Source organism: Mesocricetus auratus, unplaced genomic scaffold (assembly GCF_017639785.1).
Source record: "Mesocricetus auratus isolate SY011 unplaced genomic scaffold, BCM_Maur_2.0 Super-Scaffold_100011, whole genome shotgun sequence".
NCBI classification, from domain to species: Eukaryota; Metazoa; Chordata; class Mammalia; order Rodentia; family Cricetidae; genus Mesocricetus; species Mesocricetus auratus.
In genome coordinates this window covers 32,712-104,800 of record NW_024429195.1, presented here as the reverse complement: position 1 = coordinate 104,800, position 72,089 = coordinate 32,712, and the positions used below count along the sequence as shown (strand labels likewise).

Genomic DNA, 72,089 nt, shown 5'->3' with positions numbered 1-72,089 from the left:
ATGGGTAGAACATCAGAAGTGAATACTTTATCCTTTTTGCTGTTACCAAGGTTTTGGGGGTCAGATCCTGGTCCCTGGCAGACCTAACAAGGTAAGCTCACTCCCCTGTCCTCTATTAAAGAGACAAGTAATGGTGAAAAGCAGGGAGATTTATTTGGTGTGGCCACATTGGGAAGAAGAACAAAGTGGTCCAGTAAAGCCCTCCTTAGTCTACCTTTAGGTATTAAACAGAAGGCTGCTGTGCAAGACTAATCAGTCTTGGTCAAGCTGTGATTCGACCCATCATGAACCAATCATTGTCTCTGTTCTCATCTCTTCTGCAAGGTTGTCTGATATATTGTCAGAACTGTGCGAAATCTTTTTCTTGGAGACAATCTCCCCCTCTGGTTCCATCACATTCCACCCCCTCTTTTCTTTTCCCAGCATGAGATTCCAGGGGAAATGCCAACTCCTCAAGGTGCAGTCTCAACAATTGTATAGCCAAAGAAATGGACACAAGTGTCTCTTTAGGATATCTTCATTCCTGTCAGGACTGTTATAGTGCCTTTCTGGCCAGATGGTAAGAGTTCATTCCTTCTGATTCAGTCAAGCAACAGCAAAGGCAGTAGCCACACAGTGTGCTGAGTGGCCTATGGTCTCACTGGTGGAGAATCCTGCCTGAAGCTCAAGTGATGGGACTTAAATCTAGAGTTAGAGTCTGACCACAGCTGCTGGTCCAGAATCTTGGCTTTATTGATATCATGCATCATTTTGTTTGAATGACAAATAGGGACTTTAGACTTTAATTGGATACCACCAGCCACATTTAAAACACACTGACCAGAAGCAGAACAACAGCTGTGCTCATGGCTGCCAGCTGTAGTGGCAATGTGAGAAATCTTGTCAAAGAAGCCAGCTCTGAGGAAAACCTCTCTAGTCACTGTCTTCTTAAATTTCTGTGCAAAAGAAGATGCACTTCTTAGGGACACTGGTCTGAGCAGCACAAATAAAAAGTGCTACTCTAGCTATACCACATGTTGTTGTAGAATATTATTTTAAAGTGTGTTACTTTTGTTTATACTTTGGAACACTTGTTTTAATGATGCAAAGATGTGTTGCTTTTGTTTATGCTGCATTTGTTTAACTCTGTGAAGCAGTGATACTTTGCCTGTCTAAAACACCTGATGGTCTAATAAAGCAGTCAGTAGTGATTTAGGGGAATGGATAGGCAGGGCTGGCAGGCACAGAGAATAAATAGGAGAACTCTGAGAGAAGGCGTGGGATAGAACAAGGAGAGGAGATGTCTGGAGCCAACCACCCAGCCACCCAGGCAACCACAGAGTAAGAGTGAAAGCAAGATTTACAGAAATAAGAAAAGAAAAAAGCCCAGAGGCAAAAGGTAGTCGGGTTAATTTAAGAAAAGCTGGCAAGAAACAAGCCAAGCTAAGGCCAGCATTTATAAGAAAGAAAAAGCCTCTCTGTGTGTGATTTATTTGGGAGCTGGGTAGCGGGCCCTTAAATGAGCCAAACAAACAAACAAACAAACAAAAACAAGAAAGGGTACAAAGAAAAACAAACAACAATGTGGCAGCAATATCTCTGTATGAAAGTCCCGAGGGCAAAAACAGAACGCAGATGTCACCTGCCACCACACTTATTCCTTATACCAGGTTTGCTAAGGTTTTTTCCATTTGGTCTGGAGCAGGGTAGCTCACAGCTGTGAGGAATGGGGCAGATCCATTGGAAATTAGTATCAATTTGTCTGTTTCCATTTGGCTTTAATTCTTAATATTAGCCGTGGACCAAACCATGCTGTGAGCAGGATCCAACATGCATATCAAGGAAGATTTTAAAATGGCTTCTACCCTCAACTTCCCTCACTCAGAGCTTCCTCCAACCCCTGCCTTAAGAGCATCAATAGTTGAATAGCAGGGATGACAGACATATGATATCATACTTGGTTTTAGGGGGTTTGAAATCTTATTTGAGAGCAAAGCCATGACATTATAAAAAAAGATTTGGTATGAAAAACTATATAGAAAAATAACCATAGTCAAAGGAAATTGCAGATCATATACGTATCGGTGACTCAATTCAAGCTACAAGTAAAAGAATAAACCCCAGGAACCCTTCTGAAAACACAAAGTAAAGAACATAAAGAGAATTTGTAGAACATTGAAATGCATCCATGTGAGGAAAATACAGTCAACCATGCTAATTAACATTATGAGTCCTTTATTTCTGATGGGTTACCAAGAATGGGTTCTTGGTGCCAAAGTTCAGGTATATAACATGGTAAAAGGCAAATGTTGGGGACTGCTAAGAACCTTGAACAAAATGGAGTCTGTCAGCCATTTCTTGGCCTTCTGCCTAGGTGACTGTGGGCACACATGCCCTTGAGACAAAGGAAAAAGCTAACCACAAAAGTTAAATTTACACAGGGCAGCCCACCCGCCTAGCCAGGGGGAAGTAACCCTTACAGAACAATTGCCTTTGTTGGCAAAGGGTTAATGTGTTCCTTTGGATGCTTTTACCATAATGATAGGCGGAAGTAACCCTTATAGAGCAATTGTCTTTGTTAACAAAAGGTTAATGTGTTCCTTTGAATACTTTTTACCCCTCCCTAATTCCTGCACCTGGCTTACGCTGACAAGCATTTGCGAAATGCAACTGGTGGAAAATTACAGCTTCGTCTTTACCTTATTTGGTGTATAGTTGAGTTGAGACTTGATTGACATGCTTGTACTGCCCCCTGAGACGCTCTTCCTATAAAAACCATTTCACCCCCAAGAATAAACGCTCTTGATCAGCAAAAGTTGTCTTAAGCCTGTTTCCCTTAACCTCTTGAAGTTTGCTTTTTAAGATCGGATCTGCTCGTGAAGACCCACCAAATTAGTATCGACCCTCATCACTTCATCCCCACGGGTCAGGTCCCCTCCGGGGGTCGCAGGCAAAACCACCAAGATCATAATTTACATCAAAGTTAAATGAGGATCAGAATTTTAGGCAGAACATAGTAGTTATCTCAGACATAACATGCCAATTATTTTTTTTCTTTTTTTTTATTTATTAATTTTTTTTATTTTCCATTTTAAATTTAGATAAGAAACAAGGTTGCTTCACAAGTCAGTACGAGGTCCCTCTCCCTTTCCCTCCCCTCCTCCCGTGCCCTCCCCCCCATCCCCCCCCCCCGTTATCCCCTCATTCCCCCAGGGAGGGTGAGGCCCTCCATGGGGGTGTCCATAGTCTGTCATTTCATATAGGGCAGGGCCTAGACCCTTCCCCAAGAGTTCAGGGTGAGAGTGCACCTCACATTGTTCTATGGGAGTCCAGAGACCGTGTGTATACTTGGGATGGGTACTGATCTGCTGTCCAAGGCTCAATAGATTACCTAGGCCTCCTCACTGACACCCGGATTCAGGGGGTCTTGATCAGTCCCATGCTGGATTCCCAGGCTGATGCCTGGGATTCAAGAGTTAACCTTTGTCTGGTCAGCTGTTTCTGGGGGTTCAACCAGCCCAGTCTTAATCCCTTTGATCATCAGTCCTCCCTCTCTGATACTGGCTTTCTTGAGTTCAGCTCAGTACTTAACCAGCCAGTAAATGAAGTTTCTGTTTCCCAGACTCTCTGGCAATAGGATTGTAGGCTGGCACTCCCCAGATCTATGTCTAAAATCCATATATGAGAGAGCACATGCCATGTTTCTCTTTTTGTGACTGGGTTACCTCACTCAGGATGGTTTCTTCTAGTGTCATCCATTTGCCTGCGAATCTCATGATTCCATTATTTTTTTCTGCTGAATAGTACTCCATTGTGTAGATGTACCACATTTTCTCTATCCATTCTTCGGGTGAGGGACATCTAGGTTGCTTCCAAGTTCTGGCTATTACAAATAAAGCTGCTATGAACATAGTGGAACAGACATCTTTGTTATATGAATGGGCATCTTTTGGATATATGCCTAAGAGTGCAGTTGCTGGGTCTTGTGGTAGGTTTATTCCCATTTTTCTGAGGAATCTCCATACTGCTTTCCAAAGTGGCTGAACCAGTTGGCACTCCCACCAGCAATGGAGGAGTGTCCCCCTTTCACCACATCCTCTCCAGCATAAATTGTCATTGGTGTTTTTGATTTTAGCCATTCTGACAGGAGTGAGATGGTATCTCAGAGTTGCTTTGATTTGCATTTCCCGGATGGCTAAAGATGTTGAGCACTTTCTCAAGTGCCTCTCAGCCATTTTAGACTCCTCTATTGAAAACTCTCTATTTAGTTCTGCAGCCCACTTCTTAATTGGGTCCTTTGCTGTTTTGGAGACTTGCTTCTTGAGTTCTTTGTAAATTTTGGAGATCAACCCTCTGTCAGATGTGGGATTAGTGAATATTTTTTCCCATTCTGTGGGCTGCCTTTTTGTCTTGCTGACTGTGTCCTTTGCCTTACAGAAGCTTCTCAGTTTCAGTAGGTCCCATTTATTAATTGTTGATCTCACTGTCTGTGCTACTGGTGTTATGTTCAGGAAGCTGTCTCCTGTACCAATTCGTTCAAGGGTACCACCCACTTTCTCTTCTAAGAGGTTCAGTGTGGCTGGATTTATGTTGAGGTCTTTGATCCATTTGGACTTAAGTTTTGTGCATGGCGATAAACATGGATCGATCCGCATTTTTCTACATGCCAGTCTCCAATTATGCCAGCACCATTTGTTGAAGATGCTTTCTTTATTCCATTGTATATTTTTAGCTTCTTTGTCAAAGATCAGATGTTCGTACGTGTGTGGGTTAATACCCGGATTTTCAATTCGATTCCATTGGTCTGCCTGTCTATTTTTGTGCCAATACCAAGCTGTTTTCAGGACTATAGCTCTATAATAGAGCTTGAGGTCAGGGATAGTGATGCCTCCGGACGTTGCCTTGTTGAACAGGGTTGTTTTGGCTATCCTGGGTTTTTTGTTTTTCCATACAAAATTGATTATTGTTCTTTCAAGGTCTGTGAAGAATTGTGCTGGGATTTTAATGGGGATAGCATTGAATCTGTAGATTGCTTTTGGCAGGATTGCCATTTTTACTACATTGATCCTACCTATCCAAGAGCATGGGAGATCTTTCCATTTTCTGAGGGCTTCTTTAATTTCTTTCTTTAAAGATTCAAAGTTCTTACGATACAGGTCTTTCACTTGTTTGGTTAGCGTTACCCCAAGGTATTTTATGTTGTTTGTGGCAATTGTAAAGGGTGATGTTTCTCTGATTTCTCTTTCAGCCCTTTTATCATCTGTATATAGTAGGGCTACTGACTTTCTTGAGTTGATCTTGTAACCTGCCACTTTGCTGAAGGTGTTAATCAGCTGTAAGAGTTCCCTGGTAGAGTTCTTTGGGTCATTGATGTAAACTATCATATCGTCTGCAAACAGTGAAAGTTTGACTTCTTTCTTCCCAATTTGTATCCCCTTGATCCCCCTTTGTTGTCGTATGGCTATAGCTAGAACTTCAAGTACCATGTTGAAAAGGTATGGAGAGAGTGGACAGCCTTGTTTTGTTCCTGATTTTAGAGGAATTGCGTTGAGTTTCTGTCCATTTAGTTTGATGTTGGCTGTTGGTTTACTGTATATGGCTTTTATTATGTTTAAGTATGTCCCTGTTATCCCAGATCTCTCCAAGACCTTTATCATGAAGGGGTGTTGGATTTTGTCAAAGGCTTTTTCAGCATCTAGTGAGATGATCATGTGATTTTTGTTTTTCAGCTTGTTTATATGGTGGATTACGTTGATGGATTTTCGTATGTTGAACCATCCCTGCATCCCTGGGATGAAACCTACTTGATCGTGGTGAATGATTGTTTTGATGTGTTCTTGGATCCGATTTGCCAGTATTTTATTGAGTATTTTTGCATCAATGTTCATGAGGGATATTGGTCTGAAGTTCTCTTTCTTGGTTGTATCTTTGTGTGGCTTGGGGATCAAGGTTATTGAAGCCTCATAGAAAGAGTTTGGCAAAGACCCTTCTGCTTCTATTGTGTGGAACACTTTGAGAAGAATTGGTATAAGCTGTTCTTTGAATTTGTGGTAGAATTCTGCACTGAGGCCATCTGGACCTGGACTTTTTTTGGTTGGGAGACTTTTGATGACAGCTTCTATTTCCATAGGGGTTATAGGTCTATTTAAATTGCTTATCTGTTCTTGATTTAGTTTTGGCAAATGATAGCTGTCCAGGAAGTCATCCATTTCCTTTAAATTTTCGAATTTTGTGGAGTACAGGTTTTCAAAGTATGACCTAATGATTCTCTGGATTTCCTCAGAGTCTGTTGTTATGTCCCCCTTTTCATTTCTGATTTTGTTAATTTGCGTGTTCACTCTCTGCTGTTTGGTAAGTTTGGACAAAGGTTTGTCTATCTTGTTGATTTTCTCAAAGAACCAACTCTTCGTTGCATTGATTCTTTGTATTGTTTTCCTGGTTTCTACTTTGTTGATTTCAGCCCTCAATTTGATTATTTCCTGGCGTCTACTCCTCCTGGGGAGTTTGCTTCTTTGTGTTCTAGAGCTTTTAGCTGTGATGTTAATTCTCTGGTATAACTGTTTTCCTGTTTCTTCATGTGAGCACTTAGTGCTATGAACTTCCCCGTAGCACTGCTTTCAAAGTGTCCCATAGGTTTGGGTATGTTGTGTCTTCATTCTCATTGAATTCGAGGAAGTCTTTAATTTCTTTTTTTATTTCCTCTTTGACCCAGGGATGGTGCAGTTGAGCATTATTCAATTTCCATGAGTTTGTAGGTTTTCTGCAATTTGTGTTGTTGTTGAATTCTAATTTTAACGCATGGTGGTCTGATAAGATGCATGGAGTTATTCCAATTTTTTTGTAGCTGCTGAGGTTTGATATGTTGCCAAGTATGTGGTCGATTTTTGAGAAGGTTCCATGTGGTGGTGAGAAGAAGGTATATTCTTTTTTATGTGGATGAAATGTTCTATAGATATCTGTTAATCCCAGTTGGGTCATTACTTCTATTAGACCCTTTGCTTCTTTGTTGAGTTTCTGTCTGGTATTCTTGTCTAGTGGTGAGAGTGGTGTGTTGAAATCTCCCACTATAACTGTGTGGGGCTTTAGATGAGATTTAAGTTCTAATAATGTTTCTTTAACGAATGTGGATGCCTTTGTATTGGGGGCATAGATGTTCAGGATAGACACTTCATCTTGGTGGGTTTCACCTGTGATGAGTATGTAATGACCTCCTTCATCTCTTTTGATTGATTTTATTTTAAAGTCTAGTTTGTTAGATATTAGGATTGCTACCCCTGCTTGTTTCTTGGGTCCATTTGATTGAAAAATTTTTTCCCAACCTTTAACTCTCAAGTAATGTCTGTCTTTGAGGGTGAGGTGTGTTTCTTGTATGCAGCAGAAGGAAGGGTTCTGTCTTCGAATCCATTCTGCTAATCTGTGTCTTTTTATGGGTGAGTTAAGGCCGTTAATATTGAGGGATATTAATGACCATTGATTGCTCATCCTTCTTCGATTTTCGATGGTTGTTGTTGGTGGAATTATGGGTGGAATTTCACCCCTTTGTTCTTTTGGCTGTTGGTAGAGAGGATTCTCTAATGCTTATGTTTTTCTGGTTGTAGTTAGCTTCCTTGGGTTGGAGTTTTCCTTCCAAAATTTTCTGTAGGGCTGGGTTAGTGGACACATATTGGTTGAATCTAGTTTTGTCATGGAATATCTTGTTTTCTCCGTCTATAGTGATTGAGAGCTTTGCCGGGTATAGTAGTCTGGGCTGGCATCCATGGTCTCTTAGTGTAGGTAGAATATCTATCCAGGACCTTCTGGCTTTCAGAGTTTCCATGGAGAAATCAGGTGTAATTCTGATAGGTCTGCCTTTATATGTTACTTGACCTTTTTCCTTAGCTGCTCTTAATATTCTTTCTTTATTCTGTATGTTTGGGGTCTTGATTATTATGTGGCGAGGGATTTTTTTTTGTGGTCCACTCTATTTGGTGTTCTGTAGGCTTCTTGTACCTTCATTGGCATGTCTTTCTTAAGGTTGGGAAAGTTTTCTTCTATGATTTTGTTGAATATGCCTTCTGCCCCTTTGAGGTGGATTTCTTCTCCTTCTTCTATACCTATTATTCTTAGGTTTGGTCTTTTCATGGTGTCCCATAATTCCTGGATGTTTTGTGTTAAGGATTTGTTGGATTTAAGGTTTTCTTTGGTTGATAAATCCATTTCTCCTAATGTATCTTCAACACTTGAGATTCTCTCTTCCATCTCTTCTATTCTGTTGGTAATGCTTGTATTGGTAGTGCCTGACTGTTTGTCCAGCTTTTCTATTTTCTGCCTTTCTTCAGATTGTGTTTTTTTTAGTGTCTCTATTTCAGTTTTCAACCCTTGCAGCGTTTGCATTGCTTCTTGCAATTTTCTGTTTATCTGTTCGTCCGTTTGTTGCCTTTTATGAATTTTTTGGTTTGTTCTTTCTTCCATTTCTTGCATTTTTTGGTTTGCTTTTTGTTCCATTTCTTGGATTTTGTGCTTTGTTTCTTCTTCCATTTCCTGCCTTTTTTGGTTTGTTTCCTCCTCCATTTTTTTCATTTTTTGCTTTGTTTTTTCTACCATTTCTTGCATTTTTTGCTTTGTTTCTTCTTCCATTTCCTGCCTTATTTGGTATGTTTCTTCTTCTAATTCTTGCATTTTTTGCTTTGCTTTTTCTTCCATTTCTTGCATTTTTTGCTTCATTTCTTCTTCCATTTCGTGCCTTTTTTGGTTTGTTTTTTCTTCCAATTCTTGCATTTTTTGGTTTGTTTTTTCTTCCATTTCTTGCATTTTTTGGTTTGTTTTTTCTTCCATTTCTTTGAGGGATTTTCCAATATCCTCTTTTAGGGCCTCTATCATTTTCATGAAAGTGCTTTTAAGGTCGTTCTCTTCTGCTTCCTTTGCGTTGGAATATTGGGGTCTTGATGGTGTGGAGTCTCTAGAATCTGGCGGTGTCATATTTGTGTTTCTGTTGCTGACTGTGTTTTTGTATTGTCTCTTTCCCATCTCTTCTTCTAGTGGGTGCAGAAAGAGCCCCTTCCTGGTCTGGGGACCAGAGTTCCCTTTGATGGGTGCTAGTAAGTCCAGTAATCTGGTGGTTCTTCTATGCCTTGTCCAAATGCTGGTCCGTGGGTAGAGAAGAAGAACAGGAATCTGGGGCGCTTAGCCTCCTACCTGGTCCCCTGGACCCTATGCTGGGTCCTGTTGTACCTGATCCGGAACCGCCAATTATTTTTGACATATATTCTTCAGTTAGTTTAAGTTTGTATAAATATTCATTATTTTCAAGAACATATCTATACCATAGTCAAGGTCATGGAAATCTCAAATATGTTGCCAGGGCAGACATGGCTATTGGGAGGACACAGGGCTGAGGAAACACAAAATATTACCTTAGCCATTTTATTAAAATACAGGTTACTATTAACTAGTTAAAAAAACAATAGACACAAAATGACTACAATAGCCATTTCTACTTAGATTTTCAAAGATTTAAAAATTTAGTAACAATCCCACATCTGACAGAGGGCTGATCTCCAAAATTTACAAAGAACTCAAGAAGCTATTCTCCAAAACACCAAAGGATCCAATTAAAAAGTGGGGGACTGAACAAAATAGAGATTTCTCAATAGAGGAGACTAAAATGGCTGAGAGACACTTGAGAAAGTGCTCAACATCCTTAGCCATTAGGGAAATATAAATCAAAACAACCCTGAGATATCATCTTACTCCTGTCAGAATGTCTAAAATAAAAAACACCAATGACAGCTTATGCTGGAGAGGATGTGGAGAAAAGGGAACAATCGTCCATTGCTGGTGGGAGTGCAAACTTGTACAGCCACTTTGGAAATCAGTATGGAGATTCCTCAGGAAAATGGGAATCAGTCTACCACACAACCCAGCAATTCCACTCTTAGACATACACCCAAAAGATGCCCATTCATACAACAAGGATGTCTGTTCCACTATAGCAGCATTATTTGTAATAGCTAGATCCTGGAAGCAACCTAGATGCCCCTCAACTGAAGAGTGGATAGAGAAAATGTGGTACATTTACACAATGGAGTGCTACTCAGCGGGAAAAAAAAAACAACGGAATCTTGAAATTTGCAGGCAAATGAATGTCACTAGAAGAAACCATCCTGAGTTAGGTAACCCAGTCACAAAAAGACAAACATGGTATATACTCACTCATATATGGATTTTAGACATGGATCAGGGGAGTGTCAGCCTACAATCCCAGGGCCAGTGAGTCTGGGAAACAGGGAGGTTCCCAAGAGATATGCATTATACCCCAGAGAAGTGGAAAGAGGCAAGATCTCCTAGGCAGATAGGGAACATAGGGGGAGAAGAGAGGGAACCAGGAAAAAGAGAGGGGGATAAGAGGAGGGTAGAAGAAGACATGGGGGAGCAGGAAGGTTGAGTTGGGGTAAGAATAGAAGAGACCAGGATGAGAGATACCATAATAGTCGGAGTCATTATAGCTTTGAGGAGAGAGCTGACACTAGGGAGATTTCCAAAGATGTACAAGGATAATACCAACTGGAAAACTAAGTAATAGCAGAGAAACTACATTAATAGCCCCTACCTGATGATAAGGTTGATAACTACCTTATGTGGCATCCTAGAACCCTCATCCAGTGACTGATGGAAGCAGAATCAGATACCCACAGTTAAACACTGAACTGACCCCCTGGAACCCAGTGACAGAGATGGAGGAGTGATGAGCAAAAGGGTCAAGACTGTGTTTGTGAAACCCACAAAGACAGCTGACCGGACAAGGGGGAGCTCTTGAACCCAGACTGATGACTAAGAGGCCAAAAGGGGACTGATCCAGACTCCATGAATGTAGTGTCAGTGAGGAGGCCTCAGCAATCTCTGGGGCCTTGGGTAGTAGATTAGTGTTTACCATGGCATACAAATGAACTTTGGGAGCCCATTCCACATGGAGGGATGCTCTCTCAGCCTGGACACATGGGGAAGGGTCTAGGTCCTGCCCTGGATGAAATGACAGACTCTGGAGATACCCCCAAGGAGGGCTTCACCCTCCCTGGGGAATGATGTGGGGTGGGGGAATGGGGGTGGGGCTGGTGGAGGGAGAAGGGAGAAGCTGGGATTGACATTTGAAGCATGCATGTCTCTAATTTAAATTTTAAAAAAATACTTAAAAAATTTAGTAACAAATCTGGATTAGAGATAGTGGAACCAGGCTCTTACCCATATTGCCAATGGACATGTAAATGGGGATAGCTTTTAATATGAATACTATTTTTTAAATGTATAACATTTTAAAATAAAACTGCTGTTTGTCATTAGATTTGCCTTAGTCAGGGGTTTCTATCGCTATGATGGAAAACCATGACAAAAGCAAGTTGGGGAAGAAAGGGTTTATTTGTCTTACACTTCCACATCATAGTCTATCACTGAAGAAGCAGGACAGGACTCAAACAGGGCGAGAGCCTGGAGGCAGGAAGCGATGCAGAGTCTGTGGAGTGCTGCTTACTGGCTTGTTCCTCATGGCTTGCTCAGCCTGCTTTCTTCATCCAGGACCATAAGCACAAGGATGGCACCACCCACAATGGACTGGGCCCCCATATCAATCACTAATTAAGCAAATGCCCTTCAGGTTTACCTACAGCTTGATCTTGTGGAGGTTTCGTTTTCTTTTCTTTATTCATTTTAAAGTATTTTTTCTTTCTTAGAAAACAATGTTTATTCTTTGTGCATTTCCCATCATGCATCCTGACCTCACTCATCTCCCTGTCCCTTTGTATCTGCCCTTTGCCTTTGCAATCTCCCCCCCCAACCCTGCAAAAAACCATCTTGTCATGAAAGCTGTAGTGTGGTTGAGGGAGCACATACATCCATACTTCCAACTGTTCGTTGCAACGAGTCATTGGTCTGGCTCGATGCCTCTGTCTTCTTGCTACACTATCAGTACTGGGCTTTCTGGGACTCCTCTTGGATATCCTGTTGTTACCCTGTGTCATGGAAATCCTGCAGCTTTGGATCTTCAGGATCTGCCCCTTCACAGATGGGGTGGATGTTGGGGTAGGCCAACTTATGGTCTTGGTTCTGGGCCTGGGTGGTGGCTGGGTTGGTCAGGCCGCCAGCTCTCCCTCACCCTCACCACCAGTGTGATTTCTCCAGCATTGCCCTGGCTAACTTACCCGATGCAGCAGGCAGCAAGGGCCAGTTCTGTTCTCATGCGGGAGTGGGGGGGTGGGGAGGGGGGGGCAGTTCACCTGCACCCATACCACCAGGGTCAGCTCTGCTGTGTTGATCAGCCAAGGTGCAAGGTCCGCTCTCCCGAGTGCTGCAGCTGGTGCAGGGCAGGCCCAGCTCTTCCACTTTGCCTTCAAGAGCTGATGCGGGGATGGAAACTTTTACTTAATTGAAGTTCCCTCCTTATGTGACTTCAGCTTGTGTCCAGTTGACATGAACTACCCTAGCACAAGACATTTAGTCATCTATCCTATAGGCAGAGTCAGCCAATGTAAAGTGATGGTGTAGGATCTTTCCTCTAGTACAGCTGATGCTTAGTGAAAGAATAAGCCCAAGCCAGTGTGTGACCACTGTGCTGGAGTTGTTAGTCAGGGGTGGGGGATGGGGAGAACCGGGTGATGGGAGGTAGAAAGAGGGTTCTATGTAAACATTCCAAACCCCATCTCTCCGCTAACACTCCCTTTCTACTTCCCCATCCTCTCTATTTGGATCTCTTTGGAGGGCCCAACCTAGAAATCTGGGAGACACTCAAAAGTCCTCCTCTTCTTTCAGATCTCTTATGCTATTTTTAGACCTATTTTACCTCGTAGGCGATCATTGAAACTCTCCTTTGTGCCATACCTGTGGACTTTTCAGGGCCAGGCTTGGAGTCTCTCACTGTCACTTCTGTTACATGCTTCATAGCTATTTATCACCGAGCATTGCCACACTCCAAATTCTACTGGCAAAGACTTGGGACACCCAGAAAAGTTGGGTAGAGGGCTGTGCTACCAAATCGAATTTCTCAAACAAAGTTAACGGTTTTGACTCTGCTGGGCATCTTTAGGAGTTGCACATTTCTACTCTCGATTTTCTTCTCTTATTCCAAAATCAATATAAACGTGTAATTATAAACATATAAAACCCAGATCAGACATTTGTGAGGAATGCCCACTCCCGCTGCCGTCACTCAGCCAGCCACCCTCCACATGATTAGTTTCTGTCCATCTCTCTAAGTAAATTCTCTCATCCGTATTCTCGAGGTGAAAGGACTTTTCCATGACATAAGTGCCAGGGACACCAGAAGGTCGGGGAGCATGAAGAGTTGGCGAAGAGAGGAAGAGGAGGGCTCAGCTGTGAGAAGGACGCTGCATTTTGGGGTCCCTAGCGGCTCAAGTCGAGCCATTCACTGGGAGTTCTGCACAGGCACATCCTCTTAGTCTCTAATCAGATGGTAACCCGGAAGGGACTAGACCCACCTCACCCCACCCACATCAGCAGGACAGCATACAAATAGCCCGCCACCACGTGAACGGTCGTTCACGTGAGCTCGGCAGTGCGTGACCCGCGGGAGTCACGTGAGCGCACGTGGTCACGTGAGCGCGGTGTCACTGCTGCCCTGCCTTTGCTTCCTGCTCCGTTCCGCGCTTCAGGCCGATGGAGGAGGAGGATGAGGAGGTGCGGGCGCTGCTTGGGGACCGCCCCGAGGGGGACAGCGCAGTCCAGGGCGCCCCGCGCGCTCTGCCCGCGCTCTGCGACCCCAGCCGCCTGGCGCACCGGCTCGTGGTGCTGTTGCTGATGTGCCTTCTTGGCTTCGGTGAGCCGGGGAGGGCTAGGGAGACTGAGGGATTCCGGAGTTCGTGTCCCCGGGTCCGATCTGTCGCCTGGTCTTGAGACCCTGTTTATCCAGTCGTCACAAGCGAGTCCTGGGGACTGAGCTGGTGACTTTTGTTCCTGCTAAGTCCCCAGAGTGCAGAAGTTCCTCCCTGGGGATGCAGATGAGAGGAATCTCAGATACTCTCCACCTCACCCCACCCCCGAGCACTGTGCTCAGGAGATTTCTGAGCGTTGACTAAGTACTTTCTCCTCTCTTCCCTAGGCGACACTCCTTCCTTTCCTCACGCGCTTTTCTTGGTGTTCCTTTAGATCTCGCACCCGCTTGAGGCATTGTACCTTGCTGGGAGCCTAACAGTAGGCGTCTTTTCTTACCCTTCCTGTGTGAAGCATTCCTGCAGGACCACGCTTGTTTGCAAGTGGTTGGTTTCACTTCAGAAATCTGATCCTCAGAAAGCAGTTTCTTGAGATTCTTTTAAAAACCTATTTTCTCCTGTGTTACAGTTTTAAATTTACGCTGCAACTGTTCCGATTAGTGAATACTGGTTAGGCTTGAAAGTGTCATTTCAGGGATCAGATTAAAAAATATATGCTCCTGGCGTGTAAAGGATACTTTGGGCTTTGGTTTCGTTGCAATTCATACACACTGTTGACTAGTTTTTGAAAAGATGGAACCCATTCATTTGCTTTAAAACGTGGTTGTGAACCGGGTGTGGTGGTGTACTTCCTTTAATTCCAGTACTGGGAGGCAGAGACAGGTGAGTCTCTTAAGAGTTAAAGAGGACAGCCGAAGCTACAGAGTGAGATCTTGTCTCAACAAACAAACAAACAAACAAACAAACCATAGTATTGAATCTCTTATTAGAAACTAAATCAGGAACCAGAAATTCTAGGTTTAGAATCAATAACCAAGAGACAAAGACAAATCACTTGAAGAAATTGTCCCAATTCATGCTGACAGCTTATTTTTGGTAGGTAGATGGCTAAACGTTTGGGTTTGAGACACCAGAGCCTGCCTCTCTAATTACCTTGCCCACCTTTGAACTGGTGGTTTTGTGTGTTTGCAGAGTCAGGGTGGAGACAAGCAGTGTTATCGTGGGGCCTCCTCAAGCCTGTCTGTTACCTTTGTGATACATCTCCGGGTCATGCATAACAGCTTTCTCCCCGCTCCTCGAGAGACATCGCTGTATTTTCATTTGATCCTTAACCTCTCAGTTGTGTTGCTCTCCTCTCTAGCTCCGCATTCACTCAGTCATTTGCTCCTGAGCATTTTGTTTGCAGGATCAGAATTTATTTCAAATACTGGTTTGGCTTAAATAGCTGAAGTTAATTCTGCTTTCAAGAAAAGTGACAACAGCTAACATGCAACTGTAGAGAATGTAGAATTTTTAGTGTTGATGGCTTTAAGTGAGGAAAATGAAGCTGTTTCATGAAGATATTAATAATGCAGTAATATGCACGGGAAGCATGAAGAAAACAAAATGATTAAAAGCAGTCAATGTTGACTTCTTAATTAAGTTTCTTCTATTTGCTGGGTATGCATATTGCTAAATAGTGGAAGTTCTTTTGGATGGTAGGTAAAGGAAGTGCTCTAAAAAAAAGTTTCCGTTGTGTCAGCAATAGTGTAAACCTTAAACACTCCAGAGTAGTTACTAATTAGGAGGAGTTGTAACTGGAAACTCTTGTGTAGACATTATCATATAATGTGTGCTCTTTCTTTCCTAGGTAGCTATTTTTGCTATGACAGTCCTGCTGCCCTTCAGACTCAGGTTAAACGGGTGAGTTGATTGTCCACATTCTTGTGCTGCTCTTTGTTTTGGAGCACTGACTTATAGATGCTGAGCTACCATGAGCTGCCCCTCTGAAATGTCCACTTTTCATTCTGGTGTTACCGGCAAATGCCTAGCTACAGACTTATTGAAATCAAGTTTGTTTCAACAAAGAACTCATGGATGACACATATATGACAGAGAGTTTCACTCTTTAGGTAGGTAATTGTGAACTCTATCCACAGTGTTGCTAAAAATGCTAGTTTTTGTTGAGATTTATACTCCCGTTTCCTACTCCTCTGAATAAGTGATTTGTGAAAAGACTTTGGCCTTCTTAGATAAACTCTGTTGTTATTTACTTTTATAAATGTGGATACTGTTTGCTGAGTATTGTCCCTATCAGCATTCTTAGTCTGGTCTTGAATTGTAAAATTATATTTAATATTTGTCATTTCTTGGGCATTTAGACCATTATTGTGTGCATTTTCTTTTTGAAGCCATTGAGCAGAAGGTGTGCATAGATTGTCCTTCTGTATTCTAGTAGGAGTTAACGAGAATAGGGTCTATAAGACTAGGCAAAGGTGATTCTTTTCTGTGTGGCACAAGTCCATAATGCAGACAGAAATAACAATGTAAGGATGTAGGATATAGAACCAGGCTGAGTTGGCCCACATACCAGTGACTGGTGCTGGAATCCTAGAGGCCCAATTACTATGCAGAATTAAGACATTCCCATGTGTGACTGTCCTTGTGAGTGCAAGGACTGTAGCTTCCATGAGAGTCTTAAGAAACTTATCCTATACAGAAATAGAGCTGTAACCACTTTTTGTTTTAATTTGTTAATTGCTAAATCCATTTGGAAAAAGTTTTCTTTTCTTCCCATATAGGACATGCAAGTGAATACTACAAAATTCATGCTGCTGTATGCCTGGTATTCTTGGCCCAATGTAGTTTTGTGTTTCTTGGGTGGCTTTTTGATAGATCGAGTATTTGGAATACGGTAAGCTTGCAGAAGAATTAATTTGTGGGCAAATTTAACTGGTGATTAAGAGAATGTAGGGATGGGGTGAAGTTTTTCTTTGCAGAACTAAACAGACTTGTGAATTGACTGATGGTGGGTGGACATGAGGATTAGTGCGCTGGTTTTAAAGATTTGTTTTCATCTCTAGATGTCATCCTTGAGGCTTGGTTGATCAGTTAAGGTCAGGCGTGGGAAATGCTGCAGATGGAGTAAGGTTTCTGGAGATTAATTATGCTTTTAATTTGAGTCAGATGAACCAGGCATGAGTCCCTTTGCTGCCACGTGGCCAAGTTCCTACTGTCCTAAGTTTGTATCATCACTGCTAAGTAGGTGATAAGTCCTACCTTACAAGCGTGCACAGGGATTAAATGGGAGTTGGAGATGTAAAGGTATCGATACATCCCTAGGCTCTGGTAAGAGTTAAGACTTCCCCCTCTATTTCCGCCTTTCTTTGGCCATTGAAGTTTTTGTGGCCATGCACATGAGATGCTGAAGAGGAATAGTCCTGTGAGCATTGCCACTCTACATCCTTCTCATTGGCTGTGTTGTGAGTGAAGACTTAACATAGTTGGGCCTTCCTTCAGAAGGCAGAAGTGATGCTGCTAATGTGGATTCAAATGTGTCTGAGGGATGGGCATTGACAGTATGCTTGTGTGCTTCAGTTTGGGGGGTTTGTTTTTAAGTATGTAGGAAGTGTTAAATATATTTTACTGGGTCTCAAGGGATAGAATTAGCTGATTTTCAGGGAAACATATTCCACTTATTTGGAAGAGGAACTTGCTTATTCATAGGGGTGATATAAATTGGGGATATTGAGTTTTCCAGTTGTAGAGAACATTTAGACGAAATCTTCTAGCCCTGCTATTTTAATTAATCTGGTGAATTATTAAATGTTACTCAGACTAAAGTTGGATGTGGAACTCCATTAACTTACCCAAGATTTGTCTTCTAAAAGTGTTTTTTTAAAGTTATCAGGAATTGTAGTCACTTAAATTATCTACTGTAGAATTTCCTAGAACCAATTCTAAACTCATAAAGATTTATTTTTATGCCACTTTCTTTTATGCCACTTGTGTCCAGTACAGAGGGTCAGATCCCCAGGAACTGGAGTTACAGTAGTTGTGAGCTGCCTGACCATGGGTCCTCTGTCAGAGCAATGAGTACTCATAACTGCTGAACCATCTCACTAGCCTCTAGTTCTAAACCCTGAATAAGTAATTTACATTTCTAAATGGTTTGACCCTGGGAACTTTTTGAATATTACTTAGGTTTTTGTTTGTTTTTTATTTTATGTACATGAGTTTTTTGTTTATTTTTGTTTTTATTTATCATGAATACATTGTTCTACCTGCATGTTTGTGTGCAGGCCAGAAGAGGGCGCCAGATCTCATTACCAGTGGTTGTGAGGCTCTCCTCCCCCCATTGCTGGTAACCTAACTCAGGCCCTCTTGAAGAGCAGCCAATTAACTGCTGAGCAATCTCTCCAGCCCTGATTGCTTAGGTTTTAAGGGGTGATAATAATGTGAATGATCCTGTGCCATTGCTGAACCTCTGGAATCCTGTCAGAAATTGGTGTTTGGTTTAGGAAAGTTGGAGCATTCATCTTTTTGGAAAGCAGAGCAGGCAAAGAAAACCCAAACAGCTGATTAGTATAGGTCTCTGTGATTACCAACAGTAATAATGAAAAGAATGACATTTTCTCTCTCACACAGATGGGGCACAGTTATTTTTAGCTGCTTTGTTTGCATTGGACAGGTAAGAAAGGCCGAAATATTTATTCATTCCTTAACAGTGACTTTGATGTCTTATTTAATTCCCCTAGCAAAAATATGTTTAATGAATGACCAACTTGATTAATCAGGCCCATGAATGGCCAGGTGGTGTCAATTATTAAGCTTTAAATCACATTGTCTTAGTTTTTCCGCTTGTTGTGATTTTCAGAAGTCACTTAGGAGGGAGAAAGCTGGCCAGCAGTTTGAGGGGAAGGCATGCTGATGGGGAAATGAAGCAGCTGGTCACACAGTGTCTGTAGTCAGGAAACAGAAAGTGAGGGAGCTTGCTGTCTCTTCTCATGCCACTCAGCTCATAGAATGGAGCCATCCATATTGGGGTGGGTATTTGTGTGTGGGTTAACCTAACCCAGGAGATCCCTCACAGGTGTGTTGGAGCCTTGCCTTCTGGTCATGATAAGTCCTGCTAAATGCATGAGTATTAATATCTTAATTTCTAGCAGGTTAGTAAAATTAGTGTGAGAATGAGGATTTGCCATGTTACTCATGCTTTTTTTTTTTTTTTTGGTTTTACGAGACAAGGTTTCTCTGTATTGTTTTGGAGGCTGTCAGTCCAGCCTGGCCTGGAACTCACAGAGATCCGCCTGCCTCTGCCTCCCGAGTGCTGGGATGTAAGGCGTGTGCCACCACCGCCCAGCTCATTCCTTTTGAATACCCTGAACTTACTTTTCTATTACAGGTTATTTTTGCTCTGGGTGGAGTATTTAAAGCTTTTTGGCTGATGGAACTCGGGAGGTTTGTGTTTGGGTAAGTTATACCATAATCTCATGTTATCTTAGCATGTTTGTTAAGGATCTTTTTGATGCTGAGGATGAAACCAGAACCTTCCATATCCCAACCTATCCACTGAGCCACACTGCTAGTCCTTCATTAAGGACTTAAAAGAAATACATCACTATCTCTTGTGAGGTGTTTACTGCTCTAGAGGTAGTGGGATTTGGCAGAATGGAGTCTGTAAATGGGCAGACTAAAGTCTCATGCAATAGTCAAATTTATTCAGAGCATCAGACAGTTATTCTCTGAGGGTTAAGAGGAGTCACACGAGTAAAGTGTACAATCACAAGGACAAGCTTCAAATGACTGACAAGCTGCATGTTGCCAGAACATGTCTTCCCATAGAGGCGTATAAGCAACCATAGCCAGTTGTAATGAAGTAAACTCACTCCTATCCGCCATACCTGAGAGGACAATGAAAGCACATTCCAAGACTAATTCTGGGTTTCTTGAAGAAACTGAGGTCACAAGACTCTTACCTTGCTTTCTTGGAGTTTCCTCACAAGCACTCAGAATTCTCCTCATACTACTTCACTCTTGGACCATGTTCCAACAGTGAGCAATTATTTCAAATCCTTGGAATGTATCCTATGTATGTAAGTGTGCTTCATAGTTAGTTACTTGTTTTAACTAAGATGTAGTGGTTTGAGTGATCATGGTTAACTGTAGAGTTGGATAAGCTTCTTCAGAAATGATTCTTTTTCTGGGCTTTGAAAACATGATGATATTGAAGACTGATTTAAATCTGATCCACAAAAGTATGGACCATCAGTTTTTAGGCTGGTTGCTCTGGGAACCTTACTCTTCCTTAGTGAGTAGAATATATAGCTTTCTGCTCACTGTTCAGTTGTCTTGAAGTAGCACAGTATCTCTAAGCTGACTGTCTTCATCCCTGTTCTGAGTCAAGCCTTAGGCTTCCTCCTTCCCAGCTTGAGAGATACAGCTGACAGAATGAAGTCTTTCTTCAGAGTCAACAAGGGTGTGTGGATAGATATGGTATATCCCTGAGGGAAGTAAAATGCATATAAGAGGATGAGAGATTCTGAAACAAAAATGTGGTTGAAAATGGCCACATGGGTGAATGGGAGAGTGCAGAAAGCAGTGTGGAAACTGATGTGTAGATAAGAAGGAAGATACCTTTGGACTGGGACAGAGCCATGGCAGGGCTTATTTTTAGGATGTGGAGGGCACAAAGCTTTGAAATGGGTCTTAAGGGGTAGTGATAAATATGTGGAATGAAGTGAAAGAACATTAGAGCCCAAGAAGTAGAAGAATGTTGACAATGCAAGAACTTTACATATTGGCCTGAAAAGTGAGATTTCATTTTTACAAAATATGAATGAAAGCCACTCTCCTGTATCAGTGTTTTGTATGGACAGATGGTGTAGAGGCTGGGTTCCTTTTGTCGCCTGTCGTGATTGCTAACTCATCTTGCCAAGTCACTCCAACACGTCACAATAGAAAATAGTAATTGTATTTTGTTTACAACTTGAGGCAAGGTAGTATATATGGGTAGGTTGACTGTGTCTTGATATCTGGGATCTCTGCTGCAGAGATTCACTAGAGGCTGGAATCATCTGGAAGCTTGTTTTGCATGTTGGATACTTGGGTTGGGTGCCTTGAAGAACATGTTTATTTTCAAGTGGTACCTCTTGTGTGGCTTGCTTTCCTGTAGCATGGGAGTGGTTCCCCTTTGTACAAAGTAACTTAGGATGGCAGCTGTGAGTGATGGGCTGAAATGGGGCTTGCCATGACGACACAGCATTCACTTCCCTATGTCTTACCGTCTGAAGCACTTGAACTTACCTCCATGTGAAAGGAGACAGGAATCCCACTTCTTTTGGGGAGGAGTGTTGAAATTGCTAACTGTGATTTTTTTCAAAGCTTTGACCTCTCTGATATTTAGGATTGGTGGAGAGTCCTTAGCAGTTGCCCAGAACACATATGCTGTGAGTTGGTTTAAAGGCAAAGAATTAAACCTGGTGTTTGGACTCCAACTCAGCATGGCCAGAATTGTAAGTATGGTGACAGACCTAGTGGGGCCCCTTAGGAAGCAAATCACTTCTTCAAAGCCTTAGAAAGAAGTAGGCTAGAGCATACTTGGATGTGAAGAAATAGGCATTCGTTTTCATATATCACTTTCAAAAGTACTTATTTGTGTGTGTGGGTCTGTGTAGGTGACTATGCGTGCAGAGGTCAGAAGAGGGCATTGGATGTCACTCTCTGTCACACTCTTTTACTCTCTACCTGTTCATTTGAGGCATTTTCTCATTCAGGGTGGAAGCCAGCAAGCTCCAGTCTTCTGTCTCCTCGGAGCTGTGTTAGTAGGCATGCAGGGGACACTAGCTTGTTGCATGGGTGCTGTGATCTGAACTCTTGTCCCTCTGGTTGCACAGCAAGCACTCTAATCATGGAGCTACTTCTTTAGCCTCTGCTTTTATGTATTTCTCTAGGACTTTAAGTGACATTTTCTTTGTGTCTTAGTTATTGCTGTGAAGAGACACCATGACTGTGGCAACTCTTCCAAAGGAAAACATTTAAGTGGGACTAGCTTACATTTTCAGAGGTTTAGTCTGTTATCATCATGGACTTGGCAGTATGCAGGCAGATATGGTTCTGGAGAAAGAGCTGAGAGTTCTATACCTTGATCTGCAGGCAGCAGAAAGAGACTGTGTTCCATACTGGGAGTAGCTTGAGCATAGAAGACCTCAAAGCCTGCCCCCACAGTGACCCACTTCTTCCAACAGGGCCTCACCTACTCTAACAAGGCCACACCTCTTAATAGTGCCACCCCTCTCTACAGGCCAAGCGCTCAGACACACGAGTCTGGGGGCCATATCTATTCAAACCACCGAACTTTGTCATCCATAAAACATTCATAAATAACATAAGACAGCAACGCGAGTCTTCATTAGTTCAAAGAGTCTGAATATAGCTTGCCTAATTTCTCACCAATTTTGGCACCCTGCCTCAAAAGTCTCTATAGCCATCCATCCAGGTTCTACTTTCAGATTTCCATCAGTGGGAAGGTCATTCTATGGGGGAGCAGCCTATTCTCCATTAACTTTTTTGTTTTGTGTTGTTTGTTTGTTTGTTTTTTAAAGACAGCCTCACTATAGAGGCATGGCTGACCTGGAACTTGCTGCATATATCTCAGTCTGGTCTTGACCTCACAGAGATCTGCTTGCCTCTGCCTTTAGAATGCTGGATTTAAAGGCTTGTGGCACCACAAACTTTTGAAGCTCAAATTAACACAGATGAAAACTTTTCCCACAAAGGACTTATACTGTCTGTCCCTAGTGTTCTGCCTTCAGTATTAATTTTTACTTTGTTTGCCATGCACTAAAACGTCATTGGTTCTTCAGTTCTTGATCAGAGACATTTATTTCCTGTGGTTATCTAAGCTGTCTGACAGGAGTTTTCAGCTCATGTTTCACTGGACTTAACTCTGTCAGCTAGTATTCCTGGTATTGAGAACTACAAGTGATCTTGGTGTTTCCTATTTTGTCTTAGGGGAGGGTACCCAGGAGACAAGCCTTAGATTTGCTGAATTCATCCTATAAGACAGTCAGGTATTCTAAGAATCCCCACCCCAGCCATAGTTCGGGTTTGAGTATTCCTTTGATTTTCCTTTGTAATTTGTTACCTTTAGTCTTCCTATTTCAATAATCACTAAACCAGGTTCCATGACAGCGGTAGCCCTGCCTTTGAGAGTGTCTGTCTGCGTCTTTTAGGAGTCTGCTTTATTTCCCAGTCGAGCAATGCTACTCCCTTTCTTGAGGTTCAGGCCCCTCTCATGCCTCCTGCCTTTATGTCAGATCCCCCTCTCCCTCTCCTCATGGCTGTAAAGGTAGGAGTGCTCTAGCCGGTGACCTTTGGTCAGCACTCATAGCCCTCAAGGTCTGATCTCATTTTGCGGTTTTGAATAGCATGGTCATGCTTCTGAGTTTATGTTTCTTGTCTAGCCTTTCCCTTGGATTCTTCACTTACACAGGCAATCCCCTATTCAGTGTTTTCCCTTGGCTGTCTCTGTCCAGGCTTTTCTTCTCAATTCCTGACTCACACGCTGAACTAAACTTACCCTCTATCTAGTTCTTCATATTCTCCCCTGATTCCTCAGACCAGCACTTATTGGGAGTTTCTCCTCCTTAGCAAGGGCAACTCTCTTCAAATTCCACCTCCTCCCATCCTCCCACATACTTTTTGTTAGCAAATCCCATTGACTATACCAAAAAAGCATGGATATTCCAAGTACATCTTACCACACTTCCAACAGCCTGACCTCAGAGTCATCTTTCTTGTTTTGGCTTATTACTAGAAGGTGACTGCTACCTTGTTTCTGCCTCTGTGGTTCAATTAAAAGAAAATAGCCAGGTCAATCAGCCAGAGTTGCTTTCTAAGACTATAGAGGGGGGCTTACCCAGGATTGCAAGTTCTCTCACCTCCAGCCACCCCACCTATCTTAATTACTTTTCTATTGCTGTAGCATCATGACCATGACAAAGGGAACTTACAAATGAAAGTGTTTATTTGGGCTTATAGTTTTAAGTGGGCTTGTGGATTTGAGCCTATAATAACAGATAAAAAGCATGTTGGAAGGTATAATGGAGAGTTCACATCTTAATCTGAAATTAGGAGGCAAAGAGCACACCAGAAATGGCACAAGTCTTTTGAAGCCTCATAGCATAGATAAAGTGTATTTGTCAGGGTTCTCTAGAGTCAGAGTGAATCTCTATCTATATTTAGAAAAAATTTATTAGAATGACTTACAGGCTGTGGTCCAGCTAATCCAACAGTGGCTGTCTATGAACAGAAAGGCCAAGAATCCAGTAGTTGTTCAGTACATGAGATTGAGTGCCTCAGCTTGTCTTTAGCATATGCTGGAATCCCAAAGTAGTCTCTTTTTTTTTTTTTTTTTTTTTTTTTTTTGGTTTTACGAGACAGGGTTTCTCTGTATTGTTTCGGAGACTGTCGGTCCAGCCCAGCCTCGAACTCACAGAGATCTGCCTGCCTCTGCTTCCCGTCGCCGCCGCCACCCAGCAAAGAAGTAGTCTCTAATGCCAGTGAAGGAATTGACTTGAAAGCAAAGAGTGAGCAAGCTGGCAAAGAGTGAAAGTATCCTTCTTCCATGTCCTTATATAGGCTTCCAGCAGAAGTTGTAGTATAGATTAGGGGTGGGTCTTCTGCCTCAAAAGATCAGGATTAAAGGTGTGTCTCCCCACCTCACTCTAGTACAGATTATCTTCCGTGTAATCTGGATTCTGGTTACACTCACTTTACTAAGATACTATAAGTGAATAAGGAAACCCTCCCCCAAGAGTGTTAATAATTGAGAAACCTGTTGTTTTTTCCTTCCTCAGGGCAGCACAGTGAATATGAACCTCATGGGATGGCTGTATACTAGGATAGAAGCTTCACTGGGTTTGCCTGGCCACATGACCCTGGGAGTGACACTCATGATTGGTGGGTGAATCCTTCTGTCCCACGTTTTGTCCTTTGAAGGCCTGTCATAGGATATACTGTGCCAAAGAAGAAAGAACTCTACACTCAATGCCAGACTGCTGTGGTTGCGGGTTATGATTTTGCCTCCGTAGTTCACAGTTCTTTTGGCTGTATAGAAATAGACAATCATACACCTTGTTTTACTTTAATTGTAGCTTCTGAAGGAGGATCTGATCTTCCCTTGTGTACCTCAGTGATTTTATTTGTATACCCTGTGTTCAAAGAGACTGTGTGTGAGAAGTGAAGTCAGCCAGGTAGTGTATCCAGGTGAACTCATATCATAGACTGCAGGAGGAAGAGTGGGCCCTTTTGCTTAGGCTCAGCCAGGACACTGGAGAGATGTGGTGGGGAGTGGTGGGAAGTCCACTAAGTCGAAATCCAGGAACCTAGGTTCATTATTTGCTGCCCATAACTGGTTCTGTCTAGGACAAGAAAATTAATCTCAATTTTCTGAAAAGTTGTGGGTCTTTGCATCCTGGGTAGGTTCCTCTTGTCCCTAAGTTCTCTGAGCCAGTCCCGTGGTGCCAGTTGCCGAGTGGTGAGTCACTGAGTGGAATGTGAAGCTCTGTGTGTTACTCCAGGCTGCTGTCAGCACTGATGCATTCTCAGACTGTGTGGCAGAGTCTCAGGTGTCACTGGCTGCTCACAGTGGCCTGTGGATCAATGGGGTGAAGGTTTGGTTGTGTGTATCTTTTATTCCTTGTAATTGCTTGATGCACATAGTCTGGTTAAAGAGGGTAGCAGAGGGTGGATGCTAATGGGTGTCCCATCTGGAGACTACCTTCTCTCAGGTCCTCCTTGTCAAATGCTTTGTCAGAGTTAAAATATTTGACTGTCAGGTGCTCTTCAGCATTCCATGGCATTTCTCTACACGCTGAACTTTAAAGAATTTCAGAGGTAGAAAAGACACTTGCCATCATATCAAAGCCTTTCATTTTATACATGAGGAATTGAGCCTTAGAGAGGCCAAGTTTGTGTCCAAAACCGTCACCTTGTCAGTGGCAGCAGGAGAACATGTCTACTGGCTCTGTTTGTATTGGAACATAAATAGTGCCCTGGTCAGATAAAAATCCCTTCCATCTCTTTCTTTCTGTGCTGTATGGATGTGTTAACATTGTTTTGTGCACATGTACATGAGGGTGAACATGTTACATGCATGTAGAGGCCAGAGGTCAATGTTAGGTGTCTTCCACAATCACTCTCCACCTTTGTTTGTTTGTTTGTTTTGGCTTGTTTTTTTTTGTTTTTCGAGACAGGGTTTCTCTTTGCTTTGGAGATTGTCCTGGAACTAGCTTTTGTAGACTAGGCCAGTCTCGAACTCACAGATCCATCTGCCTCTGCCTCCCTAGTGCTGGGATTATCCACCTTAGTTTTTGAGACAAGATCGCTCACTGAAATTCAGGCTCACTGCTTTAGTTGAGACTTGGCTGGCCAGTGAGTTCCAAAGATCTGCCTATCTTCACCTTCCCATAGCTAGTCATTTACTCTCTCCAGGCCCTACAAGACTAGACTATCTTGTTCTAGTATTTTCCTTCTAGTTTCCAACCTTCTTTTGAAAAATAATTGTGGTGAAAGCGACCTCTGCTTGCTGAGTGTCTGCCATTCTGTTCCTCTTCTGTGTACATTTGGCACTGGGAGGCTTTTCTTAGCCCTGACTCCCAATGCCTTTCCTTGGTGGCCGCACTGGTGCACTCATGTAGTGTGCTGCTTTTCCCAACCCTTGGGCTCTTCTCAAATTTCTCTCCTTTATTTAGGGAGTGTAACGTGCATTCTTTCATTAATCTGTGCCTTGGTCCTTGCTTATTTGGATCGGAGAGCAGAGAAAATCCTTCATAAAGAACAAGGAAAAACAGGTATGCCAGTGTGACACTAGAGGGTACATAGGAGACTTTAAAAGATAATTTGCAGAAGCATAAACATTGTGCAGCTCCCTGATGCTGAATGTGTACATTTCCAGATTCATTTCCGCTTATCTAAATTTTTGTGTGTATTCCTCCGTTTAAACATTTCTGATAGAATGCACATTCTTGATTTTGCTTTGTGTGTTAGTGAAATGATTTTAGTTCTCATAGATAGGAACAACTGTAACTTCTGGTTTGTTTGGTTTTTTTTTTTCTCCTATTACTTGGTAAATCATCTTAGAGATGTTATTTGTGGAAATTTCTAGAAAATAATTTTAATTATGTGAATAGAAATGATGACTATAGATGAAAGGTCCTTAGGTTTCATGAAATCATGTGTCTTCCCTTTCTCAAGGTGATGTCATTAAGTTGACTGACATAAAGGACTTCTCCTTGCCCCTGTGGCTGGTCTTCCTCATCTGTGTCTGCTACTATGTAGCAGTATTCCCTTTCATTGGGCTGGGCAAGTGAGTATTCTCGCCTTCCACCTGAAGTTATAATGAAAGCCAGTCACATCCATGAGTGGGTACTTTCTGTAGTTAATTTTGCTACTCTGGACACTGTGTTTATTTAGACTAATTATTTTATGTTCTGGTATTGACAGAGCCAGGTTTAACATTGTTTCAAACTTTTATTATTTTCTTGAAGAAATACTTCAAAATTTCCTTTCTGTTCTTGGATCAGGAGGCTGCTTACTGTGAATGGAAGTCGTGCATTGGCTCCTGTCCACTTAGGGCTAATTCTTCCAGACTTAGAGTCAGGGTTCAAGGCAGGTTCTTACTTGCTTTGTCTGCATTTTGCCTCATTCATTGGCTGCCAGAGTGTGAGAGTGCAAATGTGTTTTTACGTCTTTATGATCTTTCTGTGACAAGAACTCTGTTTATTACATAGTAAAGGAACTCTGCAGTTCTGCTTTTAATTTGGTGTTCTGAAAATGTGTGGGCCAGTCAGAGTTTAGTCAGGGAAATAGTTCCATGAATACTTGAGGTGCAGCAGATTGCTTTACGATGGGTAAGAGATGACTGTGGGAGAGTAGTACCGGGAAAGAAAAGCTTACTCAACGTTAGAGCTATTTTTAACTTGTCTTTATTTCTTGAAAACAAAGTAGTTCTTCCTAATGTACACACTTTCCTTTTTAATTTTAGAGTTTTCTTCATAAAGAAATTCGGATTTTCTCCCCAGTCAGCAAGTGCAATTAACAGGTACTTGGTGTAATTCTGTAAGCCCTTGTTACATGTGATACATGGGTATTTATAAGCAGAGCCTGTGCATGAGGGGCCACAAAAATTGTGTGACCACAGCCCCCCCACCCCCACCCGACGCTGCAGATCCCAACCCTAGGGTCTGGCTCTGAATTAAGGGGAAAAAACAAACAAACAATTCTCAGATTGATTTTTATGTTTCTATTTTCTGGTGGTCATTTTAGAAGAGTGGTAAATTAAACGAGTTAGGCTTGCTTCATCGGGTAGTTTCAGAGAAGCTGTGCTACATTCTACTAACATCTTACGCTCTCCGGGCAGTATTGTGTATGTCATATCAGCTCCCATGTCGCCAGTGTTTGGACTCATGGTGGATAAAACTGGAAAGAATGTCATCTGGGTCCTGTGTGCAGTAGCTGCCACCCTCATATCCCACATGATGCTGGCCTTCACCTTTTGGAACCCATGGATTGCTATGGTAATGTTTAGGGGGATGCTCATGACTCAGAGAGAATCTCCAGGCCACGTTTGGTGTGCCCGGCAAGCCCAGCTGGCAGTGCTGAGAGGGAAGAGACTTGATGTTAATTTTGACAAAGTAAACATTGTTTTTAAAAAGGGATTATCAATTATTAATGTATAAGGACTGTTTTTCATTTGGTTTATTTAGTAGAGAACCTTCAAAGTTAAAGTAGAATTTGAAACAAAATAATGTATTTTCCTGAACTTCATGAAAATAATTCATTTCATTAAAAGTGACGAAACTTTTAGCCCAGTAGCCATTCTTTTGTCTTGGATTCTCAGGTTTAAGAGGTGGCAGTAAGTCCATGCACTTTTTGTTGTCTTCATTGTGTCAGCTTTCAGAGTGTAGGCTCAAGTGCTGTATCTCTTACCTGTTCTACAGGAACTTCTTGAGCACATGTGTTTATGGACTTGGTGGAAAGTTCCACAGAAGTCTTTCTACAGGGACATTCAGGTCCTAGGGCTTTGCACAGAGAATATCTTCGGTTGCCATGTTCAAGGACTTCCTCCTTATTTATAACTGTACCAGCAGTGCAAAAGTGTGTCCATTTTCCTTGCTAGTGTTAGGTGTCAGCATTATTTTTATGTTTACCAGTCTGATAGGTATGTGTAATACTTAATTTAAATTCAAATCATACTTTTTCTTTCTTCCTCTTAGAAACTGAGATACACCTTTGTGGTACACAGCTAAAATTACTTCTAAATTTACTGTGTAGACTAGACTGGCCTTGCTCTCACACTTATACATCTGCAGGCATGCTGCCACCATGTCAGGCAAGCTTTTTTTTTTTTTTATTGTCACATAGAGTCTGACAAGTGGTGGTGATGGCAGGTGGTTCCCTGCTCTGCTTTTCAGTTCAGAATTGGTCCTCCAGAAGCAGCAGTAGAATAAGGTCATTCTGCTGCCTTGATTGCTTCATCTGTAATTAAGCAAAATAAGGTAAATGCCATGAGTAAAACTTGGGTAATAACTTTTTGCAAATTATCTGTGATCTTGAACAGTCAAGAGCACAGCTCAGACAGTTTATATCCCAAGTGAAAATGGTTAAAGAAGTGGAGGGTACTGAGGCCCAAGCATTTAAAATTTTAATCTAAGTACATTTACATTTTGATTTGGCTAGTATGTCACTTTCATTGATCTTTATCAAGGAACAGCACCTGTCACCTGATGTGTACTGTGTCATTCTGCCTTCCTGTCTAGTGTCTCCTGGGACTCTCCTACTCATTGCTTGCCTGTGCATTGTGGCCCATGGTGGCATTTGTAGTTCCAGAACACCAGCTGGGAACTGCATATGGATTGTAAGTATTGCGTTTGTACTGCATGCCATGCATATTGCCTTATGCTGTATCAATTACAAATGCCCCGTGTGTCCCAATTGTAGTTATGCTCAGAGTTCTGGGACAGCTGTGAACCGCAACTGTCATAATGTTTCTGGTCACTGTCCCTAATTATAATCTGAGGAAAACAACCCAAAGGAGGAGGGTTTATTTTAGAGATTTCAACCCATCATTCTCAACTCTATTGATTCTTGGCTTATGGTGAGGCAGATCTAATCATGGTAGTCAGAAGCAGGTGCACAACATGTGTGTGCATGCATGTGCGCATGCACATGCACGCACATACACACACATATACACACACACACACACACACACACACACACACACACACACACACACCTCTGTGCCTGCTCTGAGGCCTTTCTTCTTTCCCTCCTGTATTACTCAGGGTTCTCTAGAGTAACAGAATTCATAGAATGCATCTCTCTCTATATATAAAAAGGTATTTATTGAAATGATTTCCAGGCAGTAGTCCCGCTAATCCAACAATGGCTGTCTATGAATGGAAAGTCCAAGAATCCAGTAGTTGTTCAGTCCACAAGGCTGGATATTTCAGCTGGTCTTCAGTATATTCTAGAATCCTGAAGACATAGTCTCTAATGCCAGTGAAGGAATAGACTTGCTCCTGAGCTGAGACCAAGCAGGCAAAGAGCAAAAGCTTCCTTCTTCCATGTCCTTATATAGGGTTCCAGCAAAAAGCATAGCTCAGATTAGAGATGGGTCTTCCCAACTCAAGATCTGGATTAAAAGTGTTAAAGATCATGATTAGAAGTGGTTCATCCCACTTCAAATTAATCAAAAATCCCTCATGTTGTGCCCCTCTACTTTGGGGTTTTAGTTACTTCTAGATATGGTCAAGCTGACAACCAAGAATAGCCATCACACTGTCTTTTTATTCTCTTCAGGCCTCTAGCCTATGGGTGGTGCTTGCCCATGTTCAGGACTTTCCCATTGAAGTCATTACTCTAGCTATGACCAACAGACACACCTAGAAGAGTGCTTTCCTGTTAGGTGCTTCTTAGTGTAGTCAAATGTACTTACACTTGGCCATCCAGCAAGGTAAGCCCCTAGCAAGATAACTAGAGTAAGCTAATACCCATAGGAGGCAGTTGTAGACATGCCCACTCCTGTCTATCTGAACACTTCTCAGTGAGAGGGTGACCCATATCTCAGGTCTCAAAGGCAAAGGGGTCGGCTGCTCCTGTGGCTGCTGTGCAGGTAGTTCTCCCATTCATTCATCAGGTCGGTGTTTCATACTTCACTTGTCTCGGAGCTGATGGTCTACTAGCAGAAACAGTCTGGGATAAAACCGGAAATCTGCTGGGTGTGGTGGTGCACACCTTTAATCTTAGCACTCTGGAGTCAGAACTAGGTGGATCTTCTTGAGTTTGGGGCAGGCTTGGTCTGCAAAGTGAGTTCCAGGCCAGCTAAGCTAGGGCTACAGAGTTTCCTTTTCTCAGAAAACCAAAATCTATTCATGTGCTCCCTTGTTGAAACTCTTTCATAACACCAGTAATCTGTGGTTAATGATGCTAATGTTAATAGTGATGTTGGTCAGTGTATGAAGACTTTTGAGAATGAAATGTTATTTTATCCTGAAATCCTAGCATGCAGTCCATTCAGAACCTCGGGCTGGCCGTCATTTCCATCCTTGCTGGAATGATACTGGATTCTTGGGGATACTTTCTTTTGGAGGTTTTCTTCATTGCCTGTCTTTCTTGTGAGTATGCCACATGGCAGCATTTGATTTCTTATAATATAGAGTAAAATGTTCATATAGGTTTTGCCATATCATTTAAAGTCAGATCAACAGTGTGCCTCAACAAGTAAAGGCAGCATGGTGTCCTCAGATGAGAAATTCCTGTGGAGCTACTTCTGTGAAATGACAAACTGGTCAGAAGCTGCCAGGAATTCTGGGATGAGAAGGGAGGAAGGAGGAGGGGTGTGTGTGTGTGTGTGTGTGTGTGTGTGTGTGTGTGTGTGTGTGTGTGTGTGTGTCTGGGTTGTGTCCAACTCCCTGCCTCCTGTGGGGTGTCAGCCCTGTCATTCCTGAGCTAAAAAGCAGTGATTCCCTGTAGGGAAAATGCTGTGGCACTTGAGAGCTTTTAGAAACAAAAAATGTGCAAAGTTTTTAAAATGTCAATTGTCTTATGCTTTCTCTTGCTGAGAAGAGACACCATGATCATGGCTACTCTTATAAAGGAAAACATTTCATTGGGGCTGGCTTACAGTTTCAGTGGTTTAGTACATTATCATCATGGAGAGAAGTATGGCCATATGCTGGCAGACATGGTGGTCGAGAAGAAGCTGAGAATTTTACATCTTGATCCCCAGGCAACAGGAAGTAAACTGTCTCCCATAGCTTGTATGTATGAGACTGCAAAGTCCACCAGGGAGTGACACACTTCCTCCTACAAGACCACACCCACTCCAACAAGGCCATGCCTCCTAATAGTACACTCCCTATGGGTCAAGCATTCAAACACATGAGTCTGGAGGCCATTCCTATTCAAACCACTGTACCCACAAAGACAAATTTGGTTTGTGTGTTAGTTTTGATTTCATAGGCATCATTTACAAATGCACCTTGTGTTTTTCAGTGTCACTTTTAGCTGTGGTCTGTCTGTATTTGGTGAATCGTGCCCGAGGTAAGCAGCTCTCATGATGTCTTTATCTTGAGGGCCAGTGTCTTATTTAGTTTGTTAGTGATTTCTGTGTTTATAATCACACATTCTGAACCTTTACTTCCATCAAATTGCTGTTATGCTTTCTCATCCCTAGTAAGATCAGTGTTTCATAATATAAAATCTCAGGTGTATATTAGCAAAACCCCTAAAGCCCAATATAGTCTCATTTATAAAAAAAAAAAAGCAAATAAATTTTCACTTCAAGGTTGAACATATTTGGTTTAAAAGTAGAAATAGCAAATTTTATTACTAGTATACACTAATATGCATTAATTTATTTTTATAAATATTTGATATAGTTCTTATTAATCTTTCTAATTGCTTCCCTAAAGGGCATGATATACTTAAGAGAATATAACACAATAATTTTAGATTTCTTTTAATTTTTCTTAATTTTTAGTGATACTGACATTTAACTCAGAGTTTCAGTTAAAATTCTGAAGCAACATATAACTCCAAACTTAGATATACAAAGCTAAAAATAAAGTGTAATTATGTTTTTCTTTCATAATTTTTATGCAGATATGTGTATATGTATGATTGAAATTTAATTACTCATATTGCTTAAAATGACTACTCATTTATATTTTAGGTGGGAATCTAAATTACTCTGCAAAACAAAGAGAAGAATTAAAACTTTCTCATACCGAGTGAGTACTAAAGGGAGATAATTGTATCTTGAAAGGTTTAACTGTGAGCATTTTATTTCAAACTTTCTTGATTTTTAAGAGCTAACAGGTCTGGAAAAAGCACTACAAAAATTGTACTTAATTTCAGAAAATTTAAGATGACTATGAAAGCTTAAATGCAAGAATGAAAAAGAAGGGGGCTTGTTGCCTTCTGTGCAGTGCAGGCTGTAGTACTTGAGTTTAGTGGAACAAGGCCTTGCTCTTCTGGTCTTTCATTCTGCCTTTTACAAAGTAGTTAAGGTAACTTGCTGTCTTGCCCTGTGTCCTACTTTCATTCTGTTGCTGGGATAAAATGCTCTGGCCAAAAGCAACTTAGGGAGGAACCTGTGATCTGGAATAAACAGGAAACAGGATGGATGTCTCCTCCATCATTGAGAGAGGTTGGGCAGTAGTGTGAAACAGAACCCTGCCTGCTGGCTCCTTCTCATGGCTCATGCTTACCTGCCTGTCTTGTATAGCTCATGGCCGCCTATGTAGGGATGATACTGTCCACAGTGCACTGGACTGCATCAATTAACAATCAAGACAGTGGCCCACAGACATGCCCACAGGCCAGTCTGATCTAGGCAGTTCTTTAGTTCATTTAAACAGCACATGTATTCCATTCTGTTCTTGGTGACGCTAGGTAATGTCCAGTTGACAAACTAATATCAGTATGCTGTTTTTTTTTTTTTTTTAAATTCCTTCCTAACAGATTAAAAACTGTAGTATGGGGTTATGTTTTTTTTAACTTATAAACATGATGGTTATAAAATAAACATTCTGTTTACTGTTATTTCTAAAGATTTTAGCCACTAAGCTTATGATCTAAAGATTTATTTATAAATATGCATATCATCTGACATTAAGTGTTGTGACTTGAAGAGGTTGAAGTCTGGTATAACATCTCATGTTTTTTAAAGCAGAGTGGTGCTCTTATTTTTCATGTTAAAAAACTGGAAATGAAAGGTTACAGAGCTGGCTCAGTGATTAAAAGTATATACTGTCCTTACAGAGGCCCAGGGGTCAGTTCCCAGTGCCCACCTCCAGGGAACCTAGGGGCCTCTTCTGCTGGCACCTACACTCATGTTCACCCCTACCCCAATAAAAATGATAATGTTTTACATTATGTATCTTACAAAGTTACGGTTTTCATTTTGAAAACCGAGTGGAGCTTCCCTTGGCTGCTTTTTGGTAATTTCTTGCATTATGTTTTGCAGGTAAAGCTCCAAAATGGAGGTGTTGAGAATGGACAGCATGCACCACTGATTGGAAACCTTCATGAAGATTTTCTTTCTTTTTCTTTTAACAAAAGAGTCATTTAGAAAAGTAAGAGTGGAAAATATATTTATATTTCAAATGTACCTACTAAAAGTGTGTTCATATAGACCATTTTAACCTGTAGTTTTGGTAACATGTGTCACTACAGAATTCTAATCAACAGTGATCAGTGTAGAAAATTGGTCTAGAACACTCAATGAACATTAAGAAGGGCCACTGGTAATCTGCATTTTTTTGCTGTTGTTGGTTTTCAAGACAGGGTTTCTCTGTGGCTTTGGAGGCTATCCTGGAACTAGATCTTGTAGACCAGGCTGGCCTCAGACTCACAGAGATCCACCTGCCTCTGCCTCCTGAGTGCTGGGATTAAAGGCGTGCGCCACCACTGCCCGGCTTGATCTGCATTTTCTATTGGGATAGTTTTTACTCTGTGCATCCTCAGGATGAGCCTTTTCTATAACAGGGAAAAGAAAAAAAAGAAAACAGACTACAAAATATGAGGGTTGGTATAGAAGGCTGTTACATACAGAATAAATGATGACCCTTTCACAGGCACACACTGTTTCATAGAGAATGGTATGCAATTGCTTCATATTCTCCACTAGGGGATTATGATGGCTACTTATGTACATGGGTACATATGACCAGTACAGAAAGTATACTTTATGTCTTCCTTATGTTTTTAAAACATGTCAATGTTGATTTAAGTTTTTCTGTGGAAGATGATCTCCATAAATCAAAGCTGCAATAAGAAAATGTCCTTGGTACAGTCTCATTGAACAATTACATGTGTAGGGTACATGTGGCACAAAGCGTCATATATGCTTAGAGCTTTGCATTGAGGGGCTGGAGAGATGACAGTGCCCAAGAACATTTACTCCTCTTCAAGAGGACCCAGCTCAGTTCCCAGCATCCACATGGAGCAGGCAGCTCATAGTTATCTTTAACTCTAGCTCCAAGGGATCCAGCACCCTCTTCTGACCTCCCCAGGCTCTTGCATACTAAGGCTCTTGCACATGTGAGAGCACACACGTGTGCATGCACACACACAAATATAATAATACTGAATCTTTTAAAAAGCATGAAAACTTTTAAAAATGCATTCCTTTCCTTTTTGACTTATTATTTATTGTGCCATTATTCACTTGTTGTTTTGAGCCTTTGACTACATGTGGCACAGGTCAAGTATGAGGTTGCCATTGCCGCGTCTGCTGGCTGGCTCCTGTGTGCTGGCCTTGTCCTTTCCACTGTGTCTACACATAAGCTGTAGGGACCTTTGATATTTTCATAAATAGGCTGTATGACTGCCCCTCTCATAGGCGTTGTCCAAATCTATTTCCTCCTCCTACAGTGTGTTCTGTAGTGCACACTCTAACCTGGTTTCACCTGACTTAAACAAAACCTGTAGTTCCATCCCAGAACCATTCTTCCGTACATAAACTCCTCCAGACCCCTCAGGTCAGATACAATCCATGATGTCCTATGAACTATAACACCTCATTCTTGGCCTTCTTAGCTCACTTCAACTTGGGAGAAATTTGTGGCAGTGTGGATTTGGTGTGGTGTGTTTTCTGCTCCTTAGATTGTCAGCTCAATGAGAGCAGGGGCATTGTCTGGTTTGTTAGTGAATGTATCCACAGTGCCTAGCAAAATGCATGTACAAAACTGTCCTTCCTTCCTTCCTTCCTTCCTTCCTTCCTTCCTTCCTTCCTCCTTCCCACCCTCCCTCCCTTCCTCTCTTCCTTCCTTCCTTCTTTAAAAAGTGACGTGAAAAATAAAAAATAATTGGAATAATTTGAAGGATAAATGGTAATTCAAATAAAAAGACCACTTATTGTATGAGTGTACATCTTTTGGGTATATGCCTAGAAGTGGAATTGCTGGATCTTGTGGTAGACTGATTCCGTTTTTCTAAGGAATCTCCATACTGATCTCCAAGGTTAGGGTTAGGGTTTAGGGTTAGGGTTCAGGGTTCAGGGTTAGGATTAGGATTAGGGTTAGGGTTAGGGTTTAGGGTTAGGGATAGGGTTTAGGGGTTAGGGTTAGAGGGTTAGGGTTAGATTTAGGATTAGGGTTTGGGTTAGGGTTAGTGTGAGGGTTAGGGTGAGGGTTAGGTTTAGGGTTAGCGTTGAGAATCTACATGTGTAACTTCTTGAAAATTAATGATACAACACTGTTTGAGGATCTACACTTGTAACATATAGATACAACACTGTGTGAGAAACTACATGCGTAACTTCTTGAAAACTAACCATACAACTTTGTTTGAGAATATGCTCATGTAACTTATTGAAAAGCTACGATATATCACTGTGTGAGAAACTACATGGGTAACTTCTTGAAAACGAATTTTACAACACTGAGAGCAAAAATACATGCATAACTTCTTGAAAACTAACTATATAACACTTTATGAGAAACTACATGCATATCTTCTTGAAAACTAACAATACAACACTGTGTGAGATTCTACACGTTTAACTTATTGAAAACTATACAACACTGAGAAACTTCATGTGTAACCTCTTGAAAACTAACGATACCACACTGTGTGGGAATCTACATGTGTAACTTAATGAAAACAAACGATACAACAATGTGTGAGGACCTACATGTGTAACTTATTAAAAACTAACGATACAACAATGTTTGAGAACCTACATGCGTAAATTCTTGAAAACTAACGATACAACGTTGTGTGAGAATCTATATACGTAACTTCTTTTTTTTTAATTTTAAATAGCTTGTTTTACATGTCAATCCCAGTTCCCTCTCCCTCCCCCACTCCCTCACTCCCCATCTCCCCAGCCTCCCACCCTATTGCCAATTCCTTCCACATAGGGGATATCTAGAGTCTGTCATTTCACTCAGGGTAGGGTCCAGGCACTCCCCTAAGAGGCCAGGCTGAGAGAGCATCCCTCTTTGTGCTATGGGCACTCAATGACTGTTTGTATTCCAGGGATAGACACTGATCCACTGCTCAGGGCCCCATAGGTTGCCCAGGCCTTCTCACTGACACTCACATTCGGGGGTCCAGATCAGTCCCATGCTGGCCTCCCCGCTGTCGGTCTGGGGTCCAAGAGCTCTCCCCTGTTCAGATCAGCTGTCTCTGCTGGTTCTGCCAGCCCATTCTTTGCCAATTTGCTCATCACTCCTCTCTCTCTGTCACTGGGTTCCTTGGGTTCAGTTCAGTGCTTAATTGTGTGTGTTTGCCTCTGCTTCCCTCAGTCACTGGATGAAGGCTCCCGGATGGTTACAGACATCAAGTTCATTATCAGGAATGGGCATTCGTGGTGGTCTCTCCACTATTGCTTAGCTTGCCAATTGGTGTTATCCCTTTAGATCACTAGAGGTCACTCTGGTGCCTGATCTGTCTTCTAACTTATGATTCCCTCTTCCCCCTATTCTACCCCCCCACTCAAACTTCCTGTTCCCCCATGACCTACTCTCTCTTCCTCTTCTCCCCCTCTCTTCTTCCCAGCTCCTACTCCCCCCCCCCACCCCTCACCGTGTTCCCCATCCATTCAGAGGATCTTGTCTCAATCCTCTTCTCTTGGGTACTATGCATATCTTTTAGGTTCTTTCCTGTTTCCCAGATTATCAGTGGAAATGCAGACTGACACTATTCTGATCCATGTCTAAAATCCATATCTGAGTGAGTACATACCATGTTTGTCTTTTTGCGACTGGGTTACCTCACTCAGGATGGTTTCTTCCAGTGCTATACATTTACCTGCGAATTTCAAGATTCCATTGTTTTTTTTCTGCTGACTAATACTCCATTGTGTAAATGTACCACATTTTCTCTATCCACTCTCCAGTTGAGGGGCATCTAGGTTGCTTCCAGGTTCTGGCTATTACAAATAATGCTGCTATGAACATAGTGGAGCAGATGCCCTTGTTGTATGAATTTGCCTCATTTGGATATATGCCTAAGAGTGGAATTTCTGGGTCTTGTGGTAGATTAATTCCCATTTTCCTGAGGAATCTCCATACTGATTTCCAAAGTGGCTGTATGAGTTGGCACTCCCACCAGCAGTGGAGGATTGTTCCCCTCTTTCCACATCCTCTCCAGCATAAATTGTCTTCGATGTTTTTGATTTTAACCATTCTGACAGGAGTAAGATGGTATCTCAGAGTTCTTTTGATTTGCATTTCCCTGATGGCTAAGGATGTTGCGCACTTTCTTAAGTGTCTCTTGGCCATTTTAGCCTCCTCTATTAAGAATTCTCTATTTAGTTCTGTACCCCACCTTTTAATTGGATCCTTTGGTGTTTTGGAGACTTGCTTCTTGAGTTGTTTGTAATTTTTGGAGATTAGCCCTCTGTCAGATGTGGGGTTAGTGAATATCTTTTCCCATTCTGTGGACTGCCTTTTTGTCTTGTTGACTGTGTCTTTGCATTACAGAAGCTTTTTAGTTTCAGGAGGTCCCATTTGTTAATTGTCTATCTCAGTGTTTGTGCCACTGGTGTTATGTTTAGGAAGTGGTCTTCTGTACCAACTCGTTGAAGAGTATCTTCCACTTTCTCTTCTGAAAGTTTCAGTGTGGCTGGATTTATGTTGAGATATTTGATCCATTTGGACTTAAGTTTTGTACAAGGCCATAAACATGGATCTATCTGCAGTCTTCTGCATACCAGTACCCAGTTATGCCAGCACCATTTGTTGAAGATGCTTTCTTTTTTCCATTGTATAGTTTTAGCTTGTTTGTCAAAAATCAAGTGTTCGTAGGTGTGTGGGTTAAAATCAGGATTTTCAATTCGGTTCCATTGGTCTACATGCCTATTTTTGTGCTAATACCAAGCTGTTTTCAGGACTATAGCTCTATAATAGAGCTTGAAGTCAGGTATGGTGATGCCTCCTGAAGTTCCTTTATTGTATAGGGTTGTTTTGGCTATCCTGGGCCTTTTGTTTTTCCATATAAAGTTGATTAATGTTCTTTCCAGGACCTTGAAGAATTGTGATGGAATTTTGATAGGGATTGCATTGAATCTGCAGACTGCTTTTGGCAAGATTGCCTTTTTTATTATGTTGATCCTACCAATCCAAGAGCATGGGAGATCTTTCCATTTTCTGGTATCCTCTTTGATTTCTTTCTTTAAAGACTCAAAGTTGTTGATATACAAGTCTTTCACTTCCTTGGTTAACATTATCCCCAGATATTTGATGCTGTTTATGGCTATTGTAAAGGGTGATGTTTCTCTGATTTCTTTCTCAGTCACTTCATCATCTGTATATAATAGGGCCACTGATTTTTTTGAGTTTACCTTGTATTCTGCCACATTGCTGAAGGTGTTTATCAGCTCTAGGAGTTCCCTTGCGGAGTTTTTCGGGTCACTTATGTAAACTATCATATCATCTGCAAATAGTGAAAGTTTGACTTCTTCTTTTCCTATTTGTATCCCCTTTATCTCCTTTTGTTGTCTTATTGCTGTAGCTATAACTTCAAGTACAATATTGAAGAGATATGGACAGAGTGGACAGCCTTGTCTTGTTCCTGATTTTAGAGGAGTTGTGTTGAGTTTCTCTCCATTTAGTTTGATGTTAGCTGTTGGTTTACTGTATATTGCTTTTATTATATTCAGGTATGTTCCTGTTATCCCTGATCTCTCTAGGACCTTTATCATGAAGGGGTGCTGGATTTTGTCAAAGGCTTTTTCAGCATCTAGTGAGATGATCATGTGGTTTTTCTTTTGCAGTTTGTTTATATGGTGGATTACATTGATAGATTTTCTAATGTTGAACCATCCCTGCATTCCTGGGATGAAGCCTACTTGATCATGGTGGATGATTTTTCTGATGTGTTCTTGAATCCGGTTTGCGAGTATTTTATTGAGTATTTTTGCATCGATGTTCATGAGGGAAATTGGTCTATAGTTCTCTTTCTTAGTTGTGTCTTTGTGTGGCTTGCATATCAAGGTAATTGTAGCCTTGTAAAAAGAGTTTGGCAGTGACCCTCCTTCTATTGAGTGGAATACTTTGAGGAGTATTGGAATTAGCTCTTCTTTGAATTTCTGGTAGAATTCTGCACTGAAGCCATCTGGGCCTGGGCTTTTTTGTTTGGGAGACTTTTGATGACTGCTTCTATTTCATTAGGGGTTCTAGGTCTGTTTAGATTGTTTATCTGCTCTTGATTTAGTTTTGGCAAGTGATATCTATCCAGGAAATTGTCCATTTCCTTTAAATTTTCGAATTTTGTGGAGTACAGATTTTTGAAGTATGCCCTGATGATTCTCTGGATTTCCTCAGAGTCCGTTGTTATGTCCCCTTTTTCATTTCTGATTTTGTTAATTAGCATGCTCTTTCTCTGTCTTTTGGTTAGTTTGGACAGAGGTTTGTCTATTTTGTTGATTTTCTCAAAGAACCAACTCTTTGTTTCATTGATTCTTCTCAGTGTTTTCCTGGTTTCTACTTGATTGATTTCAGCCCTCAATTTGATTATTTCCTGGCATCTGCTCCTCCTGGGTGAGTTTGCTTCTTTTTGTTCTAGAACATTCAGCTGTGCTATTAATTCTCTAGTATGACTGTTCTCCAGTTTCTTCATGTGGGCACTTAGTGCTATAAACTTTCCTCTCAACACTGCTTTCAAAGTGTCCCATAAGTTTGTGTATGTTGTGTCTTCATTCTCATTGAATTCGAGGAAGTCTTTAATTTCTTTTTTTATTTCTTCCTTTACCCAGGGATGGTGCAATTGTGCATTGTTTAATTTCCATGACTTTGTAGGGTTTCTGTGATTTGTGTTATCGTTGAATTCTAATTTTAATGCATGGTGGTCTGATAAGATACAGGGGGTTATTCCAATTTTTTTTGTATCTGTGGAGATTTGCTATGTTTCCTATTATGTGGTCAATTTAGAGAAGCTTCCATGTGGCACTGAGAAGAAGGTATATCCCTTTGTGTTTGGGTGGAATGTTCTATAGATGTCTGTTAAACCCAGTTGGGTCATAACTTCTATTAGTTCTTTTGTTTCTTTGTTAAGTTTCTGTCTGGAGGTCCTGTCTAGTGGTGAGAGTGGAGTGTTGAAATCTCCTACTATTAGTGTGTGAGATTTTATGTGCATTTTGAGCTTTAGTAATGTTTCTTTCACAAATGTAGGTGCCTTTGTATTTGGGGCATAGATGTTTAAAATTGAGACTTCATCTTGATGTACTTTTCCTGTGATGAATATTAAGTGTCCTTCTTCATCTCTTTTGATTGATTTTAATTTACTTTGTTAGATATTAGGATTGCTACACCCGCTTGTTTCTTGGGACCATTTGATTGGAAGATCTTTTTCCAACCCTTTACTCTGAGATACTTTGATGTTGAGATGTGTTTCTTGTATGCAGCAGAAGGAAGGGTTCTGTCTTCGTATCCATTCTGCTAGTCTGTGTCTTTTTATAGGCAAGTTGAGGCCATTGACATTGTGGGATATTAATGACCATTGATTGATGATTCTTGTTTGTGCTTGATTTATTGTTAGTGAAGTTATTTTGTGTAGTTTATCCTCCCCTTTTCTTTTTGTGTTTTGTAAAGTGGGATTATATATTGCCTGTGTCTTTGTGAGTGTAGTTATCTTCCTTGGATCAAGGTTTTTCCTTCTAGCATTTTCTGTAGAGCTGGATTCATGGCTACATATTGTTTAAATCTGGCTTTCTCATGGAATATTTTGTTTTCTCCATATATGGTAATTGAAAGCTTTCCTGGATATAGTAGTCTGGGCTGGCATCCTTGTTCCCTTAGTGTTTGTAGGACATCTATCCAGGATCTTCTGGCTTGCATCGTTTCCATTGAGAAGTCAGGTGTAATTCGGATAGGTCTGCCTTTGTATGTTACTTGGCCTTTTTCTTTAGCTGCTCTTAATATTTTCTCTTTACTCTGTAGGTTTGATGTTTTGATTATTATATGGCGAGGTGACTTCTTTTTCTGGTCCAGCCTATTTGGTGTTCTGTAAGATTCTTGTATTTTCATAGGCATATCTTTCTTTAGGTTAGGGAAGTTTTCTTCTATGATTTTGTTGAATATGTTTTCAGTACCTTTGAGTTGTATTTCTTCGCCTTCTTCTATACCTATTATTCTCAGGTTTGGCTTCTTCACGGTATCCCATATTTGTTGGATATTTTGTGTTAAGGATTTGTTGGTTTTGAGATTTTCTTTGGTTGACGATTCTATATCCTCTAATGAGTCTTCAGCACCTGAGATTCTCTCTTCTATCTCTTGTATTCTATTGGTGATACTTGCATCTGTAGTTCCTGATCGTTTACCCAGCTTCTCTATTTCCAGCATCCCCTCGTTGTGTGTTTTCTCTATCATTTCTATTTCAGCTTTCAATCCTTCAACTGTTTGAGTTATTTCCTTCATTTTTTGGTTGTTTTTTTCTTGGTGCTCTTTAGATTCTTTGAGAGATTTGTTTATTTCTTGAATTTCTCCCCCAATTTCATGGATTTTCTTGTTTGTTTATTCTTCTATTTCTTTAAGGGATTTCCTCGTTTCTTCTTTGAGGGTCTCTACATCTTCATGAAATAATTTTTAAGGTCTGTCTCCTCTGCTTCGTCTATGTAGTGCTTTTTGGGTCTTCTTGGTGTTGGTTCCCTAGATTCTGGTGGAGTCATGTTGGTCTTTCTATTGCTGAGTGAGCTCTTATTCTGTCTTCTTCCCATCTCTTCTTCCAGTGGGTGCTGGTGGCGTCTTTCCATCTCTACTGGTCTCCTTCCTTCCTGAAGCTGAAGCTGGGGATGCTGACACTGAAGCTTAAGCTGAAGCTGGGGTTGCCGGAGGTTGGGGCCTGGAAGGGCTGATGTCTTTCCTGTGTGGGTGGGTCTTCTGGATGCCAGGAGCAGCCATAGAAGATCGAGGGGATAAGTGTTGGGCAGGGGATGTGGGGGTGTCCCTGCTGGAGACCCAATCTCACCTGAAGCTGGGCTCGCCCTACTGAGCACATTTCTAAACAGACATGTAAGTCTGAACACAGATTGAGGCATAGAAGGGATTGACTGAGTATGTTTCTAGACAGACAACTCTGTGTAGACACAAACAGAAGCATGGAAGGGATAGACTTAGCACATTTTTAGACAGACAACTCTGTGTGGACAGAGCCAGAGGGATAGTAGGGATAGACTGAGCATATTCTAGACAGACAACTCTGTATGGACTCAGACAGAAGAATTGAATGTATAGACCTTCTCAGGGTTCTAGACAGACAAATCTGTGTGTTCACAGACAGAGGCATAGAAGGGATAATCTGAGCATGTTTCTTGACAGACAATTCTGTGTGGGCCTGGCAGATGCAGCGAAGTGGTTGACTGAGCATGTTTCTAAACAGACAACTCTGTGTCGACACAGAAACAGGAATAGAAGGGACAGACTGACCACGTATCTAGACAGACAACACTGTGTGGAAAAAAATCAGATGCTTAGAAGGGATAGACTGAACAGTTTTTGAGACAGACACCTCTGAATGTAAACAGACAGAGGCATAGAAGGGACAACTTAGCAAGTTTCTAGACAGAGAACTCTGTGTGGAAAAATCAGATGCATAACAGGGATAGACAGAGCACGTTTCTAAACAGACAACTCTTTGTAGACAGAGACAGAGGCATAGAAGGGGTACACTGAGCATGTTTCTAGACAGACAACTCTGTCTGGACACAGACTGAGATATAGAAGGGCATTACAGAACACGTTTCTAGACAGACAACACTGTATAGACACATACAGAGGCATGGAAGGGATAGACTTAGCCCATTTCTAGACAGACAACTCTGTGTGGATGCATACAGAGGGATAGAAGGGATAGACTGACAAAGTTTCTAGACAGACAACTCTATGTGGACACGATTGAAGGGATAGACTGAGCACATTTCTAGAAGACAAGTTTGTGTGGACACAGAGAGAGTCATAGAAGTGATAGACTGAGCATGTTTCTAAACAGACTACTCTGTGTGAACACAGACAGAGGGATAGAAGGGATAGACTGAGCACGTTTCTAGAAAGACAAATCTGAGTGGACAGAGACAGAGGGACAAAAGGGTTGACTGAGCACATTTCTAGACAGACATCTTTGTGTGCACACAGACAGGATAGAAGTGATAGACTGAACACGTTTCTGGACAGACAACTTTGTGTGGACACAGATGAGGCATAGAAGGGATTGACAGAGCATGTTTCTAGATAGACAACCCTGTATAGACATAAACAGAGGCATGGAGGGCATAGACTTATCATGTTTCTAGACAGACAACTCTTTGTGGATGCAGACAGATGGATAGAAGGGATGGACTGAGCAAGTTTCTAGGCAGACAAATCTGTGTGGACACGGATAGATGGAGCACATTTCGAGACAGACAATTCTGTGTGGACACAGAGATAGTTATAGAAGAGATAGACTGTGCACATATCTAGACAGACAATACTGAGTGGGCAGAGACAGAGAGATAAAATGGATAGACTGAGCATGTTTATGACAGATAACACTGTCTGTTCACAGACTCAGGCATAGCAGGGATACACTGAGCACAATTCTAGACAAAGAACTCTCTCTGGACACATACTGAGGCATAGAAGGGATTTATTGAGCACGTTTCTAGACAGACAGCTCTGTGTGTACACAGACAGAGGCATAAAAGGGATAGACTGAGCATGTTTCTAGACAGACAACTCTGTGTGGACTCTGAGGGATAGAAGGGATAGGCTAGCAAGTTTCTAGACAGAAAACTCTGTGTAGATGTAGACAAAGTCACAGAAGTGATAGACTGAGCATGTGTCTTGACAGAAATCTCTGTGTGGACAAACAGAGGCATAACACGGACAGACTGAGCATGTTTCTAGAGGGACAATTCTGTGTTGACAAAGACTGAGGTATAGAAGGGATAGACTGAGCATATTTATAGACAGTCTACTCTGTGTGGACACAGACAGAGCCATAGAAGGGATAGACTGAGCATGTTTCTAGACAAACAACTCTGTGTGGACCTGGCAGAGGCAGAGAAGGGATAGACACAACACTTTTCTAGACAGACAGCTCTTTGTGAACACAGACAGAGGCATGGAAGGGACAGAATGATCACGTTTCTATACAGAAAACTCTGTGGAGACAGAGACAGAGGCATAGAAGGGATAGACTGAGCACATTTCTAGAAGACAACTTTGTGTGGACACAGACAGATACAGAGAAGGGATAGAATGAGAAGGTTTCTAAACAGACAACTCTGTGAGGACACAGACAGAAGCATAGAAGTAATAGAATGAGCATTTTTCTAGACAGAAATTTGAGTGGACAAAGACAGTAATAGCCTGAGCATGTTTCTATAAAACAGAGGGATAGAAGGGATAGTCTGAGCACATTTCAAGACAGACAACTCTGAGTGGACAAAGAGATAGAAGGTATAGAGTGAGCATGTTTGTAGGCACACAACTCTGTGCGGACACAGACAGAAGCATAGAAGGGATAGACTGAGCATGTTTCTAGAAAGACAAGTCTGTATGGATACAAACAGAGAGGTACAAGGGATAGAGTGTGCACATTTCTAGGTAGACAACTCTGTGAGGACACAGACAGAGGCATAGACGGGATAGACTGAGCAAGTTTCTAGACAGACAACTTTGAGTGGACACAGACAGAGGCATAGAAGGGATAGACTGGGCAACTATCAAAACAGACATACAAGTATGTGAGGATACAAACAGAGGCATAGATGGGGATGATTGAGAACATTTCTAGACAGACAACTCTTGGGGGACACAGAGAGCTAGAAGTATATACTGAGAAACTTTCTAGACAGACAACTATGTGAGGATACACACAGAGGCCTAAATGATGTAGATTGAGAACATTTCTTAACAGACATCTCTAGGGGGACACAGACAGATAGAAGTGATATAATGAGCATATTTATAGATACACAATTTTGTGTGGACACAGACAGAGCCATAGAAGTGATATACTGAGCATGTTTCTTGACAGACAACTCAGAATGTATACAGACAAAGGCATAGTTAGGGTAGATTGAGCACGATTCTAGAAATAAACTCTGTGTGGACAGAGAGGGATAGAAGGGATAGACTGAGCACGTTTGTAGACAGACAACACTGGGTGGAGACACACAAGAGTCATAGAAGGGATAGACTGAGCAAGATTCTAGAGAGACAACACTGTGTGGATGCAGACTCTGGCATAGAAGGGATAGACTGAGCAACAGTCTAGAAAGACATCGCTGTGTGGACACAGACAGATGTACAAGAGGGAGAGACTGAGCATGTTTCTAGACAGACAACTGTGGCTGGAGACAGAGAGGTATAGTAGGGATAAACTCAGCACATTTCTAGACAGACTACTCTATGAGAACTCAGACTGAGGCACAGAAGGGATAGACTTAGCACGTTTCTTTTCAAACAACTATGGGTGGACACCAACAGAATGATAGAAGAGATAGACTGAGCACATTTTTAGAAAGACAACTCTGTGAGGACACACAGAGGCAAAGAAGTGATAGACTGAGAAACTTTCTAGACAGACAACTCTGAATGTACAGAGACATGGGTAGAGTAGGGATAGACAAAACAAGTTTCTAGACAGACAAATCTTTGTGGACTCAGACTGAGGCATAGAATCTATAGACATAGCACATTTCTAGACAGACAACACTCTGTGAACTCATTCAGAGGGATAAAAGGGATAGAAGGAGCATGTTTTTATACATACAACTCTGTGTAGACACCAACAGAGGCATAGTAGGTATAGACTAAGCACATTTCTAGACAGACACCTCTGTGTGGATAACAGAGGCATAGAAGGGATATACTGAGCAAGTTTCTGACTGTCAACTTTGAGTGGACACAAAGAGGAATAGTATGGATAGACTGAACATGTTTCTAGATAGACAACTGTGTGAGGACACAGACTGAGGCTTAGAAGGGATATGCTTAGCACATTTCTAGACCAAAAAACTATGGGTGGACACAGACAGAGGGATAGAAGGGATACACTGAGCATGTTTTCAGAAAGACAACTCTGTGAGGACACAAACAGAGGCATAGAAGGGCTAGACTGAGTAACTTTCTAGACAGACAACTCTGAATGTATACAGACAGAGGCATTAATGGGGTAGATTGAGCACTTTTCTATACAGACAACTCTGTGAGGACACAGAAGAAAAGAAGGGATACACTGAGTATGTTTCTAAACAGACAACTCTGGGTGGACACAGAAAGAGGCATAGAAGGGACAGTCTGAGTCTTTTCTATATATGGACACAGACACAGAGATAGAAAGGATAGAGTTAGCATGATTCTAGGCAGACAAATCTGTGTGGACACAGACGGAGTCAAAGAAGGGATAGACTGAGCACCTTTTAGACAGACAACACTATGTGGACACAGACAGATATATAGTAGTGTAAAAAGAGCAAGTTACTAGACAGATAACTCTGTGTGGACACAGACAGAGGCATAGAAGGGATAGACTGTGCTCATTTCTAGAGAGACAACTCAGTGTGGACACAGACAGAGGCACAGAATGGACAGACTGAGCACGTTTCTAGACAAACAACTCTGAGTAGACACAGACAGAGGGATAGTAGTGATAGACTGAACACGTTTCTAGACAGACAATTTTTTGTGAACACGGACTGAGGCATAGAAGGGATAGACTTAGCATGTGTTTAGACAGACACCTCTTGTGTGGAAGCAGACAGAGGGTTGAGGAATAGAATTAGCACATTTTTATATAGACAACTCTGTATGGATACAGACAGAGTCATAGATGGTGTAGATTGAGCACATTTCTATATAAACAGTGCTGTATGGACACAGAGGGATAGAAGGGATAGACTGAGCATGTTTCCAGACAAACAACTCGGTATAGAAACAGACAGAGGCACAGAAGGTAAAGACTAAGCAGGATTCTGGACAGAAAACTGTGTGTGGACACAGACAGAGTCATAGAAGGTATAGACTGAGCAAGTTTCTAGACAGATGACACTGTGTGGTCACAGATAGATTCACATAAGGGATAGACTGAGTATGTTTCTAGACAGACAACTCTGTGTGGACGCAGATATTGTTATAAAAGGAATAAACTGAGCATGTTTCTCAAACGACAACTCTTGTGGACACAGACAGAGGCATAGAAGGGATATCCTGAGCATCTATTTAGACAGACAACTATGTGAGGCTACAGACAGAGTCATAGATGGGGTAAATTTAGAACATTTCTAGACAGACAACTCTGGGGGGACACAGAGGGATAGATGGGGTAGACTGAGCATATTTCTAGACTCACAACTCTGTGTGGACCTATGGAGGCATACAAGAGATGGCCTGAGCACATTTCTAGACAGACAACTCTGAGTGGACATAGAGATTTATAGTGGTTATAGACTGAGCACGTTTCTAGACAGACAACTCTGTGTGAACACAGACTGGTATATAGAAAGGATAGACTTTGTCCGTTGCTAGACAGACAAATATGTGTGGACACAGACAGAAGCATAGAAGGCATAGACTGATCAATGTTTCAAACCAGGCAACTCTGAGTGGACACAGACAGTGAGACACTGAAGGGATAGACTGGTCAACATTTCTAGACATTTCTAGAAGGGGTGGACACAGACAGAGGGATAGAAGGGATAGACTGAGCATGTTTTTGGACAAACAACTCTGTATGGACACAGACAGAGGCAAAGAAGGAATAGACTGAGCACAGTTTCTTGACAGACAACTCTCTGGGGACACAGACAGAGGCATAGAAGATATAAATTGAGTACATTTCTAGACAGACAACTGTGAGAGGACAGAGAGTGACAGAAGCGATAGAATGAGCAGGTTTCTAGACAGACAACTCTATGTGGACACTGACTGAGGCATAGAAGTGATAGACTGAACAAGTTTCTAGACAGACAAACATGTGTGGATACAGAGGGATAGAAGCAATAGACTTAGCCATTTTCTAGATAGACAACTCTGTGTGAAGACAGACAGAGGCGTAGAAGTAATAGACTGAGCATGTTTCTAGACAGACAAGTCAGTGTAGACACATACAGAGACTTGGAAGGGAAAGTCTTATCATGTTTCTAGATAGACAAATCTGTGTGGACACAGACAGATGCATAGAAATTATAGACTACACTTGTTTCTAGATAGACAAATCTGTGTGGACACAGACAGATGCATAGAAGGGCTAGACTGAGTAAATTTCTAGACAGATAACTCTGAATGGACACAGAGGTATAGACGGGACAGAGAGGGCACATTTCAAGACAGACAGCTCTGTGTGGACACAGACATGGGCATAGAAAGGAAAGACTTAGCATGTTTCTGTAGAGAGTACACTGTGTGGACTCACAGAGAAGCATAGAAGGTATAGACTGAATATGTTTCTAGACAGACAACTATGTGTGGACTCAGACAGATGCATACAAGGTATAGACTGAGCACGTTTCCAGACAGACAAATCTGTTTGGAAATATACAGAGGCATAGAAAGTATAGAGTGTACATGTTTCTAGACAGACAACTCTGTGTGGACACAGACAGAGTGACAGAAGGGAAAGACAGAGCACATTTCTAGACAGACAACTCTGTGCGGACAAACAGAGAGACATAGAAGGGATAGACTGAGGGTGTTTCTAGACTGACAACTATGAGTGGACTCAGACAGAGAGATAGAAGGAATCGACTGATCGTGTTTCTATCCAGGCAACTCTGAGTGGACACAGACAGTGAGACACAAGGGATAGGCTGAGCAATATTGTAGACAGTCAACTTGGTTGGACACAGACAGAGGTATAGAAGGGATATAGAGAGAACGTTTCTAGACAGACAATTCTGAGTGGACACAGACACAGAGGCAAAGAAGGGACAGACTTAGAGAGTTACTTGACAGACAACTCTCTGTGGCCACAGACAGAGGCATAGAAGATATAAATTGAGTACATTTCTAGACAGACTACTTTGAGAGGACACAGAGTGATAGAAGGGATAGAATGAGCAGGTATCTAGACAGACAACTCTATGTGGACACTGACAGAGGCATAGAAGTGATAGACTGAACAAGTTTCTAGACAGACAAACATGTGTGGATACAGAGGGATAGAAGGAATAGACAGCCATTTTCTAGATAGACAACTGTGTGTGGACACAGACAGAGGTATAGAAGTAATAGACCGAGGGTGTTTCTAGAAAGACAACCCAGTGTAGACACATACAGAGACTTGGAAGGGAAAGTTTTATTATGTTTCTAGAGAGACAAATTGTGTGGACAAAGACAGAGGCATAGAAGAATAGACTGAGAATGTTTCTAAGCAAACGACACTGTGTGGAAACAGACAGAGGGATAGAAGGGATAGACTGAGTAAGATTCTTGACAGACAACTCTGTGTGGACACAGATGCATAGAAGGGATAGATTAGGTAAATTTCTAAACAGATAACTCTGAATGGACACAGACAGAGATATAGAAAGGATATAGAGAGAGCACATATAAAGAGAGGCAACTCTGTGTGGACACAGACAAGAGCATAGAAGGGATATACAGAGCATGTTTCTAGAGAGACAACTCTGAGTGGCCACAGGGAGAGGCATTGAAGGGATAGACTGAGCAAGTTTGTAGACAGACAACTCAGTGTGGACACAGGCACAGGCATAGAAGGGATAGACGAGGTAGTTTCTTTACAGACAACTCTCTGTGGACACAGACATAGGCATAAAAGGGACAGACGGAGATAGTTTCTTGACAGACAACATTCTGTGGACACAGACAGAGGCATAGAAGTTACAGACTGAGCACATTTGTAGAGAGACAACTGTGAGAGGACACAGGGGACAGAAGGGATAGAATGAGCAGGTTTCTAGACAGACAAATCTATGTGGACACTGACAGAAGCATAGATGTGATAGACTGAACATGTTTCTAGACAGACAAACCTGTGTAGATACAGAGGGATAGAAGGAATAGACTTAGCCAGTTTCTAGATAGACAACTCTGTGTGGACACAGACAGAGGCATAGAAGTAACAGAATGAGCATGTTTCTAGAAGGACAACTCAGTGTAGACACATACAGAGACTTGGAAGGGAAAGTCTTATCATGTTTCTAGAGAGACAAATCTGTGTGGACACAGACAGAGGCATAGAAGGATAGACTGAGAACATTTCTAGACAGAAAACACTGTGTAGAAACAGACAGAGGCATAGAAGGGAAAGATTTAACACGTTTCCAGAAAGAAAAATCTGTGTGGACACATAGAGAGGCATGGAAGGGATTGACTGATCACATTTCTAGAGAGAAAACTCTGTGTGGATGCAGAAAGGTTCATAGAAGTGATAGACTCAGCAGGTTTCTAGATAGACAACTATGTATGGCCACAAACAGAGTAAGAAGGGACAGAGTGAGCACGTTTATAGACAGACAACTCTGTGTGCACACGGACAGAGGCATAGAAGTTATAAACAGACCATGTTTCTAGACAGACAACTCAGTGTGGATGCAGACAGAGGGATAGAAGGGATAGACTAAACAAGTTTCTAGACAGACAACATAATATGGACTCAGACAGAGGCATAGAAGGAATAGACTGAGCATGTTTCTAGACAGACAACACAGTGTGGACACAGACAGAGGCATAGAAGTAATAGACTGAGCACATTTCTAGACACACAACTCAGTGTAGACACATACAGAGACTTGGAACGGAAAGTCTTATTACATTTCTAGAGAAACAAATCTGTGTGGACACAGACAGAGGCATAGAAGGGACAGACTGAGAACGTTTCTAGACAGACAACATTTGTGGACACAGACCTAGGCATATAAGGGATAGACTGTGCACGTTTCTAGACAGGCAACTTTGAGTGGACACAGACAGAGAGATAGAAGAGAATGACAGAGCACTTTTATGACATACAACTCTGTGTGGACATAGACAGAGGCATAGAAGTGATAGACTGAGGAATTTTCTAGACAGACAACACTGTATGGACACAGACAGCAGTGTAGAAGGGATAGAGAGAGCACATTTTGAGACAGCCAACTCTGTGTGGACACAGACAGGGGCATAGTAGGGATAGACTACACAGATTTCTAGACAGGCAACCCTGTGTATGGACAGACAGAGGCATAGAAGGTATAGACTGAGTGATTTTCTTGACAGACAACTCTGTGTACAGAGACAGAGGCATAGAAGGGATAGGCTGAGAAAATTTCTAGACAGTCAACCCTGATTGGACACAGATAGAGGTATACATGGATATAGTGAGAAAGTTTCTAGACAGACAACTCTGAGTGGACACAGACAGAGGGATAGAAGGGACAGACTGAGATAGTTTCTTGACAGACAACTGTCTGTGGACCCAGACATAGGCATAGAATTTATAGACTGAGCACATTTCTAGACAGACAACTGTGAGGGGACACAGAGGACAGAAGGGATAGATTGAGCAGGTTTCTAGACAGCCGAGTCTATGTGAAAACTGACAGAAGCATAGATGTGTTAGACTGAACAAGTTTCTAAACAGACAAACCTGTGTGGATACAGAGGGATTGAAGGCATAGACTTAGCCAGTTTCTAGATAGACAACACTGTGTGGACACAGACAGTGGCATAGAAGTAATAGACTGAGCACATTTCTAGACAGACAACTCAGTGTAGACACATACAGAGACTTGGAAGGGAAAGTCTTATCACATTTCTAGAGAGACAAATCTGTGTTGACATAGACAGAGGCATAGAGGGTTAGACTGAGAATGTTTCTAGACAGACAGCACTGTGTGGAAACAGACAGAGGCATAGAAGGGAAAGACTTAGCATGTTTCCAGACAGAAAAATCTGTGTGGACACACAGAGAGGCATAGAAGGGATTGATTGAACACATTTCTAGAGAGAAAACTCTGTGTGGATGCAGAAAGGGGCATAGAAGTGATAAACTCAGCATGTTTCTAGACAGACAACTATGTATGGGCACAAACAGAGAGTAAGTAGGGACAGAGTGAGCACGTTTGTAGCCAGACAACTCTATGTGAACACATACAGACGCATAGAAGGTATAGTGTGAGCACATTTCTAGACAGAAAACTTTGAGTGGACACAGACAGAGGGATAGTAGGGATAGACTGAGCACATTTCTAGACAGACAATTCTTTGTGAACACAGACTGAGGCATAGAAAGGATAGACTGAGCAACTTTCTAGACAGACACCTCTGAATGCACACAGACAGAGGCATAGTTGGTGTAGATCGAGCACATTTCTAGACAAAAAACTCTGTGAGGACACAGAGGGATAGAAGGGATAGAATGAGCATGTTTCTAGACAGAGAACACTGTGTGAACACAGACAGAATCATAGAAGGATAGACTGAGTAGGTTCCTAGACAGACAACTCTGAGTAGACATAGACAGAGATATCGAAGAGATACATGAGCACGATTCTAGACAGACAACTCTGTATTGACACAGACAGAGACATACATGGTGTAAATTGTGCATGTTTCTAGAAAGACAACTTTCTGTGGACACAGAGGGATAGAAGGGATAGACTGAGCACATTTCTAGAGAGACAACTATATGTGGACACAGACAGAGGCCTAGAAGGGATAGACTGAGCACATTTTTAGACAGACAACTGTGTGTGAACACATAGAGGGATAGAAGGGATAGACTGAGCACATTTCTAAACAGAAACCTCTGTGTGGACACTGACTGAGGCAGAGAAGAAATAGACTGAGCAACTTTCTAGACAGACTACTCTGTTGAACACAGAGTCATAGAAGGGGTAGACTGAGTATATTTCTAAACTGAGATTTGTGGACACAGACAGAGTGATAGAAGGGATAGACTTAGCACGTTTCTAGATAAACAACTCTGTGTGCACGCAGATAGCATGATAGAACTGATAAAGTGAACATTATTTTAGACAGACTACTCTGTGTGGACACAGACAGAGGCATAGAAGTGATAGAACAAACCAATTTTTAGACAGACTACTCTGAATATATACAGACCAAGGCATATATGTTGTAGGTTGAGCATGTTTCTAGACAGACAACTCTGCGTGGAAGCAGAGAGCATGATAGAACTGATAAACTGAGCACGTTTTTAGACAGACAGCTCAGTGTGGAAACAGACAGAGGCATAGAGGGATAGACTAAGCATATTTCTAGACAGAAATGTGTGGACACAGACACAGGGATAGAAGGGATAGACTGAGCACATTTTTAGACAGAAACCTCTGTGAGGACACAGACTGAGGCAATGAAGGGATAGACTGAGCAACTTTCTAGACAGACAACTCTGTTGAACACAGACAGAGTCATAGAACGGTTAGACTGAGTATATTTCTAGACTGAGATTTGTGGACACAGACAGAGTGATAGAAGGGATAGACTTCACACCTTTCTAGGCAAAAAACTCTGTGTGGACACAGATAGCGTGATAGCACTGATAAACTGAGCACGTTTTTAGACAGACAGCTCTGTGTGGACACAGACAGATGCATAGAAGGGATAGACTGAGCAATTTCAAGACAGAAATCTCTGTATGGATACAGAAAGAGTGATAGAAGGGATAGAGTGTGCAAGTTTCTAGGCAGACAATCTGTGTGGACACAGACAGAGGCAAAGAATGGATAGACAGAGCACGTTTCTAGAGAGTCAACTTTGAGGGGACACAGACAGAGGCAGAGTAGGGATAAACAGAGCAAGTTTCTAGACAGACAACTATTTGTGGACTCAGACTGAGGCATAGAAGAGATAGACTGAGCATATATCTTGACAGACTTGTGTGGAAACCGACAGAGTGACAGAAGTAATAGACTGAGTACATTTCTATAGAGACAAATATGTGTGGACACAGACTGAGGCAAAGAAGGGATAGACTGAGCACAATTCTAGACAGACACCTCTGTGTGGACACAGACAGATTCATAGAAGGGTTAGACTGAGCACGTATCAAGACAGAAAACTCTGTGTTCACAAACTGCGGCACAGAAGGGACAGACTTAACACATTTCTAGACAGACACCTCTGTTTGGATACACAGAGGGATTGAAGCAATAGACTGAGCACGTTTCTAGACAGACAACTTTGAGTGGACACAGACAAAGAGATAGAAGGTAGAGATGGAGCAATTTTATGACATACAACTCTATGTGGACATAGACAGAGGCATAGAAGGGATAGCTTGAGGATGTTTCTAGACAGACAACTCTGTGTGTATACAGACAGAGGCATAGAAGTGATAGACTGAGCACATTTCTAATCAGACACCTCTGTGTGGACACACAGATGCATAGAAGGGATAGACTGAGCATGTTTCTAAACAGACAACTCTATGAGGATACAGACAGAGGCATAGAAGGGATAGACTGAGCAAATTTCCACAGAGAAAACTCTGAATGTATACAGACTGAGTCATAGATGGCTTAGATTGAGCACGTTTCTTAACAGACATCTCTGTGTGGACACAGAGAGATAGAAGGAATATACTCAGCATGTTTTTAGACAGACAACTCTGAGTTGATGCAGATAGAGTCATATAAGGGATAGAATGAGAACGTTTCTAGACAGACAACCCTGTGTGGACAGACACAGATGCTTAAAAGGGATAGACTTAGCATGTATCTAGACAGACTTGTTGACACAGACAGAGGTATAGAAGGGATAGACTGAACAGTTTCTAGACAGACAACTCTGTGTGGACACAGACTGAGGCATAGAAGGGATAGACTTAGCACATTTCTAGACAGACACCTCTGTATGGACACACAGAGGCATAGAAGGGATAGAATGAGCATCTTACTAGATAGAAAACTCTGAGTGTACACAGACAGAGTCATAGAAGGGATAGAATGAGACCGTTTCTAGACAGACAAATCTGTGTGGATGCAGACAGAGGTATAGAAGGGATAGACTGAGCACGTTTCTAGACAGACTACTCTGTGAGGACACAGACTGAGGCATAGAAGGAATAGACTCAGAAAATTTCTAGACAGAAAACTCAGAATGTTCACAAACTGAGTCATAGATGGGGTAGATTGAGCACGTTTCTAGACAGATAACTCTGTGTAGACACAGAGATGTAGAAGGGAAAGACTGAGCACCTTACTAGACAGAAAACTCTGAGTGGACACAGACAGAGAGATAGAATGGATAAAATGAGAACGTTTCTAGACACACAAATCTGTGTGGACACAAACAGAGGCATAGTAGGTATAGACTGAGCACATTTTTAGACAGACAACTCTGTGTGGACAGACACAGAGGCATAAAATTGATGGACTAAGCATGTTTCTAGACAGACATGTGTGGACACAGACAGAGTGATAGAAGGGATAGACTTAGCAGTTTCTAGACAGACAACTCTGTGTGAACACAGACTGAGGCAAAGAAGGGATAGACTTTGCACGTTTCTAGACAGACAACACTGTGTGGACACAGATAGAGTCATAGAGGGATAGACTGAGCATATTTCTAGACAGACATATGTGGAAACAGATAGAGGGATAGAAAGGATAAACTGAGCACATTTCTAGACAGAAAACTCTGTGTGGACACTGACTGAGGCAGAGAAGGGATAGACTGAGCAAATTTGTAGACAAACAACTCTGAATGTATACAGACAAAGGCATATATGGTGTAGATAGGCAGACAACTCTGTGTGGAGACAGAGGGTTAGAAGGGATAGACTGAGTATCTTACCAAATAGAAATCTCTGATTGGACACAGACAGAGAATTAGAAGGGATAGAATGAGAACGTTTCTAGACAGTCAACTCTATGTGGACACAGACAGAGGGATAGAACGGATAGACTGAGCAGTTTCTAGACAGACAATTCTGTGTGGACACAGACAGAGGCATAGAAGGAATAGACTGAGCATCTTTCTAGAATTACAGCTCTGTGTGGACACAGACAGAGGCATAGAAGGGATAGCCTGAGCTCATTTCTAGGCAGACATCTCTGTGTGGAACCAGACAATGACATAGATGGGATAGACTGAGTATGTTTCTTGACAGACAACTATGTATGGATACAGACACAGAGATAAAAATGATTGAGTGAGCACGTTTCTAGACAGATAACTTTGAGTGGACACAAGAGGCATATATGGGCTAGATCAGCAAGTTTTTAGACAGATGTCTCTGAGGATACAGACTGAGTCATAGAAGGGAGAGACTTAGCATGTTTCTAGACAGATAACTCTGTGTGGACACAGACAGAGTCATAGAAGGGATAGACTGAACATATTTCTATACTGATTTGTGGATACAGACAGAGTGATAGAAGAAATAGACTTAGCACATTTCTAGACAAACAACTCTATGTGGACACAGTCAGAGTGATAGGAGTGATAGACTGAGCACGTTTTTAGACAGACAACACTGTGTGGACACAGACAGAGGTATAGAAGGGATCGAATGAGCAAATTTCTAGTAAGACTACTCTAAATGTATACAGACAGAGGCATAGATGGGGTAGATTGGGCACATTTCTAGACAGACAAGTCGGGGGGTACACAGAGGGTTAGAGGCGATAGACTGAGGATGTTTATAGACAGAAACCTGTTTGTGGACATAGACAGAGGCATAGAAGTGATAGACTGAGCACTTTTCCTGGGACACAGACAGGCACAGAAGGTAAACATTGAGCAGGTTACTAGACAGACAACTGTTGGTGGACACAGACAGAGCAATAGTAGGCATAGACTAATCCCATTTCTAGCCAGACTACTCTGTGTGGACAGAGACAGAGGAATAGAAGGGATAGATTGAACACATTTTTAGACAGACAACTCTGTGTGGACACAGACTGAGGCATAGAAGGGATAGACTGAGCAACTTTCTAGACAGACAACATTTAGTGGACACAGACAGAAGCATAGAAGTGATAGACTTAGCACATTTCTAAACAGACACCTCTGTGTGGACACACAGAGGCATAGAAGGGATAGAGTGAGCACCTTTCTAGACAGACAACTCTGAATGTATACAGACAGAAGCATAGATGGGGTAGATTGAGCACCTTTCTAGACAGACAACACTGTGTGGACACAGAGGTATAGAAGGAATAGACTGAGCAAGTTTTTAGATAGACAAGTCTGTGTGAACACGGACAGAGGCATAGAAGGGATAGACTGAGCAAATTTCTAGACAGAAAACTCTGAATGGATACAGACAGAGGCATACATGGGGTAGATTGAACACGTTTCTAGACAGACAACACTGTGTGGGCACAGAGGTATAGAAGATATAGACTGAGCATGTTCCTAGAGAGACACCTATGTATGGACACATAGAGGCATAGAAGGGATAGACTGAATACGTTTCTAGACAGACAACTCTGTGAGGACACAGACTGAGGCATAGAAGGGATATACTTAGCATGTTTCTAGTCAAATAACTATGGGTGGACACAGACAGAGGGATAGAAATGATAGACTAAGCATGTTTTTAGACAGACAATACTGTGTGGACAGACAGTGGCATAGAAGGTAAAGACTGAGCATATTTCTAGACAGACAGCTCTGTATGGATACAGACGGAGAGACAGAAGGCATAGAGTTAGCACGATTCTTTGCAGACAATTCTGTGTGGATACAGACAGAGGTAAAGAAGGTATAGACTAAGCACCTTTTAGACAGACAACCCTGTATACACAGACAGAGGTATAGAAGTGTAAACTGAGCAAGTTTCTAGACAGACAACTCTATGTGGATGCAGACAGAGGCACAGAAATAATAGACTGAGCATATTTCTAGAGAGACAACCATGTGTGGACACTGACTGAGGCATAGAAGGAATAGATTGAGCAACTTTCTAGTCAGAAAACACTGTGTGGACAAAGACAGAGGCATAGAAGTGTTAGACTGAGCCCATTTCTAGATAGACACCTCTATGTGGACACAGACAGAGGAATAGAAGGGATAGACTGTGCTCATTTCTAGAGAGACAACTCTGAGTGGACACAGACAGATGCATAGAATGGATAGACTGAGCACATTTCTAAACAAACAACTTTGAGTGGACACTACACAGGGATAGTAGGGATAGACTAACCACATTTCTAAACAACTTTGAGTGGACACTACACAGGGATAGTAGGGATAGACTGAGCACAATTCTAGACAGACAATTCTTTGTGAACACAGACTGATGCAAAGAAGGGATAGGCTTAGCATGTTACTAGACAGAAAACTCTGTGTGGAAGAATACAGAGGGTTGAGGGATAGAATTAGCATATTTTTAGATAGAAAACTCTGTATGGACACAGACAGAGGCATAGATGGTGTAGATTGAGCACGTTTCTATATAAAAAAAACTCTGTGTGGACACAGAGGGATAGAGGGAATAGATTGAGCAAGTTTCCAGACAGACAACTCTGTATGGACACAGACAGAGGCACAGAAGATACAGACTGAGCAGGTTACTAGACAGTCAACTGTGGGTGGACACAGACTTAGCCATAGTAGGGATAGTTTGAGCCCGTTTCTAGACAGACAACTCTGCTTGGACACAGACAGTGTAATAGAAGGAGTAGACTGAACAAGTTTCTAGACAGATGACTCTGTGTGGTCACAGACAGATTCACAGAAGAGGTAGACTGAACATGTTTCTAGAGAGACAACTCTGTGTGGACACAGATATTGTTATAAAAGGAATAAACTGAGGACGTTTCTCAAACAACAACTCTGTGTGGACATAGACAGAAGCATTGAAGGGATAGACTTAGCATCTTTCTAGACAGACAACTATGTGAGGATAGAGACAGAGACATAGATGGGGTAGATTTAGAACATTTCTAGACAGACTACTCTGGGGGAAAACAGAGGGATAGAAGGGATAGACTGAGAATATTTCTAGATGGACAACTCTGTGTGGACACACAGAGGCATAGAAGGGATAGACTGGGCACATTTCTAGACGGACAACTTTGAGTGGACACAGAGAGGGATAGTAGTTATAGTCTGAGCACGTTTCTAGACCGACAACTCTGTATGAACACAGACTGAGGCATAGAAAGGATAGACTTAGCCCTATGCTAAACAGACAAATCTGTGTGGACACAGACAGAGGCATAGGAGGGATAGACTGAGCAACTTTCAGGACAGAAAACACTGAATGTACACAGACAGAGGCATAGATAGGGTAAATTGAGAACATTTCTAGACAGACAACTCTGGGGGACACAGAGGTATAGAATGGATACACCGAGAAACTTTCTAGACAGACAACTTTGTGAGGATACAGACAGAGGCCTAGATGTTATAGATTGAGAACATTTCTTTACAGACAACTCTACGGGACACAGAGGGATAGCAGGGATATAATGAGCACATTTATAGACCCCCAACACTGTGCGGACACAGACAGAGCCATAGAAGTGATATACTGAGCACGTTTCTTGACTGACAACACTGTATGTATACAGACAAAGGCATAAATGGATTAGATTGAGCACATTTCTAGAAAGACAACTCTTTGTGGACAGAGAGGTGTAGAAGGGATAGACTGAGCACGTTTGCAGACAGACCACACTGTATAGAGACACACAGTCATAGAAGTGATAGACTGAGCAAGTTTATAGAAAGACAACACTGTGTGGACTCAGACTGTGGAATAGAAGGGATAGACTGAGAAACATTCTAGAAAGACAACTCAGTGTGGACACAGACACAGGTACAAAAGGGAGAGACTGAGCATGTTTCTAGATACACAAGTGTGGCTGGACACAGAGAGGGATAGTAGGGATAAACTCAGCAGGTTTCTAGACTGACAACTCTGTGTCGATGCAGACAAAGGAATGGAAGTAATAGACTGAGCATATTTCTAGACAGACAAATTTAATTAATCACAGACAGAGGGCTAGTAGGAATAGCCTGAGCACGTTTCTAGACAGACAACACTGTGTGGACACTGACGAAGGCATAGAAGGTATAGACTGAGCAACTTTCTAGACAGACAACTCTGAATGTATACAGACAAAGGCATAGATGGGGTAGATAGGTCACGTTTCTAGACAGACAACTCTGTCTGAACACAGAGTGATAGAAGGGATAGACTGAGAACATTTCCAGACAGAGAACTTTTGTGGACACAGACAGAGGCATAGAAGTATAAACTTAGCAAATTTCTAGACTAAAAACTCTGTGTGGATGCAGACAGAGGGATAGAAGGGATAGAATTAGCACGTTTTTAGACAGACAACCCTGTGTGGAAACAGACAGAGGCATAGAAGGCATAAACTGAGCACCTTTCTAGATAGAATACTCTGTATGGATACAGACAGTGGCAGAGATGGTGTAGATTGATCACGTTTCTAGAAAAATAACTCTGTGTGGAAACAGACTGAGGTATAGAATGGATAGACTGAGCAACTTTCTAGACAGACAACTCTGAATGTACACAGACAGAGGCAAAGATGGGTTAGATGGAGCCTATGTCTGGACATACAACTCTGTGTGGACACACAGAGATAGAAGGGATACACTGAGCACGTTTCTATACAGACAACTCTGTGTGGCACAAAGGGATAGAAGTGATAGTCTGAGCACGTTTCTAGGCAGACAACTCTATGTGGACATAGACAGAGGCATAGAAGGGATAGATGGAGCATGTTTCTAGACAGACAACTCTGAATGGACATAGACATAGAGATTGAAGGGCTAGAATGAGCATGTTTCTAGACAGACAACTCTGTGTGGACACAGACAGAAGCATAGAAGGGATAGACTGAGCACATTTATAGACAGAAAACTCTCTATGGATACAGAGAGAGAGATAGAAGGGATAGAGTGTGCACGTTTATAGGCAGACAACTCTGTGACGACACAGACAGAGGCATAGAAGGGATAGACTGAGCAGGTTTATAGACAGTCAACTGTGGGTGGACACAGACTTATCTATAGTAGGGATAGTTTGAGCCCGTTTCCAGACAGATAACTCTGCTTGGACACAGACAGAGTCATAGAAGGAGTAGACTGAGCAAGTTTCTAGACAGATGACTCTGTGTGGTCACAGACAGATTCACAGAAGGACTAGACTGAGCATGTTTCTAGACAGACAACTTTGTGTGGACACAGATATTGTTATAAAAGGAATAAACTGAGGACATTTCTCAAACAACAACTCTGTGTGGACACAGACAGAAGTATTAAAGTAGTAGAATGAGCACGTTTCTAGACAGACAACTCTGTGCGGACACAGACAGAAGCATAGACCGGATAGACTGATCAACTTTCTAGAGAGACAACTATGTGAGGATAGAGACAGAGGCATAGGTGGGTTAGATTTAGAACATTTCTAGACAGACAACTCTGAGGAGACACAGAGGGATAGAAGTGATAGACAGAGCATATTTCTAGACTTACAACTCTGTGTGGACACACAGATGCATAGAAGGGATAGACTGGGCACTTTTCTAGACAGACAATGCTGTGTGAACACCAAATGAGGCATAGAAAGGATAGAATTGGCCTGATGCTAGACAGACAAATCTGTGTGGACACAGACAGAGGCTTAGAAGGGGTAGATTGAGAACATTTCTGTACAGACATCTCTGCGGGGACACAGAGGGATAGAAGTGATATAATGAGCACATTTATAGATCCACAACTCTGTGTGGACACAGACAGAGCCATAGAAGTGATATACTGACCATGTTTCTTGACAGACAGCTCTGTATGTATACAGACAAAGGCATAGATGGGGTAAATTGAGCACGTTTCTAGAAAGAAAACTCTGTGTGGACAGAGAGGAATAGAAGGGATAGACTGAGCACCAGTGTAGACAGACAACACTGTTTGGAGACACACAGAGTCATAGAAGTGATAGACTGAGCAAGTTTATAGAGAGACAACACTGTGTGGACACAGACTGTGGCATAGAAGGGATAGACTGAGCACGTTTGTAGACAGACAACACTGTGTAGAGACACACAGAGTCATAGAAGTGATAGACTGAGCAAGTTTATAGACAGTCAACAATGTGTGGTCACAGACTGTGGCATAGAACTTATAGACTGAGCAACATTCTAGAAAGACAACTCTGTTTGGACACAGACAGAGGTAAAAAAGTGAGAGACTGAGCATGTTTCTAGACAGAATCCTGTGGCTGGAGACAGAGAGGGCTAGTAGGGATAATCTCAGCACGTTTGTAGACAGACAAATCTGTGAGGACTCAGACTGTCTTAGAAGTGATAGACATAGCATGTTTCTACTCAAACAACATTGGGTGGACACAAACAGAGGGATAGAAGGGGTAGACTGAGCTTGTTTTTAGAAAGACGACTCTGTGAGAACACAGACAGAGGCATAGAAGGATAGACTGAACAACTTTCAAGACAGACAACTCTGAATGTACACAGACAGAGGCATAGATAGGGTAGATTGAGCACATTTCTAGACAGAAAACTCAGTGAGGACACAGAATCATAGTAAGGATAGACTGAGCATGTTTGTAGACAGACAACTCTGAGTGGACACAGACAGAGAGATAGATGGGATAGAATTAGCACGTTTCTAGACAGACAACTCTGAATGTACAAAGACAGGCATACATGGGTTAGATTGAGCACATTTCTAGACAGACAACTCTGTGTGGACACAGATAGAGGCATAGAAGGGATAGAATGAGCATGATTCTAGACAGGCAAATCTGTGTGGACACAGACAGAGGCAAAGAAGGGATAGACTGAGAACCTTTTAGACAGACAACACTATGTAGACACAGACAGAGGGATAGGAGTGTAAACAGAGCATGTTTCTAGACAGACAATTTTGAGTGGACACAGACAGAGGGCTAATAGTAATAGCCTGAGCACGTTTCTACACACACAACTCTCTGTGGCACAGAAGGATAGAAGGGATAGTCTGAGCATGTTTCTAGACAGACAACCATATGTGGACACAGAGGCATAGAAGTGATAGACTGCGCACATTTCTAGACACACAACTCTGAGTGGACATAGACAGAGAGATAGAAGGTATAGAATGAGCACATTTCTAGACAGAAAACTCTGTGTGGAAGAAGACAGAGGGTGGAGGGATGGAATGAGTATGTTTTTAGAAAGACAACTCTGTGTGGACACAGACAGAAGCATTGAAGTAGTAGACTGAGCACATTTCTAGGCAGACAACTCTGTGTGGACACAGACTGAGGCATAGAAGGGATAGACTGAGCAACTTTCAGGACAGACAACTCTTAATGTACACAGACAGAGGCATAGAAGGGATAGATGGAGCAACTTTCTAGACAGAAAACTCTGAATGTACATAGACAGAGGCAAAAATGGTGTAGATTAAGCATGTTTCTAAACAGACAACTCTGTGTGGACACATTCAGAGGCATAGAGGGATAGACTGAGCACGTTTCTAGACAGACAACTCTCTGTGGACACAGACAGAGGCATAGAATTGAAAACTGAGCAAATTTCTAAACAAACAACTCTCTGTGGACACAGACTAAGGAATAGAAGTGTAAACTGAGCAAGTTTCTTGACAGTAAACTCTGTGTGGACACAGACACAGGCATAGAAGGGTTAGACTGAGCAAATTTCTAGACAGACAACTCTTTTTTTTGGTTTTATGAGACAGGGTTTCTCTGTATTGTTTTGGAGGCTGTCGGTCCAGCCCAGCCTCGAACTCACAGAGATCCACCTGCCTCTGCCTCCCAAGTGCTGGGATTAAAGGTGTGGGCCACCACTGCCCGGCTAGACAGACAACTCTTAATGTATACAAACAAAGGCATAGATTGGGTACATTGAGCACATTTCTAGACAGACAACTCTGTGTGGACACAGAGTGATAGAAGGGATAGACTAAGCATGTTTCCAGACAGACAACACTTTGTGGACACAGACAGAAGCATAGAAGGGATAGACTGAACAGCTTTTAGATAGACAACATTCTGTGGACACAGACAGAGGCATAGAAGTGTACACTGAGAATATTTCTAGACAGACAACACTGTTGGACACTGACAGAGGCATAGAAGTGATAGACTGAGCAAGTTTCTAGAAAAACAACTCTGTGTTGACACAGACTGAACAATAGAAGTGTAAACTGAGCAAGTTTCTAGAAAGACAACTATTTGTGGACATAGACACAGGCATAGAAGGGATAGACTGAGCATGTTTCTAGACGGACCACTCTGAATGGACACAGACAGAGAGATAGAAGGAATAGAATGAGCATGTTTCTAGACACACAATTCTATATGAACACAGACTGATGCATAGAAAGGATAGACTTAGCAAGTTTCTAGAAAGACAACTCTGTGTGGACGCAGACAGAGGGATAGGAGTATAGAATTAGCACATTTTTAGACAGAGGCATAGAAGGAATAGACTGAGCACCTTTCTAGACAGAATACTCTGTATGAATACAGACAGAGGCATAGATGGTGTAGATTTATCATGTTTCTAGAGAAACAACTCTGTGTGGACACAGAGGGATAGAAGGGATAGACTGAGCATGCTTGTAGACAGACAAATCTGTATGGACACACACAATGGCACAGAAGGTAAAGACTGAGCAGGTTTCTAGACAGACAACTTTGAGTGGACACAGACAGAGGGATAGTAGGGATAGATTGAACCTGTTTCTAGACAGACAACTCTGTGTGGACACAGACAGAGTCATAGAAGGAGTAGACTGAGCAAATTTCTAACAGTTGACTCTGTGTGGACACAAACAGAGGTACAAAAGGCAGAGACTGATCAGGTTTCTAGATAGACATCTGTGGCTGGAAACAGACAGACCCATAGAAAGGATAGACTGAGCCTGTGTCTAGACAGAAAACTCTGTTATAGTTTGAGCACGTTTCTAGACAGACAACTTTGTGAGGACTCAGACTGAGGCATAGAAGGGATTGTCTTAACATGTTTCTACTCAAACAACTATGGGTAGGCAGAGACAGAAGCATAGAAGGGACATACTGAAATAGTTTCTTGACAGACAACTCTGTGTGGACATAGAGAGAGGCATAGACGTTATAACCTGTACAGATATCTACTGTGAGAGGACACAGAAAGACAGAAGGGATAGAATGAACAGGTTTCTAGACAGACAAATCTATGTGGACACTGACAGAAGAATAGAAGTGATAGACTGAACAAGTGTCTAGACAGACAAACCTGTGTGGATACAGAGGGATAGAAGCAATAGACTTAGCAAGTTTCTAGATTGACAACTCTGTGTGGACACAGACAGATCTAGAAGTAATAGACTGAGCACATTTCTAGACAGACAACTCAGTGTAGATACATACAGAGACATGGAAGGGAAAGACTTATCACGTTTATAGAGAGACAAATATGTGTGGACACAGACAGAGACATAGACTGATAGACTGAGATCGTTTCTAGACAGACTACCCTGTGTGGACACAGAACGAGGCATAAATGGGAAAGTCTTAGCACGTTTCCAGACAGAAAAATCTGTGTGGATACACAGAGAGGCATAGAAGGGATAGCCTGAGCACATTTCTAGAGAGATAACTCTGTGTGGATACAGACAGAGGCATAGAAGTGATAGACTGAGGATGTTTCTAGACAGTCAAGTATGTGTGGACACAGAGAGATAGAAGGGACTGAGTGAGCACCTTTATAGACAGACAACTCTGTGTGAACACATACAGAGACATAGAAGGTATAGTGTGAGCACATTTCTAGACAGACAACTTTGAGTGTACACAGATAGTGGGATAGTAGGGATAGACTGAGCATGTTTCTAGACAGACAATTCTTTGTGAGCACAGACTGAGGCATAGAAGGGATAGACTGAACAACTTTCTAGACAGACAACTATGAATGCACACAGACAGAGGCATAGTTGGTGTAGATTGAGTACGTTTCTAGACAAAAAACCTCTGTCAGGACAAAGAGGGATAGAAGGGATAGAATGAGCACGTTTATAGACAGACAACTCTGTGTGGACACAGACAGAGTAATACAAGGGATAGAGTGAGTAGGTTCCTAGACAGACAACTCTGAGTTGACACAGACAGAGAGGTCGAAGTGATAGAATGAGCACATTTCTAGACAGACAACTGTGTGTGGACACAAAGAGACATAGTGGGGATAGACTGAGCACGTTTCTAGACAGACAACTTTTAGTGGACCCAGAGTGGGATAATAGGGACAGACTGAGCATGTTTCTAGCTAGATAACTCTGTGTGGACACTGACAGAGGCATAGAAGGGATAGGCTGAGCAACTTTTTAGACAGAAAACTATGTGAGGATACAGACAGATGCATAGAAGGGGTAGATTGAGAACGTTTCTAGACAGAAAACTCTGTGTGGACACAAACATTGTGATATAATGGATAGACTGAGCACATTTCTCAAAAGTCAACTCTTTGTGGACACATACAGAGGGATAGAAGGGATAGAATGAGCTACTTTTTAGACAGAATTCTCTGTGTGGAGAAAGACAGAAGTATAGAAGGGATACACTTAGCAACTTCTATACAGACAACACTGAATGTACACAGACAGAGGTATAGATGGGGTAGATTGATCATGTTTCTAGACAGATAACTTTGTATACACAGAGGGATAGAAGGGATAGACGGAGCACATTTCTAGACAGAAAACTTTGTGAGGACACAGACAAGGGCACAGATGGAGTAGATTGATCACGTTTCTAGACAGATAACTCTGTGTGGACACAGAGGGATAGAAGAGACAGACTGAGCATATTTCTAGACAGCCAGCTCAGTGTGGACACAGACAGACTCATAGAAAGGATAGAATGAGCACGTTGCTAGACAGACAACTCTGATTGAACACAAACAGAGGGATAGAAGGAACAGATTAAGCTCGTTTCTAGACATACAACTCTGTGTGGTCACAGACTGAGGCACAGAAGAGATAGACTTTGCTCTTTTCTAGACAGACTACTCTTTGTGGACACAGAGGCATAGAAGGGATAGACTGAGCACATATCTAGACAGACATGTGTGGACACAGGCAGAGGGATAGATGGGATAGACTGAGCACATTTCTAGAGAGACAACTGTGTGTGGACACAGACTGAGGCATAGAACTGATAGACTGAGCAACTTACTAGACAGAAAACTCTGTGTGGACATAGAGGCATAGAAGGGATAACTTAGCATGTTTCTAGACAGACAACTCTGAGTGGACAAAGACAGAGACATAGAAGGGTAGAATGAGCAAATTTCTAGACAGACAACTCTGTGTGGACGCAGACAGAGGGATAGAAGGAATAGACTAGCACGTTTCTTGACAGGCAATTCTCTGTGAACACACACAGAGGAATAAATGCGATAGATTGAGCATATTTCTAGACAGACGTGTGGACACAGGAAGAGGGATAGAAGAGATAGACTGAGCACGTTTCTAGATAGACAACTCTGTGTTTACACAGACTGAGGTATAGAAGGTATAGACTGAGCACCTTTCTAGACAGAATAGTCTGTATCGATACACACAGAGGCACAGATGGTGTAGATTGAGCAGGTTTCTAGAAAAATAACTCTGTAGAAACAGAGGGATAGAAGGGATAAACTGGGCACGTTTCTAGACAGACAACTCTGAGTGGACAAAGACAGAGTGATAGAAGTGTAGAATGAGCATGTTTCTAGCCAGACAACTCTGTGTGGACACAGACAGAGGCATAGAAGGGATAAACTGAGCAACTTTCTAGACAGAAAACTATGTGAGGATAGAGACAGATGCATAGAAGGGGTAGATTGAGAACGTTTCTAGACAGAAAACTGTGTGTTTACACAGACAGAGTCATAGAAGTGATAGAGTGAGTAGGTATCTAGACAGACAACTCTGAGTTGACACAGATAGAGAGGTCGAAGGGATAGAATGAACACATTCCTAGACAGACAACTGTGTGTGGACACAAAGAGGCATAGTAGGGATAGACTGAGCAAGTTTCTAGACAGACAAGTTTTAGTGGACTCAGAGTGGGATAATTGGGATAGACTGAGCACATTTCTTGCCAGACAACTTTGTATGGACAAAGATAGAGGCATAGAAGGGACAGACTGAGCAACTTTCTAGACAGAAAACTATGTGAGGATACAGACAGAGGCAAAGAAGCGATAGACTGACCACGTTTTTCAAAAGTCAACTCTGTGTTGACACAGACAGAGGGATAGAAGGGATAGACTGAGCATGTTTCTAGAGAGACAACTGTGGGTGGACACAGACTGAGGCATAGAAGGTATAGACTGAGCAACTTTCTAGACAGGAAACTCTGTGTGGACACAGACAGAGGCATAGAAGGGATAGACTAAGCATGTTTCTAGACAGACAACTATGTGTGGATACAGAGAGAAGTATAGAAGGGATAGACTGTGCACATATCTAGACATATAAGGGATACACTGAGTAATTTTCTTGAAAGACAACTCTGTGTGGACACAGACAGTGGTATAGAAGGGATAGAGAGAGTCTGTTTCTAGACATACAACTCTGAGTGGAGCCAGACAGAGAGATAGAAGGGATAATCTGAGCAGATTTATGACAGATAAAATCTGTGGACACAGACAGAGGCAAATAAGTGATAGACTGAGCACGTTTCTAGACAGACAACTGTGAGTGGACACAGAGAGGGGGACACAAGGGATAGAATGAGCAGGTTTCTGGACAGACAATTCTATGTGGACACTTACAGAGGCATAGAAGTGAAAGAATGAATAAGTTTCTAGACAGACAAATTTGTGTAGACAAAGTCAGAGGCATAGAAGGGTTAGACTGAACACATTTCTAGACAGAAAATCTGTGTGGTCACAAGGGATGTAAGGGATAGGCTAGCAAGTTACTAGGCAGACAACTCTGTGTGGATGCAGACAATGTCATAAAAGTGATAGACTGAGCTTATTTCTAGACAGACACCTTTGTGTGGATACACAGAGGCATAGTTGGGATTGACTGAGCACGTTTCTAGACAGACAACTATGTGTGGATACAGAGAGAGGTATAGAAGGGATAGACTGTGCACAAATCTAGACAGACAACTCTGAATGGATAGAGACAGACAGATAGAATGGATAGACTGAGCACATTTCTAAACAGACATGTAAGTATGAACACAGATTGAGGCATAGAAGGGATTGACTGAGCATGTTTCTAGACACACAAATCTGTATAGACAGAAACAGAGGCATGAAAGGGATAGACTTAGTATGTTTCTGGACAGACAACTCTGTGTAGACAGAGACACGCATAGAAGGGTTAGGCTGAACACGTTTCTAGACAGACTACTCTGTGTGTTCATAGACAGAGGCATAGAAGGGATAGATTGAGCTCTTTTCTAGCTAAACAACTATGAGTTGACATAGACAGAAAGATAGAACGGATAGACTAAGCATGTTTCTAGACAGAAAACTCTGTGTGTACACAGACAGAGGCATAAAAGGGATAGACAGAGCATGTTTCAAGACATACATCTCTGTGGGGAAACAATCAGTTGCATAGAATGGATAGACTGAGCAAGGTTCTAGACAGACAAATTTGTGTAGACAAATTCAGAGGCATAGAAGGCTTAGACTGAACACGTTTCTAGACAGAGAAATCTGTGTGGTCACAAGGGATGTAAGGTATAGCCTAGCAAGTTACTAGACAGACAACCCTGTGTGGATGCAGACAAAGTTATAAAAGTTATAGACTGTGCTTGTTTCTAGAAAGACAACTCTGTGTGGACACACAGAGGCATAGAAGGAGTAGACTGAGCACGTTTCTAGACACACAACATTGTGTGAACACAGAGAGACATAGAAGTGATAGAATGAGCATGTTGCTAGACAGACAAATCTGAGTGGACAGAGATAGAAGGGATAGAATGAGCATCTTGTTGACAGATGACTCTGTGTGGTGAGACAGGACACACAGAAGGGATAGACTGAGCACATTTCTAGAAAGAAAACTCTATGTGTACACAGACAGAAGCATAGAAGGGATAGACTGAGCAAGTTTCTAGACAGACAACTCTGTGTGGAAACAATCAGATGCATAAAAGTTATAGACTGAGCACGTTTTAGACAGGCAACTCTGTGTGGACACAGACAGAGGCATAGAAGGGATAGAATGAGCATGGTTCTAGACAGACAACACCGTGTAGAACAGACATAGGAATAGAAGGTATAGACTGAGCACTTTTATGAAATACAACTCTGTGTGGACACAGAGAGAGGCATAGAAGCTATAGACTGAGCAAATTTCTTGACAGACAAGTCTGAATGGACACAGACAGAGGTATAAAAGGGATAGAGAGATCATGTTTCTAGACAGACAACTCTGAGTGGAGACAGACAGAGAGATATAAGGTATAATCTGAGCATGTTTATGACAGATAACTCTCTGTGGACTCAGACAGAGGCATAGAAGTGATAGACTGAGCACATTTCTAGACAGACAACTGAGAGTGGACACAGAGAGAGGTACATCACTCCTCCCTCTCTGCAACTGGATTCTGGGAGTTCAGCTCAGTGTTTAACTGTGGATTCTGCTTCTGCTTCCATCAGCTACTAGATGAAGGCTCTAGGATGGCATCAATCTCATTATCGGGGAAGGGCATTTAAGGTAGCCTCTTCACTATTGCTTAGATTGTTAGTTAGGGTCATACTTGTGGATCTCTGGACATTTCCGTAGTGCAATATTTCTCTTTAAACCTATAATGGCTCCCTCTATTATGGTCTCTCTTTTCTCGCTCTCTTTCTCTATTCTTCCCCTGCCTCAATCTTCCTGCTCCCTCATGTCCTCTTCTCCCTCCTCCCTCCTCCTCTTCTCCCCACCTCATTCTCCTAACTCATCCTCCCCCCCCCCCCGTGCTTACAATTTGTTAAGTAGCTCTTTTCCCTTTCCCCTTCTCTGGGGGCCAATGCCTGGATTTTTAATTGCT

General features: G+C 41.9%; 1 protein-coding gene across 3 annotated transcripts; it reads left to right on the top strand.

Moving 5' to 3' along the window:
* Positions 1–13,561: 13,561 nt before the first annotated feature.
* On the top strand, positions 13,562–35,002 carry Mfsd1 (major facilitator superfamily domain containing 1). Of its 3 annotated transcripts, none has more exons than XM_013119014.3 (16): positions 13,563–13,780; positions 15,523–15,575; positions 16,454–16,566; positions 18,300–18,342; positions 19,057–19,124; positions 21,058–21,166; positions 24,512–24,614; positions 26,408–26,506; positions 26,910–27,021; positions 27,700–27,756; positions 28,075–28,231; positions 29,474–29,571; positions 31,221–31,333; positions 32,214–32,261; positions 32,893–32,950; positions 34,189–35,002. In XM_013119014.3, the coding sequence occupies exons 1-16, from the start codon at positions 13,621–13,623 to the stop codon at positions 34,190–34,192; spliced, it is 1,395 nt and encodes a 464-aa protein (XP_012974468.1). In that variant the 5' UTR covers positions 13,563–13,620; the 3' UTR covers positions 34,193–35,002. The 3 variants fall into 3 exon arrangements, with proteins under 3 accessions (XP_005078007.1, XP_012974468.1, XP_021087397.1); XM_021231738.2 differs by lacking the exon at positions 13,563–13,780 and adding an exon at positions 15,704–15,784 and having other exon boundaries at positions 15,549–15,575; XM_005077950.3 differs by lacking the exon at positions 34,189–35,002 and having other exon boundaries at positions 13,562–13,780; positions 32,893–32,954.
* Positions 35,003–72,089: the final 37,087 nt, after the last annotated feature.

Coding starts and splice junctions, on each gene's coding strand:
- Mfsd1 (XM_013119014.3), top strand. CDS start 13,621: ATGGAGGAGGAGGATGAGGAGGTGCGGGCGCTGCTTGGGGACCGCCCC. Junction 19,125..21,057: donor CTCGGGAGGTTTGTGTTTGG/GTAAGTTATACC, acceptor TCTGATATTTAG/GATTGGTGGAGAGTCCTTAG. Junction 29,572..31,220: donor CTGGGAACTGCATATGGATT/GTAAGTATTGCG, acceptor CTGAAATCCTAG/CATGCAGTCCATTCAGAACC.